This window comes from Ziziphus jujuba, chromosome 5 (genome assembly GCF_031755915.1).
Source record: "Ziziphus jujuba cultivar Dongzao chromosome 5, ASM3175591v1".
Classification (NCBI taxonomy): Eukaryota; Viridiplantae; Streptophyta; class Magnoliopsida; order Rosales; family Rhamnaceae; genus Ziziphus; species Ziziphus jujuba.
The window spans coordinates 31,418,340-31,490,428 of NC_083383.1; the positions used below are offsets into that span (position 1 = coordinate 31,418,340).

Sequence of the window (72,089 nt, forward strand, 5' to 3'; positions counted from 1 at the left end):
TCCAGACATCCTTCTGAAATAATTCTAGGTTCTTCACAAAGAATGGTTTAAAATGGGAGATGATAAACTCTTTACCATAAACTTGATTTTTAGACACTCAATTGGAATCAAATTCATTCCTAAATGTGTTATATAAACAAGGGTTCTAGGAGCACAACTTCTAAACAAAGACATCCTTGTTGGTATGGATATATTCCCAAACAAGAAAGGCATGAATCTTTCTCAGAGGATTTAAGTTCTATAACCATTTCAAGATTTTTGTACACATGCCAAAATTATATTCATTGTCCAAAGAAATACCACCGAACTACAAGGAATTTTAATAAAAACTCCTCTCCACTTATGTTGAGGATCACGCTTCCTTTAAACATCCCCATCCCTAATGGAGAAATGAGATGTTCTTTGTTCATCTACCTTCCAAGCTCAATGAGGATGCCAACCTTACAAGAGCCTCCTATCCATGGATGAACCCTTCAGATTTAGTCCTTGCTAGAAAGGGATGCTTTGTACTTTTTAAATATGGATTAATCAAAACAACAAGATTAGATTGAGCTTGTCAGGCTTACTATGTGGAAAAAAAAGTTGAAAATTTAAGTGGGAAGAAAGATTAGTAATTGGTTACAAACCACTGAATCAAGTTCTTAAAGATAAAAGATTCTTTTACCGAAAATTAATTCTTTATTTTTCCATTTCTATCAGGCCATGCATATTCAAAATTTGACCTAAAAGTATGTTCTACCAAATAAGAATTCATCCCTTAGACAGATATAAAATGGCATTTTGCATTTTCTATGCCCAAGACTAATGGATTGTCCTTCCTTTCTTGCTAAAAGCAGCCCTCTCCTTATTTCAAAAGGCTATAACTAAGATATTTGAGAGTATTCTCCATAGTATCTCTTCTATATAGATGATATCCTGCTCTTCTTGAAAACCATGAAGCCCATAGAATGTTACCAGCCTAATTCATTGAGTTTGCCCAAAAGCATGAGATCATATTATTTAAGGTATACTACACTGCACACCCTCGAAGTCTCTCTTAATTATAATCAGATTCCTTCATGAAGTTATAAAAATATAATTAAGAGGGTATCTGGTTGTAATAAAAGAAAACTTCAAGGGTATGCAGTATAATATACTCTATTATTTATAAGAAAAAGGTAAATTAATCGAGTCCTAGATTAACTTTCGAGGAATTCATTTTAACCAAAGAAGCTATAAGCTAGGACCACATATCACTTAAGAATTGTTGTCCTTCCTTGACTTGGATTTATTAGAAAAATAGATTTTGAAGTTCCTTGGAATGATAGACTATGTCCGAAACTTTCCGAATGTTTCCATCCATGTTAGCCACTTGTCCAAACTTTAAAAAAAAAAAAATCCAACATGGGAAAAGGACCAAACTTTGGCAGTTAGAGATCTCAAATGGGTAGCACAGTAACCCCCTCCTCTCAAGATTACAAGCACAAAGAAAAGAATCTTGTAGATAGATTTCAGTGATCTGCATTAGGGTCCTATTCAAATTGTAGGGATTGAAGAACATTATAATTAATGTGGCCAAGTTAATGGATAATTTAAGCTATCTGAACAACACTACTATACAGTTTACAAAGAAATGTTAGATGTGAAGTATGGAATCCAAAATTTTGGATTCCAATTGATTGGATACAGATCTCTTATACAAATGGACAATTTATAAGGATTCTAAAATTCAAAAATAAGGCTATGCTCAGTCCTCAATCGTTAATTGATGGACTGATTTGCAAAGTATGTGATCTTGAAGTATCGCATATAAAAAAGCATCATAACATCTTGGTGGATATGTGATTGAGAAAACCTAAGTCCATTATATTTTATCCAACTTGGTTAATTCTCATGACTCAATCACCCACTTCTCCTCCAAAGCTTTAACCCAAAAGCTTTTTCCTCAAAATCTCATCAACCCTTCAGCTTTCAAGCATATCAAGCATTTTGCTAGAGGCCATTTGTTTTCTTTTCTTGCTAGAATGCTACAAAGATCCAATACCATAAACTTGATCTTTGATCCATCTTTACATTTTCTCCTACCGTACAATCTTAACCCAAAGATCATTTTCAATGAAGATGATATATGGTTTTTATGATGTGCCATTGTTCTGACCATACCTTTGTTTTTCAATCCTATTGATCTTCTTAAACATCTATAGGATGAATCTAAAGCTGATTCCTAGTTTGGCTTTCTGGAATGGTTTCAACTCATAATTTGTTGGATAAAACTAGTCGAAAATATAATAAGAAAAAATAACCTTGTGAAAATGTTTACAAAAGTTGCTCAAAGGTTATGTCTATTTTCATGATAAATAGGTCATATATCTATAACCACATTACCAATATGTTTTGGTCCTAAAATATCGCTTTTGAATGGATCACAAATTTTAAGACTCCATCTACAGTCAAAGTAGCATTGGTTAAGTTTTGTTTGCCAAATTAACAACTATGATCCTTACCCTTCTTGTTATTTGTCAACCGCCTAAATTTCTAATCTCTAGTTGTTGTTCTGGTGGCTGTCTTCACCTCAAAATATCAACCCTAGTCTATGTTTCTGTGATTGCAGGTATAGATTTTGCAGATACAAAGGGAAGAGCAACTTATCTGGAAGAATTTTTATGGCTGCTATCCTAACTATGTCAGATGCTTACTTTGAGCAACTCCAACTTTGTACATATTTTGTTTGTATAACTCAGCTTCCAGTCAAATTATGCCTGCTTCTCTTAGTTGCTTTTTAGATAGTGCCTGAAGGTTATTTTTCGTTAGTCACATAAGTTTTATAACGACACTTGTTGAAAGAGATGTCATACAAACATGTATATTTCTGTTGATTTGATGCTTTAATTTCTTTTCCTCTCAATTTCAGTGAAAGTAGGTACTGTTTTTTATCAATAGTCACACATATTAACTTCATTTTAGTTGCTTTTCTTGCAGATCATGAAGTTCTTGTGTTGTGAACTTGTGATTTTTATTTGTTATTTATATGAGATTCTTTTCCTTATACTTGGTTATTTAAGTTTCTGTTCATGTGTGATGCTTATCATCAGTTTACCATCATTCCCAAGAGATGGGGCCTGTATATTCAAGGGAGGATGTTCTTTTTTTTCTATTGTCACCATCTTTCAGCTAATGATATGTTAGGATTATTGTGGAGATAATTATTTCTCTGTATGGATTCAGCTAATATGGTCCTACAGTGTGAGGACAAATCATGATACTAACACTATCGGTAGTTTTCCTTACCCCTCTTGTTATTTGTTAACCGCCTAAATTTCTTATCTTGTATTGACTGCCTCTCCCCTTTTTTCCCTATTTTTTCTACCTCTCTTTGTTGAGTCCTCCTCTGACATTACTATCACATACTCTAAATTATAATGGCAGCTGTGCTTCATCACCCCTTTAAATTGTAATGGCAGTTGTGCTCTATCACCTCTTACTTTGGATATTCGTTTTAAAGAGTCTTTCGAAGGCAGTTACTTAGTGATTCGTAATATGGTGGGGACTTCACTGTGCTTTATACTTTTAAAGAGCTTTTTTGATTCCAAATGTTCTACCATCTAATTTGATGCATTTTCCTGCAAAAGGAGTATATTGGTGTTTCTATGTTTTACTAATGTATTTTCCTCTGCTATCTCTAGTTGTTGTTCTGGTGGCTGTCTTCACCTCAAAATATCAACCCTAGTCTATATTTCTGTGATTGTAGGTATGGGTTTCATAGATACAAAAAGGAAGAGCAACTTATCTGGAAGAAGTTTTGTGGTTGTTATCCTAACTATATCAGATGCTTGCTTGGAGCAACTCCGACTCTGTACATTCTTTCTATATAATTCAGTTTCCAGTCAAATTATGCCTACTTCTCTTAGTTTCTTTTTGGCTTAAATTGATATATATTTTTCCATCTCATGGTCAAGATTTATCCCAAACATATATGTTATACCAACCAAAAAGTAAGTGATTTCTGTTGCATTTTCTCATGGTTGATTGCTGGTTTTATTCCATATTTGTATTTACTATTCTAAGTATTCTTAATTTGTTTTTGTTTTTGGTTTTTCTTTGATCCTCTATAGATTGAATTTTTTTGTCTATCATCTGTTTTTAAAGGAATAAAAACGTGGAGTCTCCTAATAATCATGCAGGTACCCAAGGCATTAACATCAGACCCGGACAATTTGGAACTGTGGTTGATAGTTCACAGCTTTGCTACTTGTCTATATGCTTTTTTAAGTAGCCTAGTTTTGTACCTAAGATGGTGTTCCTTTTTTTAGTCAGAGGTAGATTAAGAATTTAGGTAGAAATTAAAGATGTGACAAATTATATAATATTTAACAATCAATTTCTCATTAGTCATGTAAGGCTTATCATGACAACGGTGTTCCTCTTTTTGGTCAGAGATAGATTAAGAATTTAGGTAGAAAGATGTGACAAATTATATGATATTTAACAATCAATTTCTCATTAGTCGCATAAGTTTTTTATCATTACAATTTTTGAAGAAGATGTCATACTAACGGGTATTTTTCTGTTGATTTGACGCTTTAATTTTCTTTTCCTCTCTGTTTCAGTGAAAGAAAGTATTGCTGTTGATCAGTAGGGACACATATTAACTGCATTTTAGTTGCTTTTCTTGCAGATCATGAATTGCTTGCGTTGCCAACTTGGGACCCTTATTTATTATTTATATAAGATTCTTTTCCTTATCATACTTGGTTATTTAAGTTTCTGTTTCACAAGTGATGCTTATCATTAGTTTTTCACAAGAGATGTGGCTGTATATTCCAGGGAGGATGTTCTTTCTTTCATGTTGCCACCATCTTTCAGCTGATGACATGTTTGGCCTGAGGTTTTAGTTTGTATGGTCACTGTAAAATCAAATCTCTTAGTCCAAGGATTAGTATTGTCCTTTGGTCTAGGTAACACATGGCACCTTAATATTTTAAACAAGTTTGCAGAGACAAATTATTGAGAAATGACAACTTATCATGCTCAATAAGACTATTAATATCGCGCACTTATATATATATATATATATATATATATATATATATATATATATATATATATTTTTTTTCATTTTTATATTGCCTTTTTATGGTAAGCATAATGTCCATTGTATAACCAAAACAAACATTCTGGATATTAATTAACACTGAACACCTAAATTCGTATTTTATGCATGTTAAAGCGAAAAATTGCTAATTTGTAAAACTATTCAAAACAATACACAATACCATATCTTAATAATTTTTCTTATAAAAAGAACTTAAAAAGTCTACAAATTGTATATTAATAAAAAATAATAAAAAATATGGCCAAAAAACAATAATAAAAAAGAATCCTAGGTGGACAAAAAACATTCTAACTATGGTATCTATGTTGTCTATATTTGTCCAAAATAATCCTCATCAATCATCAAAAGGCATAAAGCCTATGTGTCAGGTCAACCACCTACTGCACCACCGCATAAACAAGCAAGGTAACCACTAAAATTATCCAAAATAACGATATCAATAATGTACGTATGCTTCCCCACTTTCCATCAACGTCACATGTGTTGAGCGGTTCGAAGTCAAATCTCGTTGTTCGATTCAATGGAAACACTACGTCCAATATTTCACAATCCACATGCATATTACTTTTAGACTTCAACCACTTTCCTTTTTTCATCCTCACAAAAGTCATCCACTCAAAGGAGAGATATGTAGTTCCTTCAGTATTAAACTCATTCAAGCTATCCACTTCAGTTGACACATTGTCCATTCGAACCACCACTGTAATATTTCTATTTCCTTGCTGCTCAAATGGTGGGAGACTGAATGTATCGATCAACTTTTTATCTGAATATACTGGTTTGTAATAATATTTTGTTTTGTAATAATAACTCGTCTCACTTTTTTTAAAATGGTAGGCTAAGACTTTGACATTGTCATAAACCATTGTCACAAAAAACCAATTAATAAGTAAGAAATATAAAAACACACCAAAAAGTACATCTTATTGGAAGGGAAATAAATATTTCACAAACTAAATAGAAATGAATACTATATTTCTTTGTTAAATTGAAGAGTTCCGGACCTTTTTTTACCAATTCTACCTGCTGCATTGCTATTTCGTTAAAGCCTCCATGAAAAAAAAGCCATTTCATGATTTACTCTACAAGTAAATACATCCAGACCCAAGGGCATTTGTGCATAACCACATAGTAGGGTCCCCTTCACCCAAAATTTCATGTCCAAAGTCTACCTGGAAATGTAATAGATTTGCCCATAGCTAACACTAATAATCAGTCTGCAGTTTGCTCAGCTTTCCTAACAAAATGAACAAGGAATTCTATATTACCCTCCGCACCCTTGAGATGAGACTCTATCCATCCTTTGCAGCAGAATCCAAAATTCTCTACGCCCTTCACAATCTTTTCAAGAACCTGCACAATAGAATCCTATCATTATCATAAATTTATTTCATCCAATTTGCAAGCGAAAAAAATTAAAAGTGGAAACATGAAGGTGCAAATTAATAAAGTGTTTGCTTGATGCTCAAATTAGTTTTAATTGAAAAACTAAAACTCATAGGCATCCATGAGTCATTTTATGCAAACATAAGCATGTTTAGATGGAGAAAAAATGGAGTCAATTTGCTTGTTTAGTCCTATTAAATGCCTTATTTGAGGAAATATGAGGCGAGTAAATCATATTTGCAACCAAAGTACCTGAAATTTCCTACTGAGCATTAGTAAAGTAACAAATTACAAAAAAAAAAATTTAATTTAGCTTCGATAATCATGTCGCAATATTGCGAAGCAGTTTAACCCAATCAGGTAAAACAGTTAAAGGCTTCATACACTCTTTCAATGTGGGTAAACAACAGTATTTGTGGATGACAAGCCCTAAAAAAGATGCATAAAATCATTGTTTCCTCACAGGTATTGTGCTGAATGAATGATTATAAAATAACAATTAAAAATAGAAGTAAGTACATACATCTTGGTGAACCAGTGGATCTCTTACAATCCCACCACCACCTACCTACAACAAAAATGGAACGCTAAATTTATGCATAAATGCTCTTGTACGTAATGAAGTATGGTGACCTTTCACTTATTTCTAAAATATGACCATGCATACAGAAGAACCCATTATAGACAAAAGTAATATATCATTTAAATCTTTTGTACCTTAAAAAAGTAATACAAGTTATTGCAAAAAGTTGAGATCGAAGAAACTTCAAGATAGAGACCAATTAAGATCTCACTAACCTTTATGAAAGTATCACATCTAGTAAGGATTCCTTATACCAGAATTGCATAAGCACATGCAAAGAATATTATAAGTCACTTGAAACATAAGAAAGTGACTGCTTATCCCACACATATGTAAAAGTTAAAGGGGATAGTAAGTGTAAAACTCATATTAGTGTTATCTTAATCCAAACAATAATAGAAGGGTAAGCTATACTAAGTTGCTATCTTTCTAACATTCCTCCTTCGTTGGAAAACAGTAGAAGGTTAAGGAACCCTCTATATTTCTCGAGAGAATTTGCTTAAATAAATTGTAAGCTTCTTAACTGTGATCTGCGAGCTTCAAATTGAGGTTTAACCAAAGTAATTAATGTTGCCTCATCCTTCATCACTTTTACTACAGCAGGCATGACCTGATTCAAAAATAAATAAAGAAATAAAGATCATAACAGACGAGAATGGTATGAAAGTTTGATCAGCGTTGCAAAAGCTTCAAATAGATAATAGCGACAATGATAAGTTTTCCAAATCTTTATGTCTCCTAACATTTTCTGTTTTTCTTAATCTTTCTTTGTGGTGCGAGGAGGGAGGGGGATAGTTCTATAACACCAAAAATGCGATCAAAGAAGTAAGAATGCTTCAAATATAAAGAATCTAAAGGAGGATTATATAATTCTAACCATAAAATTTCCTCTGAAGTCCCATGTTCAATCCTGGGCTAAGCAGAAAAACAAAATCCTTGCAATTTTTCAGAGACTTTGCAAAAATGAAGGGAGAAATTAAAATCTATAAAACAGATAGCAACAATAAAGTTACCATTTTTTGAAGGCTTACCAAAAGAATAGAGATGAATGAAAGGTCCAGAGTCACCAAATCAACTTTTTGAGGCAGTGCAGAAAGATATCCTAAATTTGTCCGTTCTATAACGCAGACACGTTCATCTCGTCGAATTTTGTCTGCCACCTAATGAAAGTATCATTCATAAGCAACAGAGAAGCACAAATAACAAGCAATGCAAAGTAGACCATGGAACTTCATCTGGTATGTTTACCTATCTGTGCATGTATAAAAGCAGCATCTACGCGGGAAAAGATGAAGTTTAAATGTGCACACAACCTAATTCAAGTAATAGGCGTTTTACCTGCGCATAACCTACGTCAACTCCATAAACAAATGATGCAACATATTGAAGCAAACAGTCAGTATATCCAACTGTGGAAAACCCTGAATCAAGAGCTGTATTTCCAGAAACATCAATGTCCAACTTTTCAATGGCAGCTTCTAACTTGTGTCCCGCTCTGAATGAATGAATGAACAGCATCAAAATATTAAAAGTACTAGTCTCATCAATATTAATGCAGAAATGAGACTTCACAGAGCAAAAGTTCATGGATTGTTATAGGAAGTAATCACATACATACATATTTTGGGATTTCAGCCAGCATCTCTACAACAGCTTTATCAGAGATAGGTGTTCCAGCATTGTTGACCAGCTTTCCATCCACAAATACTTTGCCTGCATTACTAGATCTGTAAGAGACAGAAAAATTAAATGCAGATGGAGGACTTTTTTAAGCCATGTACTTGGATGTGCTCTTTGTATCTGATGATAAACACCAATAACACGGCAGCTTGTATAACAAGCATCAAATGGTATTCATTTTACACCCTCTCAGAAGTGGGACCACCACCACAGGTAGCCGCATCACTGATACCTCATCACCAGTACTAACAAATAACATTTTTAAATCCATATCAATCAGAACATAGCCTTAGCTTATGAGAATGCTTAGTATTGTAAAAGATAAAATCCAAACACAAAAAACAAAATCAGAAAACAAAACAATCGAAGTCTAATGTTATGTATAGCTGAAAACTGTAGGCAACTCGACAATTATATGGTATTTTCCCTTCCACTGTTTGTTAATCAATCAAATAGCACACCTTGTAATATCAATGACTGCATTAATGTCCGGCTATATTGTTGAAACCTTTCCACGCATATCTCATCAAGCCTCCTTTTCCTGAAACTTTCAATAGTCAGACATAAACACAATTGAATCAAAGATAATACAAGCATAACATAAACACAACCCATTATCGATATTTCCAATTCAGTTTTCTATACTCATTTATACGCCTTACAGAAAATGCTCATCTCAGCTCAGGCTTTCAAAATAAAAGACTATCTGATGCATTTTCAACTAGAAACTAGGAATAGAATAGTTGAAAAAGTCACACCAATATTCAAGAAAATGTAGAACGATAAAAACTTCAACATAGGCCACAAAAACCTTACTTCTTGGATGCTTGTACTTTTGCCGACTTCACAACGGTAAAGCTTCGACAGGGACTACGCTTCTGGGCTCCAACCCATCTCACTGGAAACAGAAACATAACAAGAAATAATCAAACTGTTAGAGCAAAAAGCAAAATTTTTTGTGAAAGACATGAAATTAAGGAATAAGGGGTTCCAATTTTGAACCGCATTTGGCCAATTTCTATCCACAACTCCATCAATACCTGGAAACCCTGGAGCCCAACAGGTGTTTGTGAAAATTCCTAACCAAGTCTTTTTCAGAGTTACGTACGATAAACTATAAAACAGATAAAGAGAAGACAGAGATACACACCGGAAAGCTTATTAAAGTAGGAAAGAGAATAAGAAAAGTAAGTTGAGTTGGTAATGGAACTGCGCGAGATGATGATGTCGTCGGGAAGCTTCAGAAGCCGTAGAGCCATTGTTGGCCAGCAAACGACAACGATTATCTTCTCAGCCTCAGCTTTTCCCCATAGGCTGCGTTTCGGACAGCTGAGTAATTTATTTATTTTTCCTTCTTTTACGACACGATGTCGTTTCAAATGATAATTTTGTTGACAAAATATAATACCAACCTGCCCTCTTTTTGCAGAATGGAATGACAAATCAACTTATGGCTATGACATTCCTTAGTTTCGAAGTCCCCTTTATGGATAGCTATTTAAATTTAAGAGGGTAAAAATAAATCTATGAGAGCATCTTATGCTGGGCAAGTTCTTCATAGTGAGGAGGCCTAAAGCATATTAGTATTCAAAACATATTTGGGATCATTATAAGAATATAGACTTTAGTTTGTATGGTCACTGTAAAATCAAATCTCTTAGTCCAAGGATTAGCATTGTCCTTTGGTCTAGGTAACACATGGCACCTTAATATTTTAAACAAGTTTGCAGAGACAAATTATTGAGAAATGACAACTTATCATGCTCAATAAGACTATTAATATCGCGCACTTATATATATATATATATATATATTTTTTTTTTTTTCATTTTTATATTGCCTTTTTATGGTAAGCATAATGTCCATTGTATAACCAAAACAAACATTCTGGATATTAATTAACACTGAACACCTAAATTCGTATTTTATGCATGTTAAAGCGAAAAAATTGTTAATTTGTGAAACTATTCAAAACAATACACAATATCATATCTTAATAATTATTTTTATAAAAAGAACTTAAAAAGTCTACAAATTCTATATTAATAAATAATAATAAAAAATATGGCCAAAAAACAATAATAAAAAAGAATCCTAGGTGGATAAAAAACATTCTAACTATGGTATCTATGTTGTCTATATTTGTCCAAAATAATCCTCATTAATCATCAAAAGGCATAAAGCCTATGTGTCAGGTCAACCACCTACTGCACCACCGCATAAACACGCAAGGTAACCACTAAAATTATCCAAAATAACGATAACAATAATGTCTGTATGCTTCCCCACTTTCCATCAACGTCACATGTGTTGAGCGGTTCGAAGTCAAATCTCTTTGTTCGATTCAATGGAAACACTACGTCCAATATTTCACAATCCACATGCATATTACTTTTAGACTTCAACCACTTTCCTTTTTTCATCCTCACAAAAGTCATCCACTCAAAGGAGAGATGTGTAGTTCCTTCAGTATTAAACTCATTCAAGCTATCCACTTCAGTTGACACATTGTCCATTCGAACCACCGCTGTAATATTTGTATTTCCTTGCTGCTCAAATAGTGGGAGACTGAATGTATCGATCAACTTTTCATCTGAATATACTGGTTTGTAATAATATTTTGTTTTGTAATAATAACTCGTCTCACTTTTTTTAAAATGGTAGGCTAAGATTTTGACATTGTCATAAACCATGGTTCTCTGATTATTATTTTCCACCCAAAAATTCACCTCCAAATTGGCCATTACCTGAGTCTCGGAGGTGATGTTGACAACGGTGACCGACATTGACTTTATTGATACCGAAGGAAAGGAAGGAGTAAAATTCCCTAATACCACAATCACACCCATAATCCAGAATGGACTAAGAGCCACAATCATAATGCACGTCCAACGAAGAGAGCAACAAAGAGCCATTGGTATTGAGAGATTTTCCTCCACCTAAGAAAGAAGACGGTTTAATTATTAACAGGCTCAAATAGCCCCTCTTATTGGATTTATTCTTTAATAAAATTAAATCTAATTGTTTCATTGCGACAAGACAGAAAAATAAAATAATAAAAGATAAAAAGCGCACACAACCCTTGTAAGAAAAAAAAAAAAAAGGAAAAAAAAAAAAGAAAAGTTCTATCTTCTTCTATTTATTTATTTTTTTTTTTTTGATGCACGCAATGAGGGGGTAAAAAAAGAGAAAGAAAAACTAAAAAGGAAAAAAAAATTATCAGTGATTTCCACCATTGATTTCCGCACAAGAAAGAAATTAAAAAATAATTAAAAAAACATTTTTTTTCTTTTTTTTTCAAAAAAAAGGCAAAGTGGTTCTTACCTGGGGTTTAAATCTGCAGATCTTCAAAAATTATGATTTTTTCTGTCAATTGTTGTTTCTCATATTTTAAGAATTATTTTCTTATGGGTTATTTATAAAACAATATATTAAGACAAATCTAATTAGATTAGAATTCTAATCCTATTCTAATAAGTCTTGATTTTTATCCCTAAAGAATTTTAATTAATAAATTTAAAGTCAAAAATAAATACTTACTAATAAGGATCTAAAAATAAATTTTGGCATGGTTTAAAATAACTGAGCTTATTGAATTATATGAGGAGAGATGCTATTTGCACGATCAAAATATCCTTTCCCACTGCAAATTTATTTAAATTACTGAAGAAAAAAAAAATTACTTGACTGTTTTTTTTTTTTTAATTGTTTATTTTTTAATTTCAAATTGATTTTTTAGAGTCTTATGTTGGGCAGTTATCTTCTTCTAGGAGCAGCCATGTATAACAACGCTTAGTATTCATATAATCTGGAAAAAAACTGTATGTATATATATATATATATAGATAGAGAGAGAGAGAGTTTCATGGAGCATGACTATTTTCCGGTCCTGAGTTTTTATAACTGTAATACAAAAACTGAACTGGACGTAGAAACTTCTTCTAACCGTAATAACTGACAATTCGCATCAACTTATATAACGCAGGACCGAAGAAGTGAAGTTCATTGGGTGGAAGCAGCTAATGTGGGAACTGATGGAGTGAGCTGGCCTGAAACTGTAGTTCCTTAGAACTATCTATTGAAAATTCAATACTAATCTGCTTCAATGAAATTAAGGAAAGAATCAACACATAAATTTAAGAGGTTCAGTCCATAATTGACCTGCATCCTTGGTAAACTCAATCCAAGAAGCTCTTAGCACGATGAAATACTCTTTCCCATGGTAAAGATTTCCCTAAGCCCTTAGACCAAACCTAAACCCTTCTACACCCCTCTTTCTTACAAAGCACTCAGCCGCAATATTCCTAAACGGTACTTAGAGAAAAGAAAACTAAGAAGACCAATGGTGACTGATCGAGAAATAAAAGCTTCTGGTGCAGCATACCTTTAAACGCAGCCAAGCCCTCTAATTGATAAAACAGAATCTTGCTGAGTCAGCTTCAAAAGCATGGCTTCTCTTAAGGTTCTGTTTTTACCCTTTTGGTTGAATGGCATTGTTTGATGACTGAACTTAAGAACACAAGTCTGCCAACATGACGAAAGAATTCACATCACTTTTAATTGTATAAACAGAGAAATACAACGGAACACACAAACAAACAAATAGAGAACATACACACTTTAGTAATGGAAGGAGTGAAGCCAGAATGGCACAAAGCACTACAAATTTATGGTCACATTGAAAGCAGTCAATACTTTAATATTTGAAGCTAACACAGGAAACTTGATGATGATATAATGGAATCCAAGAAAGAGTAGACAGTTAAGAATGGAGATTTTTTTTTTTTTTTTTTTTTGATAAAACAGTTATCAATGGAGATTGAAATAAAAGTAAGAGATGCAAATTGATTTAGTTTCCAAAAGAGATTTATGTATATAAAGTTCCTGTAGAAACATGACATCTTTGCATGAAAGAGAGAAATCTATTATCATTCTTGGAACATGTTCTAGCGAACATGTATATTTCATTCTCCAAGTTGTCGATCTAACTAGAAAAACTCAAAGATTTTAAAATACCAAAGGGCTAAAAAAAAAATAAATAAATAAATAAAAGTTAAAAGTATATGTGTACTTTTGAAAACAATAAATTTTGGAATATTCTAAAGTAAAAGGAAATGATTTTCTTAATATAAAAAGAATGAAGGAAAAATATGCCTGCTGCTTGATGGTTCTCTAGACAAGGATAAAAAGAATAGAAGGAAAGATATGCCTGCTGCTTGATATTTCTCTGGACAAGGCAAGAGTTGAAGAAACATGTTTTAGTACTAAATGCCAAAACTTTTGGAATATTCACCTTCTGTCCTGACATTTTTTGCTAAAGGTAAACCTTACAGTACTGTAATCAGCAGCTGAATCTTCAAGTAGCCCACTTCAAAGTCAGCTAGTCCACCTCCAAACATTAATCCAGTCGAATAAGACAATTCAAGAACAGATGTTAGTCATATATTGAATATATATATATATATATATAATATTAATATTTGCATCATAAAAATAGAAAAACATCTTGTATAACAGTCCAGAGATAGCATGAAAGGAAAGCATGATTAACTATATACTTGTGTAAATGCCTAATCTATCTATTAAAATGTTATAATGGGATTCAAGGACAACAAAACTGTGAACTCAAAATAGCACACCATGGCTAATCATTTCGATTAACTTTGTCAACAGCTTAGTCCAACCTTTATAACCTGCTTCTCAGTCATGCTACGTTGTTCTCTGTGGCGGTCCTTCCAATTTCCTACAAACAGATACTTGCAACCAAGCAGTCAAAGATGCCAATGATTACTGCTACATATTTCTTGCATTAATGTAGTACTCGCATTCTTACTTCTTTTAAAACTATTTCAGGTGGAAAAAATAAGAAAAGAAAGAAAAAGAAAATCCACTCTTTTTATACCTAGCCTAACTTTTAAAAAATTTTTTTTTTCCCCTTTTGACTAAAAAACATGGCCTTAGGAAACCCAAAATAAACATTTGCAGCAGAAAATATGTGTGTATGTGCCCGCCACATACATATACTGTTAAAATGAGTTTTATTTAAGTTTATTCAGAACAAATGGAAATACTTAATTTGCTTAATAGCTTGATAAAAAGGTAATACGTTGTTGTCTATCTAATGAAGTGAAAGCTTCTATTGCCTGTAATCTCAAATAGTGTCTCTCTGAAATCTTTTATGGTGTGAGTAATGACCCATCTTTATCCTAAAAGCAAATTGATTTGAACTTGAGAAGAAAATGCTTACCTACTTTACACCATCTATGCCAGAAAGCTTAAGTGTGAAACTCTTCCAACAAGTTATATGACATCCTGAAGCTTCTCAAGCCAATCTCTAACTTGAACTTTTGTGTTTGCTTATCCTCTGCATCAAGAACAAGTGGAGCTTTCATGGCACATATGGTTTTGTGTCTTCTATCTTCCAGGCAATCCAATCTCTTTTGAGTGTTGCAGAGCTCAACTGCCCAAGAATTGGGACACATACTTTTTTTTAAAGGATAAATTACTTGCACTATTGCTTATTCCATGATTGCTCTCTGGGATGGATTATGTATAAGCATCTACACAATCCGCAAACCTGGCATTAAGGAAAATAAATAAGCTAATAGCTTAGCTTAGTAGGAAATTTAATAGATTAATCTAAACACGAGCTATAGACCATTTTATTTGATGACGCAGAGCATATAGAGGAAACAGGGGAGCATATGACCAAATTGGCATTGCCCTAAGAAAGGGGCAAACAGGGGAGGTTGATATAATCTTGTACTATATATTGTTCGTGACAATTATAATATGTGAGCAGCAGGATTTATTTTCAAACAAAATGGGATTTAAGACTAATTTTAAAGCATGTAAATGATCAAAATTGCCAGTGAGATTTAAAATTGATGTAATTCCACTTCGGTCTATGAAAACTTATGAAAGGAGGGGAAAATCAAATTTAAAGCCCAAACTTTGATTTAGGATTTAGGGTGAAAATGGGCCTATTTGAGACCTTTAAAGATCCAAGTACTTTTTGTTTCATTTAGTTTTCTATGTTAATTAGGTTTCTTTATTGTTTTAGTTTTCTTATATTTTTGGGTGATTTTATCATTAAGTTTTTTTTATTTAAATTATAATTTTTTATTATTTTAATTTGTTTATGTTGTTAGATGGTTTTGTCATAAATACTGATCCTTTTAATCCTATTAGATAGCTGATAATAATAAGATTAATTTTCTAAAAGTTTATTTTTTTGGATATGTATAATATAAATCAAAATTAGGTGTGATTATTGAAATCATACTAAAATCCTATCTTTTTTTTTTTTTTTTTTTTTCTTTTTTTTCCCCTTCTCTATCTGTCCTACGTCAATGCCTGTAGAACTATCAAGTAGTATAGCTTCACAATATCCGAACATGTGACATGTGGACAATGTTAAGCCAGTCCTGACTAGATGTTATCCTATAACTTTATTGAAAGATTGGGCAAGAGAAAATGTTAAAACTCCTTAAAGCACGTAACAAATGGCCTTCTGGCAATGAAGTCAAACTGGGGCAGTTTCAATTATGTCAAAAGATTGGAGTCATTAGAGGTTGCTGATGGCTTCTAGCAATGATAAATCATAGGAGATAGGAGTGATGTGAGGTTGCTGATAGCTTCTAGCAACGAAGACAAATTGGGGTTATTTGAAATCATAAGAGATTGAAGTGATGAGAGACTGCCGATGCTTGCATCTAGAAACAATGTCAAATCAGGACACTTGCCACTTTCAAGTGATTGGAGTGATGAAATTTTGCCAATAATTTCTGGCGACAAAGTCAAAGTGGGGCACTCCCAAATCTGAAGAGATTAGAATGATGAGAGGCAGGCCATAATTTTATGTGACAGATACTGTAGGTCATCAACAACTTTAATGCACATTTTCACCAATTTGAAGAGAGATCTGAATGATGGTGATGATGATGATGATACACTAGAATTACAACTAGCATATACTCGATCATGGTCTGTATTAATGACTTGGAACTAGTCTTTTCCAGGGATAAGAATTCAAGATATGGAAATAGTGGCATGGAAGTTAGTTTTGGACACCTGCCAATTCAAGTTTCTTTAGGGAAGGGAAGAATGGCGTGTCACAACTTGAACTACTAGTACTAGCAGCATTCTGATCATCATCAACATACTTAAGGGAATCCAAAAAATGAAGACGAAGTTTCCGCAGACAAGATGATATATGCACAGGTGGGAGAGCAACATTTTCTACATCCATGAATAAACAGTTCAACAAGATTAAAAAGGGACTTAACCCAACTTGCAAACCCCACTCACACGTACTATTTGACTGCCAATGATTTTAAATTAGGATGTGGTTGCAACAATTCAAACGAATAGTCATATTTTTCCTCAAAAATATGATCTCTTTTCCCAAACCCCAAATAATAATGTATTTTTAGTCTTCGTGGATGTTGCTTCTTTTCTGTAAATTTGGATTCGCTGATTTTTCAATATCAGGTTTCAAATTTACAATCCTTAAAACTCCTCTCAAGCTGTTAAGGTTGCGTAATTCCCTAACCTCACCAACACTGTTTTCTTTGGCCTCAACTCTTTGACGTAATGACCAACCACAAGAACCAATCTAATGTTTGAAGGCAAGTTAGTTCTCCAAGTCTACATGGTATATGACTCAAATGAAAATAAACATCCAATACAAGATGCCTAAGGCTGACCAGTTTATGCATATCTCTTGGCAAACTTGATAACTTCTTGCATCAATAAAGATTCAATGTTTGTAAATTCTGCAGTTTGGTGATAGAATTAGGCAGCTCTTGGACTTCACCAAGCCTTGGGAGATTGAGATATCTTAAATGTTTTAATTCACCCAAACTATTTGGTAGTTTCGTAATAGAAGAAAATTTTCTAAAATCTGATGCTCGTAACAGCTTAAATTCCAAACAAATTATCATACTTTTTTTCAATGCCAAATGATCATGCTTATCATTGCATGCAGAAAAGAAAAAAAAAGTCCTCAACTTATAATGATGTTTAAACAACGATGATAAACTGTTCAAATATATTATATCTTCAAATGATGAATCAAAAGATACATGGATAAGATTTTCACAAAAATTCATAGAATATTTTCTATTAAGACACTACCTGTACCAGACTCGGAAATTGCAAGATCATGCATGAGATTATGCATTTTGCACCTCTTGATATTACCCGTCATCTTCCTTCGTTTCTTGAAAAAACGACCTCCAAAGTAGATCCAAAAAAATCCAAAACCAATATCTTCTAAAAGTTGGTTTTGGTTTGCCTTCATAAAACCTTGTGCCATCCATAAATTTATCAACATTTGCACATCAAGCTCATGATTTTTTGGGATAAAAACTACGGTAAGAAAAGCAATATTTTAAATAAGAAGAAAGATTACTGTAACTTAGCTTGAGTATTTTAGCAAGCTCATTAACTTTGAAAAACAAACCACTAAGCTTTTGAGTTTTTAAAGTATGATATACTTCTTATTGATTTTGTGGCTAGAGGAACTTGTTTGCATTTTTCTACAATTTCCTTTCTTATGGCCACAAATCAGATATCTCAAAATCTTGCCTTTGCCCGGAAGTTTTATTTTATTTTATTTTATTTTATTTTATTTACACAAAGACCAAGACTTATCTTGGTCTAGACCCTTTAAGTGATATACTAGAGATGGGTAAGTTGTCTTATCAACTTTCTTAATATGGGCGGTTACTAAAACTCTGCTACCTTTTGCACCACCCAAGCTATTCAAGCTATCCCATTTTGTGGAATCCTCATTCCACACATCGTTCAGTACAAGAAAGTACTTTTTGCAATTATTTTTTTCCTAAGGTCTTTTTGCAGTTGATCTAGGGGTGCATTGGTTGGGGATTTAACAATATTCCTAACAATCAGTTTCATATCAAAGACATTTAAGACAAGCATTAACAAGTGGAGTTTATGTACATAAATCAACTACATTTTACTTGATATTTTGTGAGTTTTTGCAAGCTTTTTAATGGCTTATGTGGTTGTTTTGTGGGAAATATCAAGGCTCAAGAGATAGGAGTGAAAGTAGACACACATGGAAGGGTTTTGGATCGAAAAGAAAGTGATTCAAGCTTCAGCAGTTGGGGGTTTCAGCTTTGGATTCTTAAGGTCACAGCTCTGCAGCACCTCTAGTACTTTTTCCCCAAGAGATAGGACCGCAGCACTGGCTTTTCTGTTTAATTTCGTTTTTAGTCATTGTCCAGGGATGCGGCGCTAGTGTAGGAATTTTTGGCAACATTTGTAATTGAATTAGTAAATAAAAGCCAAACTTAGGAGGATTATAAATAGGGATCAATAAAATGTTAGAGAGAACTTTCAGACGGCTGGTGAGAGAATGTGCAAGGAGGCAGGCTATGAATGAGTTGGAATCCTAAGACGGAATTCTTAATAATATGTTATTAAGAAATACAAAGGAGAAATACGAAGGATAAAATTTGTTGAAGAAATACAAAGGAGAAGAGAGAAGCTGCTAATCGAACAAGTTCATCAATGCTAATCTGGGTAATACAGGAATCAAGAATGTTGATGATACAGGAATCAGGGATATTGAAGACCCGAGTGTTAATAGAGAACCACAGGTGAATAATGCTTCACAAATGGCGTTGAAGGATTATGCACTACCACCAACTGAAATTCAATTGGCAATAAGGAGACAGGCTGTTCAGGTAAACAATTTTGAATTGAAGCCAGTGACTTCGTAGGTGATTCAACCAATTCAATTTTACAATATGCCGATTGAAGATCCAAATGCTCATCTTGCAAATTTTCTAGAGGTATGTGATACAGTCATGTTTAATTGTGTACTAAAGATGCCATTCGCCTTAACCTATTCTCATTCTCTTTGAAGGATAAAGCAAAGAGTTGGTTTAATTCTTTATCTGCAAAATCAATCACTATCTGGGAGAATCTAGTTTAGAAGTTTCTTTCGAAATTCTTCCCATTGGCCGAAATTGCGAGAATGCGTATGGAGACTAATAACTTTACCCAATGTAAAGGCGAGACATTATTTGAAGCTTGGGAGTGATATAAAGATTTGTTGAGAAGATGCCTTCAACATGAGTTACCTAAATGGATGCAGGTTAAAAGTTTTTACAGTGGATTGACTACTATCACTGGAACTTTAGTAGATGCTTCTGCAGGTGGGACTTTTATGAAGAAAACTAAGGATGAAGCTTATGAGTTATTGGAGGACATAACAACCAACAATTGTCAACAATTGTCATGGCTTAGTGAGAGGAGCAAGTTAATGAACTCAACTGGGGTACATGAGATAGATGCTATAATTCCACTAACAACCAAATTTTTAATTTAGTTTTAATTTTTTTGAAACAAGTTAAAAAAAGAGAAAGAAAAGAAAAAAAAAAAAAAAAACCTTCTCTATTGGTATTTTGATAATTCAATTTTTTATAAAACTGTATATAATTATTTTTGCATTAAACAAAAAACTACTCAACATTTATATGTATATACTAGGTATGGCCACAATGCACATGGCGTAGTTTAAAATTTGAGTGTTCAATAGTTTTTAATTAATTTGGAAAAATTTTAATTAAAAAGTTTTGAAATTACACACACATATATATCCATAACTCTTCGGCCATAATGGGGACCAAGGGTTTCTAAAACCAAGAAAGCTACATATAAATTATCCCAGATCTAGCTACTTTATTCTTAAATTACTTTATTCTTAAATTCTTTTAGAAGGATCTAATCTTAAAGCAGAGTACTATACATTATTAACAAACATAAAAAAATTAATCATTTTATCCCAAACTAGATTAAGCCTAATATGGAAACCTCATAATATAATTAAGAAGCAAGAAGACTTTCAACTCCCAGATTAGCAGCAAATCTAGAAAAGCAACAAGCATTACCATTTCTAATTAGATCCTACTTCATTCTTTTAATTTTTTTTTTTTTTTTCATAGACCCACCAGCATTGAGTTGTCTTTAGCTATTTATTGAGGATAAATTAATTTTAAACCTAATTAAAACATAAACAATTTATTTTGATTCCAATCCATAATCATGAGATTAAATTATTTATGGATTTATATATTAACTATAAAAAACACAAAAAATAAAAAATAATAGGAGGAAATATAAGTACAATCTTAAAAACTTATAATTACTATTATACTTTCATCAACAAAAAACTGTCACAAATGAAACTATTTTAGCATCATTGATATCTTTCTAAGATAAATTGTAAGATTTAATAGAAATGTATTATGTTATACCTAAATCAATTTTCTATTACATCTTGCAATATACAAAGTAATAATATTAGCGTTGCTATCATAATTAGTCAAAAATGTGCTATGAGTTCATAAAACACTGATAGTAATCTATTTATGAACTGATAGTAAACTATCATGTCCACATTAACAAAAAGATGATTCCACAGTGACAAGCTAAGCATTGTCTGGCAACTGTTTCCTTCTTCCTTCATCAAAATCTAAATGAGGACTTTCAACATTCAACACTCTTGGATCTGTCTCACCTGCATTTTTGGAAGCCATCAGCTTCAGTTTCTTTGTTGCATTGTTTCTTGCAGCAGCTTTTGAAACCAAATTAGCTAGGACTTCCATCTTCATTGCTCTGTTATTCTATCTTAGCATTGTCAATATTTTAGACATATCTGATTTTGAAAAATGCAATATACATACATTAGAATATTAAATAAAAATCCATGTAATTTTACTTAAAGACATAATGTATCAAACATGTTTATACCTATCAATTCAGTCATATCCAATGAATTTCCACTTTATTTTTCAACAATTTTTAAAACGTCACTAACTTCAGCATTGTTTGAAGCATGTGTTTGTGTTAATGTGCTGATTTCATTTGAAATAGTATCACAAACAAAAAGAACGGTGTATTTCCCTCATGTAGTATCATGATATTCATATTTAGATGCTTTAAATTAAACCATAAACTTATAATTGCTAGATAGTATGGCAATTTTTTTAATATCTTTAACAATATACTAAAAAAAAGATTCACAATTAGTAATCACATAAGTGTTTACACGATTTATATATGTTTTTTCAAATAACAAGTTAAAATTGACAACTTGTTTTCTCAAACAGACATGAAAAGAATTGTATTACCCCATCAGAGTTTTTCTTAGCTTTCCTGCTCTAACCATTTTGCTATATTATATTTTAGAAAAACATAAGATGAAGTCATTATCTCAATCAAATAAATCAAATTATAAATGATAAAATCATAGATATATAATATGCAATCTTAGTTAAAATCAAACAAAGGAAAATAAAATTGGTAAATATGAAATAAACATAATACTAAATCATTTAATATAATCAGTTAACCATATATCTTTATAGTTGAGGATACTCCTCTGCAGAACATCATCTTCTATTTTAACTTTGTGTTGGCATTTACATTATGATTTTAAAATTGCATACCCAACTAATTAAGCTCTATAAATATGGTATGTGTGTATCCAAAATCCTTTACACATTGAATCCTATTTTTAGGAATAGAAAATTCAAGGCTAAAAAACAAAAAAAGGAAAAACAAAAATGGATAGAAAAGTAAGATAACAACATATAAATAACAAAAAGCAATTTGTTTAGTTATGTAAGTTTAGTATTTAGTTGTGTAAATTTAGTATTTCCTATAGTAATTTTTAATTTTATTTACTTTATAGTGTTTAGTTATGTAAGTTTAATAACTATACATGCAATACAAACGAAAAATTTTAGTAACTATGTAGACATAAAACCTCTATAAAATCTAAATTCATGTTTTGCATGGTAGAATAATATAGTAGAAAAAATAAGCTTCTTGATATCTTAAACTTATCCTCAAATCTTTTCCAATTATATCCAAAAAAAGTGAAAGTGATTTTTTTTCCTAATTTCTTTATTTATATCTATTTGAATCAACCTCCAAGTAGTAATTGATTTGTCGGAAAAAATAAATAAATAAATATAAAAGTACCTTGTCAACCATGACCGATGACTAAAGAGATATCTATGGCTAACTGAAGTTCTAATACTTAAAACTCTACCATGCAAGTCGTTATAGTGATTACAGTTAAAAACTCTAATATTTAAGAACTCTAACTAAAGCTTTAATATCCAACAAAATTTAGAAATAAAAAATAGTTAATAAATATATAACTGTTTTACAGGTATTTTAATGTAAACATAAAAAGGTTTTTTATATATACAATCTGTGGTATTGGATGAAAGACTTAAGTATAAATCATATGTATGTGCACACAAAAGCAACGAAAAATGCAAAAATCCATGCACAATGAAATTTTAAGAACTCACAAAAAATCGAGCCGTGAGAAGAAATTAAGTTAAAAGTTATCACATATGACAAAGAAATGAAAGAATTTGAAATTACTAATTTTGAAGTGAATAACACAATCTTCTGGCTCTTTGTAGTCACTAATAAAGAGAGCATATGGGGAGAAAACTGAAAACAGAAGAAACAAAAAAAATAAAAATAAAGCCAACAGCAATTATACACTAAACACAAGGAAATAAATTTTTTAACTTTAAAATATTATAAAGCAAAATCCTTTTTGAAATACAATAATAAAAATTTTGGGTAAAGTACACCAACTCCATACTCACCATAGTGCAAGTAATTATAACCACAGTGCAAACCATATCATAAATCCTTACATTCGTACGACAAAATAAAAAAATAAACATAAAATGTGGATCTCCCAAATATGACAATTATTAAAAATCAAATATCTATCCAACATTCAAAGGACCTTATAAAAAGCTAATGCAAAGCAATAGTTGGATTACGTTTAGCCTCCCAAATATGACAATTGTTAAAAATCAAATATCTATCCAACGTTCAAAGGACCTTATAAAAAGCTAATGCAAAGCAATAATTGGATTACGTTTAGCCCATTATTTATTAAAAGCAAAGCTCAGCCCATTCAATAGAAATTTATTCCAAAATATATGATTAAATATTCGGTAAAAATATTTAAATTTTTTAAATTTACTTTGAAATTCGATCTATATAGATTTATATATTGTAGGCATGTATTTGTATACACATGAAAACATAAATTATTTCTTAGTTTTACGTTTATTTTTTTATTGGATCAAATCAATATCATATATAATATATTTATATACTGGTATATTTGATAAAATATTTAACAAAAATATTTTATTTTTTTAATTTATTTGAAATTTGATTTACATCTATACATGTTTTCATAACACATTTCTTAATAGGATATTGTATACTTGTAGTTTTTCTTTTTTCTTTTTTCTCAAAAGCTCTTTAGACGTTTATTTATTTTTTTTTTTTATTGGATTAAATCAATAAAAGACAAATGAAATGAAAAGGTAAACCTCCAAGAATTTTAAGAGAAGTGATTAAAACAATTGTATCTTTGTTGTTTACTTTTATTCAATAAAAAAGGAATACTTTTACTGAAGCATCTGGGTCTGCTATTATGAGAAAAAGAGAGTTGAAAATTGCAATCCATTGAAGGAAGCTCATGTAAAAGTGTTTCCTTTAAGTAAAAGATTAAGGAAATTCGTTCTTTAAAAAGAAGTGAGGGGCAAAAAAGAAAAGAAAAGAAAGAAAGAAAGCTTTTGATTCGTAGTTAGAAATAAAACTAAACTTAAAATTTCTGCAATTATTTAATGTGAAACCTGGGGATTTTCAGCAAACATGGTAGGAAGCCACCAAAATCTTCTTTTTATTTTTTTTTGGTGGATCAGATCATTTAAAGCATGCTTTCAGGCACAAATAAGAAAAATCAGTAGCTTTTTTAATATTAGTAAAAGGGGGAAAAAAAAGAAAAAAAAAAAGTGGTACCTGGAGCTGGAGTAATCGAAGGGCTTCCCGGTAGCAGAAAGGATGATGAGCGCAACGTCAACATCGCACAAAACCGAAAGCTCTTCAGCTTTTTTGAACAGCCCTCGTTTTCTCTTTGAGAAGGTCACCACCTCGCCGTCACGTTATCAATCTTCTTGATCCTGATCTTCTCCTTTGCCATTTTTCTCTTCCCCTAAAATTAAAACCAAGCATTTTACACACAGGAAGAATAAATAAAGAAAGAAAGAAAAAATAAAATAAAATAAAATATATACTCACCAGATAACCTAGACGAGTATATAAACGTGATAAAAATGCTTGGTTTAACCTACCAAAAACGTCTGGGTTTATCACGTTAAGACTTCAAAGCCATTTTATCATAACTACCAAAAATATTTAAAAAAAAAAAAAAAAAAAACAAATCCAGAAGCTACAGATTTTGAAAAGATGTCCAAGTCTCTGTATAATTCTGGTTCCCATATTCTCTTACTTTTTAAGGATTTTATGGAATCACTATTTATTCTTCCTCATTGCTCTTTCAGAAACCAGACCTTTTTATATTTGTTATAGATGATAGTGTTTCAGTTAGAGCTATAATCATTACCAAAATGGATGGCCATACGAAGGGAGGTGGTGCTTTTAGTGCTTGAGTTTTATTGCAATATTTGCTACCTAAAATTGAAAAATGTAATTTTAATGGTGGTTGCTACAAACACTAAAGTGTCCTTTTAGTTAAATCGGGTGAAGTGCTTAACACCCTAGCATTAAGGGATTAAAAGTGCCAATAACCCTACTTGTTATATAGAAAGCAACCTTAAGTCCCGGAACATTTTTGAAATTATTTTACAACTAAGCTATTAATTTACAAATCAAAGAATAAATAAATTCCAATCAATGTAGAATTTTATGGAAATATATCGCAATTTTGATCTCCTTAGGCAAACATCAATATGCAATAAAATGAGTATGTTAAGACTCCAAAGTAAATGAATTTAAACTTCGATTGAGAACTAGAAGTTCTAGATTTTTTCTACATGTCAATATCTCTCTATCAGTTTCACAATAACAAAACTAAAGTGGAGCAGGATACTAATAGTATCTTACCCTAAACATGCTTTGAGACACAAAAAGAGAAGAAAAAAAATCTAAGAATTTGACCTCTTGTAATAGTCAGAAGGTGAATAACATGAAAAAAATATATATCTTTTACGCATAACCAACTTTGTGCAACACTTTCATCCTCTTAAGGCAAAAATTAAAATCAATATGCAATACAGCGAGTATGCTAAGACTTTCGAGCAAATGAAGTTAAGCATTAATCGAGAACTGAAAATCTAGATTTTTTTGCAAGTCAATATTTCTCTATCAGTTTCACAACAACACTAAAGTGGATAGGGATGATACAAGAGTATTAACCCTAACCATGCTTTAAGACACAAAAGAGAAGAAGAAATCTAATTAAAGAATTTGACCTCTTGTAACGGTCAGAAGGTCAATGAAACAAAACAATATATATATATATATATAAATTACAAGTAAACTACATTTCGCAACACTTTTGAATACTCTACAGCAATGAGAAACCTCTAATTTTTGCTTTTGGTAACGGTCAGAAGGTCAATGAAACAAAACAATATATATATATATATATAAATTACAAGTAAACTACATTTTGCAACACTTTTGAATACTCTACAGCAATGAGAAACCTCTAATTTTTGCTTTTGGTACATAAGACTTTAAGCAAACAACCATTAAACAAGAAGATAAATAAAGGCTAGCCAAGACAGGTACATAAACTAATGACACCAACTATAAACATTTAACCTACACAACTAAAATTCATAACATTCCATAAGATTATGCAATATTAAGTAAAATCATAAATGAACAACTAATTATGTAATATTACATATCTTACAATGACTATACATTTCTCAAATTTTAAAAAAGTCTTCAACATGCTAAACTACAATTTTTTTTTTTTTTTTAAAAGAAAGAAGTTAAATAGAAAGGAAAAAGATTAATACTAATCCTCAAATATCAAACCCACTGAACTTAGGAACACAGGAGTGGCCACAAGAAGAATGCTACTACCATGCCACACATAACTATCCAATACACACCTGATATGCATCCACCTAAGATTCTCCACCCTCCACCAGCCTGGCATGCATTGTTTTGCTGTCGAAAATCAAATCTTTGTGTTTGATTCCACGGAAACACAACCTCCAATATTTCACACACCACATTCATATCACTTATAGGCTTCAACCATTTTCCCTCTTTCATCCTTACAGAAGTCATCCACTCAAAGAAGAGATGCATAGTCCCCTGTCTCCCATTAATATGACAGTCGCACTTGTCCACTTCCACAGACACATTGTCCAGTCGAACCTGCACGGTCTGATAATATTCTCCTTGTTGCTCAAATGGTGGGAGAATGAGTGTGTCGATTGGCCTCAAATTATTAATCATAGCTATTTGGTAAGCTATGATGTTGACATTGTCATAACTATTGTTGTTATAAATATTATTGTTTTTTACAACAAAATTCACCTCTAAATTGGCGGTTAGCTGAGTGTTAGAGTTGATGTTGATCACGGTGATCGACACAGAATCTACTGATATGGAAGGTAAATTAGCGTTGTAAGCCAATAACGTCAAAATCCCAACTATAAACCAAACTGGGCTGAAAACCACAATGAGAACAACAGAGGTACCACCTAAGTAGCGAATTAATGTCTGCAGCATGAATCGCATTGGTAGTGACTGATTTTTCCCCTTGCCTAAGAAATGAAGACAGGTCGACTCATAAGTTTTTTACCCAACATTTAAACTTATATATTAATTAATACACAAAGACTTAAAAATAAGAAATCATATAAAATAAATAAAATTGTTGAGATCACAGAGGAGGGAGTGTTCTTAATGTGCCTCTTGATTAGAAAATAAAATAAAAATTGTTGAGATCGGAGAGGAGGGAATATGCTATATGTGCATCTACCTAATAATATATTATGAAAGCAAAATGTGGCAATGCTATTCTTTTTCGGTGATTTAAAAAAAAAAAAAGAAAAAAAGAAAAATCTAAACACTACATCTAAAAGCAAACCCTCTACAACAGTTTCGAACCAATCAAGCTACATGCCCTTTAGTAGACCGTGAGAGGGTCTGTCGTCCTCATTATAGTCCTCCAAAAAGCAGTTGGAATACATCGTCTCTTTTCACCTTAGTAGTCCAGAATATAGTACCTTAAAGACTACTCCCATAATTTATTTGATATACCAGCCACGCCAAAGCCAGCTCGACTGAGCCAGAGGATTCGCCTCTGCCTCAGAAAGTCGAACAACGGATTGAACAATGCAGAACAAATGGGAAGGGAAGCCGGATATAGTAGAAATTGACTTGAACAAAAGAACTGAAACCGGTACCAGAAACCAAAGAAGAGAAGGAATTCAAAATGGAACGAAAACCTAATTCCTAATTCCATCCCCTCCCCTAATTTGAAATTATATATAAAAAAAAAAAAAAAAAAGTAGACGTACTCTTTTTCTTGAGGAGCTGTGAGCAGATGACCCGCGCTCTGGACGACGGCGGCGGCAGAGCAAGGAAAAGACACACGAAAGAGAAGAGAGAGACAGCGCTGTCGCCGAAGAAGTCTCTCTGTGACAGGGGAGTGGCCGCGTGTGTGCAAACTGGATGTTTCCCGTGAGTGTGTTTTAGTTCGGTTAGCTTTGTCCTTTTCAGTTCGGAAGTACGGTCCACGTGAAGGGCACATGAGCTTCCAAATAATAGTGAAATTTATTTATTATTATTTAGTTACTTTTAGTTCGGTTAGCTTTGTCCTTTTCAATTCGAAAGTACGGTCCACGTGAATGGCACGTGAGCTTCTAAATAATGGTGAAATTTATTTATTATTATTTAGTTACTTTTATTTTTTTTGGCAAATAATTCTGCATTAAAGCACAATAGTAAGGGTGTCAATAACTTGAAATGAGCCAAATATTATGATTCTTATGCTCGAGTTGCATAGTTTTACAAGTGATCAAATTTGGCTCGAACTTATTAAATTTTAAAATTTGTTATTCAATATTTGCTCTGCTTGTTTGTAGAAGCTTGAGTTTAATTTGATTAAACTCAGATTTAAAATAAAAGTTTTGAAAAATATGAACATCTAATTTATTAATTTTTTATTATTAAAAGTTACATTCCGTTTGTTTTGTTATATTTATTTTATAAAATTAATATTTATATTATTATATATAACAAGTATTTTATATTGTTAAATTAATATTATTTGTACTCTACATGATTAAACTAATAATTTAATATGTAAATATAAATTTGAGCCGTTCAAGAGAACTTATACTTATAACTTAATTATTGAATTAATATTAACGCAATAAAGAAACCAAGCTTGCTCTCCTGCAGTTCTGCAAAAAAGAAAATATGTACCATAACATAGATTGAATGGTAAAATCCACACGCTAAACATAGTCCGATTTCTTGTTAAATTTTTCTAAACTATGCATGGAAATCACTAAAAAATTATTGCAAGATTTGAAAATTTTAAAAATAAAAATAAAAATAAAAAATAAAAATGAAAACACTTAGGCAACAAGAGTTTTATAGCAGTTGAAAACTACCTAAGCAATTAAAAAATTATACATATAATGGTATGATCCAATATTTTAGGTACATTAGAATTATTAAGTACCTATATAAAAGCTAATTATTTAGTCTAATGATAAATATATATAAGATAAAAGAATACGCAACAAAAAAGATTGAAATTTGGTGAAGAAGTTACTGACAAGGTTCAAAATCTTTATTGGCCTTTTTAGTTCTTGAGCAATGACCTCACCATCCTGAATGCAAAACCAGTATGTAAATATATGCATGTCATATAGTTTACAATACATTGTCATGCATACAATATCCTATTAACACATTTGCACTGATCTGTAAATCAAAATTCACTGTTAGAAATATTGATATCAATACACCCTAAACAATATACAATTTGATATTTTGTACCTTAATCATTTTTTTTTGGGGGCATTATGCATGTTGAACTTCATTTTTTTTGCGCTGTTCCATCCCTTCCTTTTTTCAGTTAATTTCTTAACAGAGTTATCACATTTCACATAAGTGACACATAAGGCAACAACTGAGGATGCAAAGTATAATTTTCTATAATGCAAAATGCAAAAATTTTCAAATTAAAATTTAATTAAAATACTAAAAATTATTAAATAATATTATCTTTTTAATAAGTTAGTAAGAACTAAAAAATTTACGAACGTAATTTTTTAAAAATTAAAAATAAAAATCTTTAAATATGATAGATACCCTAATAAATAAATAATAAAGACCAAAAAAAATTTGAACATGCATTAAAAAATAATTTTTTGGAAAAATAAAATTTTTATAAAAAGATACATATCAGAAAATCTTAAAATTATCTTCTTCTTTTTTAAAATAATAAATGTTAATATATGTAGTACATGTAATCAATAAAAAAAACGTATTTTCTTTTTTTTAAGATTTTATATAGACCTTGTTGCTTTTTTTTTTATTTATGGGTCTTTATTTTTTTTTATTGTTATTTAGAATCTTTACAATATATCAAAATCGTTATTTAGATTTATAAAAATAAAATAAAGCATCAAAAATATCATTTTTTTATGGGCAAGTAAAATTTTATAAAATGCATATAAAAAAATCTTATAAATATTTTTTTTAAATAATATATAAATATAAAAAACATGTAATAAATAGAAGAATATACTTTATATATTTCTTTTAGATTTTATAAATGCTTCATTACTTTTTTTAAAAATTAATAGCTCTTTATTTATTTTTTTCCCATGAATCCCCATAATATATACACATTATTATTTCATGTTTTGAAAAATTAATTTGCATTCTTTTAAAACTTCACTAATTCTTTAAAAGAATAACAATTCTTTTTAATACAAAAAAAGTTTATTGATTTTTCATTAACATTTTTATTTAAAAATTTTTGCACTTTACATTCTAAATTATAAAGAGCTGTTGGCAACCTTTTTTTATCCCATGTGTAACTTATGTGACAATTCTGTTAAAATGTTAAGAAAACAAAAGAACAGATGCAACGATCAAATACAGTGAAGTTTAAGATGCATAATACTAAAAAAAATAGTTTAGAATACAAAGTACTAAACTGTGTATATTTTAAGATGCATTGGTGCCAATATTGCTTCACCTGTAGTTATATATAAACACATACACAAAACTTTATGTGAAGATAAAAAAAAAAAAAAAAAAAAAATGTGCAGACTTTAATCTCCAACAAAATTAGTTAATTTCCTTGGCAAGTAATCCCTTGAAGTACAAGCACAACTCTAAATTCTAGAGGCAAAAGCCTCTGAAAAATGAAAATTCATTAGTTCTTTCTTTCCTACAAAAGCTTAATATATATGGCAGCAATAGTTAAAATGCTATCTTGCCAACACAACGCCGACCTCACCCTATGCCAATTAAATAAAATTATTGAGAAGAATAAAGTGGAGAAGAAAAAGAAACAACTAGAAAGAAGAAACAAATATTATATATAGATAGACTTTAATGAAGATGCGAAGTATCTCTCTTATCTCCATGTTAGAGGATTTTTGGGATGCAATCTGACACCATTTGATATATAGTATGGTGCATTATGTAAATACATTATGCATGTTTTAAAAATCTTTTTTTTTAAAAATATGTTTTATATATTTAAATTAGGGTTTTAAATTGTTTAATTTATATTATATAAATTACTAAATTTGTTAAATTTAATATTATTATGTCATGTTATTTGGTTTTACTTTATTTTATTTTCTTACCCCAAATTTTTTTGTAATTAAATTTTAAATAATGTTTTGCTCTATTTCAATCTTACTTAAATTTTTAATTTTATTTTAGCTTAAATTTATATTTATTTTTATAATTATATTTAACTTTATTTTTATTTTCATTTGTATTTTGTACATCACTATTTTAATTTTTAGCCTTTTTGACAAATGATTTTAAAAAAGGAAACCTTGAAAATTAAGTGAATTAGTAAAGATTTCGAGAGAAAATGTTATTTCCAAGTACTTTCTTAAATTTATAAATCTTAAAATCCTACTTTCCTATTTAATCATTTATTTCTTTAGTTATTTAATCAATTATTTATTTATTCACTTAATTGTTTACTTATTTATTTGCATAATCTAATCTATTTTTTTTAATTATTTCTTTTGCTTATATAGTAATCTTATTAGTAATTAGTTGAGTATCACTAATTGAGATAATTAGCATTTCATTATTATTATTATTATTATTTATTTTTAAATTCGATCCTTAGGTCTAAGTGACTAAGTGGATTTTGATCCTCTGGATGCAAGCTCCTTGTTGTTTCCTTCCATTGCTATATCCGAATTAGAATATTCTACCTTCTCATCTTTGTATTATTATTATTATTATTATACTTTATTATTACTTTTGCAATCATGATACCTTTGTTCTTAACTTAGTATGCTTTGGTACTAAATTTTGGGTGTGGAATATTTGTAATTATTACTTTTGTTGTTTTATTAATTATTAATTTTGTACTCGTTCCTTTATTTTTAGAGTACTGGAATTTTATGAAAAATTTATATAGTAAGATGGGAAGAATAAAACGGTTATATTGCTTAAATGCATTTTTTTACAAAAATTTCTAGGTAAGTCTAACCCTTAGGAAGATACTATTGAATTTCCAATAAAAACTACCAATAGGGTTTCTCCTAGACAAGGTTAGCTTAGAGTTCCTATAGGGGTTCTGAGAGGGTTTTGATATTTAAGATGTATAATTGGATGACATCAATAATTCATAATTTTTTGTTTGTGACTACTTGTGCCATTATAATATCTGTGGTGATATTTAGAAGAAAAAAAATTTAGTTATTAATTTTTTAGAAGATTTAAACCAAAATTTATAAACAGATACATTCATATAAACCTCTAGTTTAACAGCAAAATACCCAAAAAAATAAAAAATAATTTTTTTGTAAAAACCTTTAAAATACAATTATTCAAAAAAAAAGAAATCAAATAATACAATTATACGAGTCTTTGGTATAATCTCATGTTGGATGGTATTATGCTTTCAAATGAGGGATTTTAAATCTTTGACTTTAAGTTGTAGAAGTTTTATCAGCAGCTGAACAAATAAAAAATTTTAAAAAAATTAAATGCATTTTAAGCAATTTCCATGCATGACATGATCATCCAAACTAAAATAGTATTGTTAAAATTCTGTTGGGATTCAAAATCAAAATATACAACAAATCTTTTATATATATATATATATATATATATCTGCAATAAATGCTAAATTCCAAGTGTTAATGATTCGATATTATATTAGTAATTTTTTTAGCTGACTATTTTATAAATTTTTAATGATAAATAAAGACACAAAATTAAATTGGAAAATTATTGAAGGGTAAAATAATGTCACAAAAAAAGAAAAAAAAGATTTGTGAAACAATAAAGCAATGCTAGAGGTACCAAATGATATGATATGTATAAGTGTTATATGTCAGTATTTTATTGATCTTACATATTTATATAATAATCTAATTATATATAAGTAAACTTTTGAAGGTATAAATGAAAATAAAAACATAAACTAATTAAATAGTTAGATAAGACACTTGTAGATTTATTTAATATTATTCTTTAAATTTTATATTTTACTTTAAATCAATAGTACTTTATATGAGAAATTTATTTTAAAGTGGGATGAGGAATTCATTCTTGGTCTCCTATACATATATATATATATATATATATATATGTATGTATATATGTATATGTATGAATATAAACAAAAATATATTAATTTAAAAGTTTTCTGTGTTCAGCTTTCTAAGTCGCTATCCTTCTTCCAATTAAATTGAAAAAAAAAAAAAATATATATATATATATATATATGTATATTACTTAAAAACCAATGGAATTTCCAGTTTCTCCTTCCGATCCTCGTCAAATTGTTATAGGTTACCTTGCTTGCAAATGTAGTTAGAGAGAAAGGGAGGGCCTATATTCCTTAGGTATGTGGCAGTAATCTGATTGTAGTGTTTGTTTAAATTTGGGTGTAGGGTTATAAATTCAGGCTACCTCGCCCAATCTAAACCCAAACTTTCAGGCTCAGAGTTTGCACTAGGCTTTCTTTGGGTTGGAGAGAGAATTTGAGTTGGGTCAAACCAGGCCAATATTCCAATTTAAATTTCCCATCTGATCCTATGGATACTGAGCTGGGCTTAGGCTTAGGTACCAGGACTTCGAATTTAAAGTTTAAATTCAAATTAAAAATCTAAAAATTTAATTTTTTTTTCTTATAGTTTTAAATTTGATTCAATTTTTTTTTGTTTAAAATATCTTTATAATAATAAAATAATATAATAGCTTAATAAATGGACAATGTTATAATTATCAAATTTATTAAGTAAATTTTTTATATCAAATGATATACCTATTTTATTAATTGTCTATAAATTGATAAATATCTTAAATTCAAGGAAAGTAAATGCATAGAATCATTCAAAGTCATTGAATACTAAATATTTAGTTGATAAATTTGATGAATTTCGAATTACAGTAAAAAATTATCTTATCTTATAACAAAAATTAAATAAATATATAATAAATATTTATAATATATTACAAATAAAAAAATATAAAATTATTCGGGCTAACTATTCGGGCTAGGTTTTAGGTTGCGGTTTTTATTTACTTGACGAGTAGCCCACCCCAAATAAAAAACTGATCAGTCTCAGGCTCGTGCCATATTAGGCTTTAGCAGAATTTAGGCCATGGATTTTTGGGGGTAAATGTAACATCCCCTCTCAAAGTACATCGAAAATTTCTAAAATTTGATCAAGGTTGACTGGGTTGACCGTCGTTGACAGAGAATGGTCAAATATTGACTTTTTACTCCTTATGGCATTTTACATTGACCGAGGTACTGTTAAAAAGTACACGTTTTCACGAGTCCATAGACTAGTAGCACGTTAAAAACGGAGCTACAGATTGAAAATTATGAGCAAAACAAGTTGAGATCCAAACTGTCCAAGGGGTGCCAAAGTTGACTTTTTGTTCATGCAAAGTTGAGCTTTGACTCATGCATGGTTGTGAAGTACTCGTCGATACGAGTTCATAGACTAGCGGTACGTCCAATTTGAACATGTGGTTTGAAAGTTATGGACATACAAAATTTTTCGAATACCGTAATATTTTAATATATTTTGACTTGAATGAACTGTGTGTGTGCCACGTGTCATATTTTCAGCCAATCCCATGAATGAACAGTGTCACCCACGGGTGGCTTTTATTTTGGCCAAAACACGTGAGCAGGGGGGAAGAGAGAGAAAGAGAGGAGGGGAGAGAGAGAGAGAGAGAGAGAGGGAGAGAAGCCATCACAACCAGAACCCTTGACAAGACCTGATCCCAGGGAAACACTACCGAACCTTCCAACAGAAAATCCGGCAGCATCTTCGCTAAGGGTAGAACTTGCCATAATTTCCCTGCACAAAAAACACTTCTAGAAATATCCCCTTATTCTTTCCACCGTACTACAATATATTTCCACAGATTTACAGCACTCCAAAATAATAACAGGGAATCAATATATGATTCAATAAATATGTGTCCAATCAGTATACAGGGCATTATACAAATAATTATGAAATCAATACAATGACAGATGAAGCAATACAAGATAGAGAGGAAAAAGGGAGGAAATGCTTCCTGGACTTTCGGCAATGAACTGAGACGTCGCATTCGCCCCCGGACAATCAACATCGACTAACTTGGACCAAAGGGAACAGAATTTAAAAATATGAGATGCTAATCATCTCAGTGAGTAACCCAATCTACTATACAATAATACTAATAATAAAAAGGTAAATAACTTAGTTAATTGATTAATAAGAAATAAGTAAATAAATAATAGGTAGTTAAAAATAATATTTTCCCTCAAAATCCTCATGATTCACTTAGTTAGAAAAGTTTCATTTTTAAAACGTTTTACAAAACCCGCTATTTGTATGTCCCGAAAACCAAGGAAAACAATTAATCAATAGTTTTCTAATAAAATACGATAATTCAAGAATTCAAATTTATAATAAAATAAATTGAAATAAAAATAACTTATAACAATTACTAAATAATTAATGCATGTCATAACAATTAATACCGAAATATTAATAAAACTCACATTAAAACAATTCATGAAATAATTAAATAATTAAAATAAATCAATTTATTGAATAATTAAGTAAAGAAAAAATTAAATCTAATTAAAACCTCCATTTGAAATAATTAATAAAAAACAACATTAAATATATTCTTAATTTAAATACAATTTCAAAATATTTATTTTGAAAATCATTTCCGAAAACCACTTGATGGACCCACAATATACCAGTGGCGCCAACAGTATCCAGCGTCCCGAGCACCGCCAGACAGGAGGTTAAAGAGAGAAACCGGCATACGGTAGCATAGCGTCCCACCGCGCCGTTGCAAACAGGCATCCTCGCCATGGAGGGGTGGCCTACCCTCATTTGATGGCAACCACAGGACAACCTCATAATCACTTGTGCGCTACTCACACCTACCTGCGCACTCATCACATTCACATGCGTGCTAATCATATTCATGTATAAAGAACACCAGTACGTGTATGGTGCATCTAAAAATCATAAAATCAATATATTTATTTTCAAATTTTGAAAATCTCATAAATACCACCGGATTTATTCCATCCAATTAAACCCGTAAATTTTCCACAATTCCTTTATAAATCATCGTCATAAATTCATCGCATAAATTCCATCAATTTCAAATCCATCAGCTCTCAATTCCATCAATTTAAATATCCAAATTTTCCAATGGCATAAATATTTTTGAAACATAATAAATTAAATCAATATTTCTTTCTCAAATATTCAAAAACCAATTTGAATAAAATATGTCATTCAAACCTCATAAAATCACAATAATCAAAATTCTCATAAATATACATTTCAAACACATAATAAATCCATCAATGAAATTATCAATAATTTAAAATAAATATTCCTTCAATTCCTCTAAATTCAAAATATAATTAAATCACATAAACATTCAGATTTTCGTAAATTCATATAAATGCACTTTTATTAATCAAAATAAAATCATAATTAAATTTCACAATAAATCAAATAATATTAAATTTACAATTCCTTTAAATATCACATTTTATAAAATCTAGATTTTCATAATTTTTCAAAAATCATATATTCCAATCAATTCAAATGTTGGCATCAAAATTTAATTCACAATTTATCAAATAATCAACATTGAATGAAAACATTCAAATATTAGAATAGCCCAAAATATAATTAATTAAAACCCAAAAATAATTTTGAAGGTGGATCACTCACCTCGAGTACGCAATTAACCCAAGATCCTCCATGGGATCAATTCCACGATGCACACGTGCTCCTAGAATAACAATATTACACAACTCAAATAAATTAATATTTTATTCGGATAAATAATACCCGGTACCCGGGGACCCGGGGGGTTTAACACAAACGTTAACCAAAATTTATGAGTAATATACCAAATTGAAGCTTGTGAAATGAGGATTACGAATCTGGTCCTACTTCCCGGAGATAGGACCCGAGGTGGCCGGAATCTCGCCAGAAAGCTCACGGATTAGGCCTTCGATTCTCACAATCCGTTAAGAATTGAGGAAAATGGACACCGGATTTGGGTTCAGAGGATCGGAATTAGTGGGGAAGGATGGGCAATGCAACTGGAAACTCGCCGGAAAGTTGATTTCCAGATGAGCCACCGTGGTCACCGAAACCCGTCACCACCGACGGCGCGTCCGGTGGCCACTGGCCCTGATTTTTGGCTAGCAGGCCGGTTTTCAGGCGTGCACTGTTCTGGTGGCTGGAAATGGGTGAACAGCAGTTGGCCGGTTGGGTTTCTCTCTCTAGCTCTCTCTCTCTCTCTCTCTCTCCTCCTTCTCCTTCTCTCTCCTCCCTCCCCTTCTCAGCCAGTCAAAACCCCCATGGGTGCCACTGTGCACTCACGGGTGGGTCTATTTTTTTGACACGTGGCACCACTGTTCACACACATACAGATCCATGAATAGTAAATGCTGTCTCGGAAAAACTTCACAGTTCCGTAACTTTCAAACCACATGTCCAAATCGGACGTGCCACTAGTCTATAAACTCATATCGATGAGTAATTCATAGCCATGCATGAGTCAAAACTCAACTTTGCATGAACAAAAAGTCAACTCCGGCACCCCTTGGACAGTTTGAACCTTAACTTGTTTTGCTCATAACTTTCAAACCGTAGCTCCGTTTTCAACGTGCTACTAGTCTATGAACTCGTGACAATGTGTACTTTTTAACGGTATCTCAGTCAATGTGAAATTCCATCAGGAGTAAAAAGTCAACATTTGACCCCTTTTCAATCAACGACGGTCAAACCCGGTCAACCTTGATCAAATTTTAGAAATTTCCGATGTACTTCGGGACGGGGTGTTACACTCACTACCCTAGCTTGAAGCCCACCTGAAAACCATCCGGCCAGCCAAAAATCACGGCCAAATCGCCGGTGATGCGCCCACATTGGGGCATTTTCTGGCGAGTGGTCGATTTCCTTCTCTTGCCGATATCTCCCAAACCAGACCTCCATTTGCCTCACCACTGATCCTGTTGAGTTACCCATTACCAGGTCTACCACTTCACCAAGTTTCACGGCCAGTGGCCACCGGACGCGCCGCTGGCGGTGGCGGATTCCGGTGACCATGGCGGCTCACCGAAAAACCCAATTCCGAGTTTTCGATCACCCCACCTATCCTTCCCTACTGATTCGACCTCCTTAAACCCAAATCCGAGGTCACTTTCCTCCAATTCGGGATGGATTGAGAGAATCGAGGACTTGAATTTCGAGAGATTTTCGATGCGATCCCGGCCACCACTGGTCCGATCTCCGGGAGGTAAGCCTTAATCCACGATCCTCATTCCATAAGCTTCATTTTGGTATATTAATCATAAATTTTGGTTAACGTTTATGTTAAACCCCCGGGTACGGGATATTATTGATCTGAATGAAATATTAATTTATTTGAGTTATGTAATATTGTTGTTCTAGAAGCACGTACGTCGTAGAATTGATCCCACGGAGGATCTTGGGTTAATTGCATGCTCGAGGTGAGTGACTCACCTTCAAATTAATTTCAGGAATAAAACTTGTGAATATTTTGTATTAATTGAATATTTGAAATTGATATTCTATGTGATAAATATTTAGTCAATTTATATTTGGAAATTTGATACTCAATTGAGTGAATCAAAATATTTATATATTAAGAAATATTTTGATCTAAAGAATTTTATGAAATTAAAATTGAAATTATTAATTATTAAATAATTTGTTGGAATATTTCATAATTGAATATTTCAAAAATATGTTTATGTGTTCGATATTATGAGAATTTCTATCTAAAATTGTATTGCCAATTTATAATGTTTTTAATATATGTGTTGTTGCGAAAAATGTATTTGGGATTTTAAAGAAATTATGGTTTAAGGTTTTTAATTAATTATTATTGAGTTTGATGTTGATTTTGTAATGCATAACAAATGCGTTTACATTATTTTAAGAATATATGAATTTCATGTAGTTTTAATAATATTTTTTTTATGATTTGATTTTAAAGATTTTAAGAAAAATATTGGGTTAAGTTATGGTGCCTTCAAAATATATATTTATACACTTAAAATATTATTTGATTGGTTTTCTGATTTGGGAAAAATTATATATATATATATATATGATTGATGGATTTATACTGGTGATATTAAAGAAAAATATGGGATTGTGAATTTGAAAAGTAGTATGATTCACACGGTGAATTTTGAAAAAATTTGTTATTTTAAAAATAATGTAGTTATTTATTTTAGACGCATACATATAGTACTAGTATTCTGTACTGTGTATGTGAATGAGCGCGCAAGTTATAATGTCTCCTATGAGTTGCCATTGGACTGAGGGTAGGTAAGTTTGATATTGGCCATAAGCTGCCCCTCTCCATGGCCGGGTTGACGGTTTAAGCAGCGGCGCTATCGGGATGCCGAAGCGACCATATGCAAGTTTCTCTTTTTAACCTCTCGCTAGATAGTGCTCGGGACGCTGGGTATCATAGGGCATCACTGGTATATAGTGTGGTGCGTCAAGTTATTTTCTCGATACGAATTTCAAATCAAGATACTTTAAAATCTTATTTAAAATTAAACATATTTAATTTTGTTTTATTGCTTATTTCAAACTAATAATTTCTAAAATGTATTTATTCATGTTTTTATCAATTATTTTAAATTGGTGTTTTAGAATTTTATTTTACCATGTTGATATTATTTATTTAAATTTTGAGATTTTAACATTGATTTTATTATATTCTTTTATCTATTTTAAATTGAGGTTTAAAATCTATTAAAATGTTTCCTTAATTATTTCATTGATTTAAACAATAAATTTTATAATTTATATACTGAGTTTGTTTTTGTTTTATGCCAAATTTCTTTAATACAAGTTTATTTATGATTTTATTTATTTTATCTAGTGATGTTTATTCTAAATTTAATTATTGGTTTTTTTAAAATATTTTCAATGTATATATTGAGTTCTAAATTAATATTTGTATTTATGTGCATTCTAAATTATTGTATTCCGTTTAATTTGATATTTCCTTGATTATTTTTTAATGTAAAATTTATTGTGATTTTGCTTATTTTATTTATGACATTTTGTGTACACTTTAATAATTGTTATTAAAATTATTCTTGTTTCTTATTATATATTCTAGATCTTTAATTTAATGTATTTTATTTATAATTTATTTAATTAATTATTCTTTGATTTTTGGGGTACAATTATTGGGTTATGTGAAAATGTTTTAAAATTGAAACTTTTCCAACTGAATAAACTGTAAGGGTTTTTGAGAGAAAATATTATTTCAAATATTTATTATAATTATTTATTTAATTGTTTGGTATTGATTAATTAAGTTCTTTTATTGTTATATTATTAATATTATAATTGTGTAATAGATTATGTCACTTACTGAGATGATTAGCATATTATGTTTTTAAATTCCTTTCCCCTAGGCTTAAGTTGGGAGACGTTGATCGTCCGGGGTGAGCTCGACGTCTCAATTCATTGCCAAAAGTCCAAGAAGCATTTCCTCCCTTTTTCCTACGTCTCAATTCATTGCCGAAAGTCCAAGAAGCATTTCCTCCCTTTTTCCTCTCTATCTTGTATTGCTTCATCTGTCATTGTATTAATTTCATAATTATTTGTGTAATGCTCTATATACTGATTGGACACATATTTATTAAATCATATATTGATTCCTTGTTGTTATTTTGGAATGCTGTAAATCTGTAGAAATATATTGTAGTAAGGTGGAAGGAATAAGGGGATGTATCTAGAAGTGTTTTCCATGCAGGATAATTTTGTGGTAAGTCCAACCCTTAGGGGAGGTTCTATCAAATTTTCTTTGGAGGGTCCGGTAGAGTTTTCCTGGGATCAGGGCTTGTCTAGGGTTCCGGTGAGAAATTTTGGATGAGTCCTGACAGCAAATTTGATCAATTTTTGGGTTTTTTTGGCCTTTTTAATATCCCTATTGGATGTCACCACTAATAATTCATCTTTACATTCCTAACTTGTCTTTACAATCTATTTGAAAAACAATAAACTTAGTAGAAATCTATTTTTTTTTTTAAATAATTTTTTTTTTGGATATTTATTGTAAAGCGAAAAATTATGGCACAAGAAATTAAATTCCTATCTATGAAAAAAATATATATGGAAAAGTTGTTATTTTGAGAATCTCATAGAAAATAGTTTTCGAATTTTTTTAAAATACACATTTGTCCTTAATTTATTATATTATATTAAATTTAATTATTTATAAGTCCAAACTTTTTTATTACTTAGTAAACATAACAAGAGAAAATAATTCTTAGTAAACTAATTCTTAGAAAACTAAATCTTCAGAATCAATTTTCCTCCTAACTTTAACACTTCTTAAATAGCGTGTTAGTGTCTTTAAAATCTGTCATTCAACCATGTCAATATTGCCTCCAAAACTCATCAGGTAGCCTCTAACTTGGAGGCAGTTCTTAGGAGAATTGAATAAAAATGGAAAATATTGTACACATTATAATGTATAGATTATAATTTGTAAAACAAAAATGGGAAAAAAAAATGGTTTGAATGATGAATAATAGATTGGGTCTTGCTTGGGAAAATGTACTAAAAACAATAATTTCTCTGTTTTCTATGCTTAAAGTTTTATAGGATACTGTCTCCCACGATTAAATAATGTAATGTTTGAAGATTGAGAACACAATTTCAAATCTAACTGAAGAGTATATCTTATCTATATATATGATTTTGATGAATTAAATTGTACTTAAAAACCAAGTGTCCAAAAATCTTATTCGATTTTGAAATTATAGAAGAAGAAAATACCTTTCCATGGAGTTGTATCTCTCCATAAGTGGTTTATTTTTCTAGAACAAAGAAATATGCCGTTTTGGTAGGTTTTAAAAATTATTGTTGCCTTCCAACCATTAAAATATAAGTAAATAAATAAATAATATTTATTTAATAAATTTCAAAATTTTGAATATTTAAAAATCAAATACTTATTTATTTTATGTAACACTAACATTAAAATCTTAAAAAAATTAAAAAATAAAAAAGCAAATAAGAAAAATATATTTATTTTTTCTTCAATAGACCAAACCTAACATAGAAGGCGAAAGCTAAAAATGACTATTAAATATATATGATTTATGTGATATATATATATATATATATAGGCTTTCCAAGGGGAGCCCATGGAGTATTTTCTCATCGTAATAGCCCATAGACCCAACATGCATTTCTATCTAAACCACTTAACAATCTTGTATCCATTCCAAGTGGAATCGTTTAAAACTTTCAACAATACCCCACGTTACTTATTAACATGTCAATGCTTTGGCTTTCCATATGAAAATAAATAAAAGATATATATATATATATATATATATATATATGATTAAACTTGTCAATATTGTTAAGCGTTTGAAAGTGAGTAAATTTGTTTTGTCAAAAAGGAGAGAACTCATTGCCATCGTCACTGTTGCTCCATTCGAGCAACATGGAAAAGATTACAAAGGTAGCGTGCTTGAATGGATGGAGTGGGGTTGGATGTGGACGGCTATGATGAGGAGCATATCAATGGAAGATATGGAGTTTTATGTTTCAAATTTCGTAAGTGTTGATGAGGGAAGGAAGCAGTTGGTGAAACGTACAAGTAGTACGAGAGCCATGTGTGATGAGGAATTGAAAATAGTGTTTTCATGGAATGGAACAATAACACTTGAGGTTCAGGCCTTCATGGAATGTCAAGTCGATGGACACTGGACAATCTTATGGACAAAAGTTCTATCTGATATTTTGTTATACCTTCTTATTCATTTTATGTCTTTGCCTTTTCATTTAAAAGATTAGATAATATGGATCTGGAAGTATGCACCCACACACACACTTAAGACAAAATGTGTGGTAAGTACTCTTTAATTTTGGTTTAATTGCATGAATCTTGAGGGACGTTGTGTCAATTTAATACCATATATTTCCAATTATATTGTCCTTATACGTCTCGAATATGACATTATATATTATTTATGTTATTTAAAAAATAATTGATTTTTAAGTTTGAATTATATGTGGATGAATCAAATGAAGAAATATATTACAAAAAAAAAAAAAAAAAAAAAGGGAAACTGAAGGATAGAAGGAAAGAATCAACTGGACAAATTACTTATCATAACTATTAATAATAATAGGAGTTATTACCAATACTCCTCATGGAAAAAACTAACTGGCAAAAGTCCTGGACACAGAGAAAACACTGCAAAAATAATCATACAAAAAATCATGCAAAATATTACCATAAAAAGAAAGGAGCTTCTCCAGCTTCCATCAACAAAACATATGCTGGGTGGTTGAAAGTCAATTTTCCATGTTTCATTTGGTGAAATGACTATCTTAGATATCTTACACACGGCGGTCATATCACCAGTGCTTTTCGTCCACGTGCCCTCTTTCATTCTTACCCGAGTCATCAACTGAAACTCGAGAAAAGAAATCCAGCTTCTTCTATCGTACATGACCAAATGATCAAAAGCAACACCATCCATTTGAGCTTTAATAATAATGGTTCCATTGTCTTGCTCGATTGGTGCAACCGTTGTATTGGAGATTAGTTTTATATCATCGTATATTTCATGTATATTTTTGCCATGGAATATCTTATGTATTTTTTGGCAATGGAAAGCTAGAACATTGATGTGGTCATAAGCAATGCTGTAATTGTGGTTTTGGTTTTCTACCAGAAAAGCCATCTCCAAATTGGCAGTAGTTACCTGCTGATGATTTGTACCTGTGGAAGGTATATCGATGACAGTGATGGAGATAGACTCCACCGAGATGGAAGGCAATTGGGGAATCCATGCAATCGTTATCACACACCCAATCCAAACCAAGACAGTCACACTATTCGCTAAATCACAAAACTCTTTTTCATCGCTATTAAAAAAAAAAAGCTTTAAAAAAAAGAATATCATAATAATTGAGAATAATAAATAATTAATTTCAAATTAATTTTGTCCCCATACATGTATACAAGAAACTCACAAAACAAAATTAACTAATAAGCAATAAACTATTAGCAAAATAGGATTGTAGAACACTTTTTCGTTGATGATATATGAAAGTGTGTGTCTCATATTTAATTTGAATCTGTCTAATAAAACACAGAAAGCTAAACCTACAACCGTCGTTCAACTCTGGATCATAAGGAATATTGCTATAATATTTATATGTATATATATATATATATATATATTAGTCGAAATTAAATGGAAAAAACACGTATAATTTTCTTCGGAGAGGTATATACGGCACTGGAGCGGGGCCGCCTAACTCTAGGCGGCGGTGGAGGTGGTGGCGGCGCTGTGCCATATGTGAGAAGAGACTGTTGCGTTTGGGGGTCGCCAGAAGAGATTGATGCGAAGGTAATTGTAATTAACAAACTTCCTTTTGTATATTTGTTAGATGGATCTCAGTATATTATTATATTATTATATCATTATATTACTATATTACGTAATCTTTGTTTCTTTAGTTTTTTTTAGAGAGAGAGCATGGATCTTGTACTCTTGGATTAGGCAGTTCAGATTTATAATTGGATGAATCATTAATTTATAATTTTTTTATTATTTATTTAAGAATAATGTATCAAGATTTGATTGGTTTTTATTTCTTTAACTCTTATCCATAACAAAAGTATAATAATATATTTTGATCATTTGTACTATACTATAATATCTGTGGCGATTTGTTTTTTAAAAAATCAAGTTATTATATTTCTAGAAGATTTAACTAAAGCTTATAAACAAATAAACTCCTATTTACCTCTAGCTCAACATCAAAATACACATAAAAAATAAAAGAGGAAACTTTTACAAAAATCACTGAAAAACAATTATACATAAATAAAATTAAATAATAAAATTATATGACTTTTTGGCAGGGAAGCAAAAATCGGCGAGACGGTGGAAATGTCGACGACAGTTTCCGTTGTCAACGCCGTCCGACACCGACAGAGGGGGGGGGGAAGAAGTTTCTTGCACGAGTGTCATCGATCTGTCGCCGGAATCGATGGAAGTCGACGGAATCGTCCATTGTCGGTGAAGATTTCGGGTTTTGAGTGGATAAGGTGGAAAGATCGGCCGGTTGTCGACGGGAAATTGTGGAAATTTCTGGGATATATCGGCCGGACTGGTTCATACCTGTACTAATCGAAGATAATTATATTTACATATGAAATGAGATGAGAATAATGATTGGGAATGAAGAATTCATTCGATTCGGGGGGAATAAAGGAAAATTGATGCAGCAAACACAGAATCAATCCAATTAACCAAACAGCAAAAGAAAAATACAGAAAAAATAAAGAAAACTAAAAAGTTAGAAGAGCAGAGCAGAGAGAAAGAGAAATACGTACGGGGTAAATCCTAGGGCTCCCATTTGCAGACGTCGACTTCGGGGATAACCTGGACTTCGGAATGACGGCCGTTGATCTTGAGCCTTAGGTAGTGGTTGATGAGCTCTTCGTCGGTGGGCCTGAATCTAAAACCTAGAGGCATCGATTCCAGCGACGCTACTCCCATATCTCCCCTTCACGCACGCATTCAATCGGCTGATTTTCGCTCGCTCGATTCCTTCTCCTCCGTCTGTAAAACTGTAATTTGTGTATAGTTCTCGAATTGGAGAGGGTAGCCGAGAGAAGGTAAAGGCACATAGACTCGTCAAAGTCAAATTGTTGGGGACTAAAATCCACGTGTATGAATTGAATTGATCTTTATGAAGCCTAGTGCTACTTCTTCAATTCCACCACCCTTTAGCTAATTTTTTCTCTTTTTGTTTATGATCTTTCCTTTTTGAATACCATTAACGATCTGTCAATTTGCTAGCAAGGCAAATAATTTTTTATTTTTTTTTTAACTCCATGTGTTATGAGTCTTGGGTGTGTGTGTTTGTGTTGATTTGTGTGTGTGTTTGGTTGGTGGTAACCGGCCGGGAGAAGAATTGAAGGGGGAAGAGATGGGGGGTTTCACAGAGAGAAGAGACGAGAAGAGAAGAGAAGAGAAGAGAGAGGCCGAAATTGGGAAATTGGTTTTTTTTTTTTTTTTGGTTGTTATTGGCTTAAAAAAAAAAATTGAATGAGAGGGTGAGAGCCGAAATTGAAGAAATAAAACATGAATGAATGTGCCGAAATGATTGATTGTTTGATTTTTTTTTTTCAAAATATTAATCAAGTAGGATACCGAAAGTATAGGAAAAAAATTTAAAATGAAAAAAATAATAAGTTTACAGGCTACAGCTGTGAATTCACATGCTCTGAGCCTCTGACTGAAAAAGTAAAAGTGACGGCAAGAAAAAATCATCAAAAAATTGCAGAAACAAATAATACAATGAGAGAATTGCGGAAAGAAATAATAAAATAAAGTTATTATAGGCAAGTTGGTGCTTTCGTTTTTGTTTTTTTTAAAAATTACATTCACGAGACAACTATAATTTTGAAGAGGTAAGGAAATGAATGTAGTATAAAAATGCGTGTATAGCACCTCAGCCATATTTTGATGTTTTGAATCCGTCTGTTTCAGCATAAATCATAGAGAGAATAAACATAAAGCTTCAGAAAAATGAAATTGAGTGCACGCGAAGTTTTCACTGAAGTAATTAGTTTTTAATCTTCTTTTCTTTCTTCATTCAACATTTATATTCATAAAAGGAAGAACTTTTAGGAGATCCACGTTAGAAAAAAAATCTCAATTCACAATTTCTAGATCCTCAAAAGTAAGCATTTCAATAATAAATATTGTTAAAATTGTGCTTATTATTTAACAATTTCTAATTATTATTGTTATTATTCTTATTAATATTCTTATTATTTATATTATTATTAATATTGTTATTATTGTTATTATTATTATAATTAATAATATTATTATTGTTATTTTTTTTTCGAATTATTATTGTTATTATAATTATTATCGTTATTAGTATTAATGTTGTTATTATTATTATTAATATTGTTATTATGGTTATTATTCTTCTTCTTATTATTGTTATTATTATTATTATCATGTTTTCATTATTTATATTATTATTAATATTGTTATTATTTATATTATTTTTAATATTGTTATTATTGTTATTATTATCATGATTGTTATTAATATTGTTATTATTGTTGATGTTATTATTTTTATTAATGTAGTCATTATTATTTCTATTATTAATATTATTATTAATGTTGTTATTATGGTTGTTTATTATTATTATTAATATTATTATTATTGTTATTTTTCTTCTAATTATTATTGTTATTATATTTATTATCGTTATTAGTATTAATGTTGTTATTATTGTTATTAATATTGTTATTATGGTTATTATTCTTCTTCTTACTATTGTTATTATTATTATTATTATCATGTTGTCATTATTTATATTATTATTAATATTGTTATTATTATCATGATTATTATTAATGTTGTTATTGTTGTTGATGTTATTATTTTTATTAATGTAGTTATTATTATTTCTATTATTAATATTATTATTAATGTTGTTATTATTGTTGATGTTATTATTTTTATTAATGTAGTTATTATTATTTCTATTATTAATATTATTATTAATGTTGTTATTATTGTTGTTTATTATTATTATTAATATTATTATTATTGTTATTTTTCTTCTAATTATTATTATTATTATATTTATTATCGTTATTAGTATTAATGTTGTTATTATTGTTATTAATATTGTTATTATGGTTATTATTGTTCTTCTTATTATTGTTATTATTATTATTTTTATCAAGTTGTTATTATTTATATTATTATTAACATTGTTATTATTATCATGATTCTTATTAATGTTGTTATTATTGTTGATGTTATTATTTTTATTAATGTAGTTATTATTATTTCTATTATTAATATTATTATTAATATTGCTATTATTGTTGTTTATTATTATTATTAATATTATTATTATTGTTATTTTTCTTCTAATTATTATTACTATTATATTTATTATCGTTATTAGTATTAATGTTGTTATTATTGTTATTAATATTGTTATTATGATTCTTCTTCTTCTTCTTCTTATTGTTATTATTATTATTATTATCAAGTTGTTATTATTTATATTATTATTATTATTGTTATTATTATCATGATTATTATTAATGTTGTTATTATTGTTGATGTTATTATTTTTACTAATATAGTTATTATTATTTCTATTATTAATATTATTATTAATGTTGTTATTATTGTTGTTTATTATTATTATTAATATTATTATTATTGTTATTTTTCTTCTAATTATTATTATTATTATATTTATTATCGTTATTAGTATTAATGTTATTATTATTGTTATTATGGTTATTATTCTTCTTCTTACTATTGTTATTATTATTATTATTATCATGTTGTCATTATTTATATTATTATTAATATTGTTATTATTATCATGATTATTATTAATGTTGTTATTGTTGTTGATGTTATTATTTTTATTAATGTAGTTATTATTATTTCTATTATTAATATTATTATTAATGTTGTTATTATTGTTGTTTATTATTATTATTAATATTATTATTGTTATTTTTCTTCTAATTATTATTACTATTATATTTATTATCGTTATTAGTATTAATGTTGTTATTATTGTTATTAATATTGTTATTATGATTATTATTCTTCTTCTTCTTATTGTTATTATTATTATTATTATTATCAAGTTGTTATTATTTATATTATTATTAATATTGTTATTATTATCATGATTATTATTAATGTTGTTATTATTGTTGATTTATTATTTTTATTAATGTAGTTATTATTATTTCTATTATTAATATTATTATTAATGTTGTTATTATTGTTGTTTATTATTATTATTAATATTATTATTATTGTTATTTTTCTTCTAATTATTATTATTATTATATTTATTATCGTTATTAGTATTAATGTTGTTATTATTGTTATTAATATTGTTGTTATGGTTATTATTGTTCTTCTTATTATTGTTATTATTATTATTTTTATCAAGTTGTTATTATTTATATTATTATTAATATTGTTAGTATTATCATGATTGTTATTGATGTTGTTATTATTGTTGATGTTATTATTTTTATTAATGTAGTTATTATTATTTCTGTTATTAATATTATTATTAATGTTGTTATTATTGTTGTTTATTATTATTATTAATACTATTATTATTGTAATTCTTCTTCTAATTATTATTGTTATTATACTTGTTATCGTTATTATTATTAATGTTGTTATTATTATTATTAATATTGTTATTATTATTGTTTATTAATATTGTTATTATTGTTATTCTTATTATTATTGAAATTATTATTACTTTTATTATTTTTTTACTTGTTATTATTATTATTATTTTTCTTATTCTTATTGTTCTTCTTAATATTATTATTAATTTAATAATTATGTATGATTATTAAAAGGAAAAATGGAAAGTAGTAGCGGAAAAGCAGATCCAGCTTGGTCACATTGTATTCCAATTGAAGGTAACAAGTATGGTACAATTTGCAAATATTGTAACCATAAAATGCAAAGTGGTGGAATAACAAGATCAAAGTATCATTTAGCACATTCTGATCCAAAAAGTAATGTCAAAAAGTACCCCAATGTACCTCCAGAAGTGAAGAAAGAGATTTACCATTATTTGAGGAAGAAAGAACATGCAAAATTGAAAAAAAAGACAATGGAGGAAGACATTCGTAATGAATTACGGGGTAACTTAGCTCCATCTCGGAGTAATTATGATGATTGTGACGATGATGATGATGATAATGATGATATATGTATATATCCAGTAGATATGCATCCTGATGAAAGAGACTCATATAAAGCTACAGTCCGTGCATCTAAACAAGATAGATGGGAGGAAGAACAAGGAAGGAACTTTATTAACCCTAGAGGTCAAGGATCAGGATCTTCCCGAGAGGGTGGTAGTCAACCATGTGCTCAATTTCGTCGTGCAACAAGTGTGAGGGAGCCCATTCGTAGACAACAATCTCAACAATTTTCTCCAGTTGCACTTGCACCTTCATTGTATAAGTCATCCGGTGCAAACAAAAAAATATAAAAGATGTGTTGACAAAAGGTGATATGAAAAACACATTGGGAAGACTAGTAGCAAAGTTCTTTATTTATGATAATGTCCCACCTGCAAAGGCAAAATCGCACCATTTCAAAAACATGATCGTTGGTGCTCAACAATCAGGTATGAGAGTTCAAATTCCATCTCCATATGAAATTAAGAAAAAATATCTAGACATGGAATATAAAGAGATGCAACAGCATATTGAAAAGTTTAAAGAAAGCTGGAAGACATATGGTTGTACAATTATATGCGATGGATGGACAGGACCAACTAAGCTGTCCATATTGAATTTTATGGTCTATTGCAAAGGGTCATCAGTATTTCTTAAGTCAGTTGATGCCTCAGATAAAATAAAAAACTATAAGTATATATACAAACTTTTGGAGAATGTTATCAATGAAGTGGGCAAGAACAATGTTGTGCAGGTAGTCGCGGATAACGGTTCTGCATTCGTAAAGGCTGGTAAGAAATTGATGACACAGTACAACTTGTATTGGACACCATGTGCTGCGTATTGTATTGATCTTATATTTGAGGATATTGGAAAGCATGAAAGTATTGCAAGGATCATTCAGCGTACAAGAATGATAACCAATTATATTTATAATCATAATTGGTTACTTTCTTTAATGCGAGATATATGCAAAGGAGACATCGCTCGACCAAGAGCAACAAGGTTTGCAACAAACCATATTGCTTTAAATAGTCTCCATAAAAAGAAAGCTTCTCTAAAACAAGTCTTTACAAGCGATGCATGGGCTGAGCATCAATTGAGTTGAACAAAAGCAGGTAAAGAAGTGGAGAAACTTGTCCTTGATAATCATTTTTGGGATTCTATTATTCACGTTGTTAATTTGTATGGGCCATTATATAATATTTTGCGAATTGTTGATGCTGCGTTCATACCTACGATGCCAATATTATATGATTGTTTTCAAAAAATGAGATATGCAATCAATAACCAAAGAGGAATTCAGTGGGTGATGGGCATCATAAATGCTCGATGGGACAATACACTTTCTCATCCTCTCCATATGGCTGGTAATTTTATGTCAATTACTTATTATTAATTAGTATTTTGTCTTATAATTTATATATTAGATTTAATTTTTATTATTATTTTGTAGCATACTTTCTGAATCCACGGTTCCAGTATAAAAAAAGAATTGGCACTGATTCAGATCTTGTACAAGCTGTTCATGCTGTCTTTGCAGCATTATATCCAAATTCAGATCGTATATCTTAATTTGGAAATGAAGTAAGATTTTGTTTATTATTATTTTTTAACTAACATAGTAATAACATTTTTTATAAATTTTTTCATTTTTACATATAGATAATATGCTTTAGAGAAGGAGCTTTTTACGCTTCAATAGAATGAATTCGGTAAGGGTAGAATACGCCCTATGGTCGATCGAAGGTCCTGTGCCACTTGAACTCAAATCTATCTTACCTTCAATCCATCTTTGTCCAGCCAGCTTATAACTAAATGTTAGACCGGGCTGACACAACCGAATGCACGAAAAGGGTTTGGTGATCGTGTAGCAATTGCCGCCCGGGCAGAAATGATACCTGGTATGTGCATTTCAATTACTTGTTATAAAAAAATGTGCTTAATATAAAAATTTTTATTAATAATTAAATTTTTTTAAAATTTAATATATTTTGATTTATAATGTTGAAATATACAGCTGAATGGTGGACAATGTATGGTAATAGCACCCCAACACTCAAAAAATTGGCAATGCGTATTTTGTCACAAACTGTATCATCATCCGCATACGAGCGTAATTGGAGCACCTTCGCTTTAATACACACAAAACAACGAAATAGACTCGCATATGAAAAACTTCAGAAATTGGTTTTTTGCTACTATAATATGAAATTGCGGATACGTGATATGGAATTAACAAATCAACCGCAATTAGATTATGATTATTTGGATCTTCTTGAAATTGGAGCTGACCCTGATGAAGATGAAGATAATCTTATTATCCAATGGGTTAAGAATTCACACTTAGATGATGATGAAGGCAAACCAGATCCTCGAGTCGCAATGCATGCTTCACAATTAGGGATAAATGTTGAGAATGTTATTGCTGAAGAAGTTATGAGCAGTGATAGTGGAGGAAATTATTCGTTTGAAGTAGTGACAAGGCCTTTAACTAGACGATTTAGTCCTCGTGTAGAAACATTTGGTGGTGGTTATTCTCAACGAAAATGAATATGAGGATGAAGTTAATGATGATGTTGTTGATCTTGATGATGATGATGATGATGATGACGACGACGACGATGACGGTGGCGGTGGTGGTGGTGGTGGCAATAGAGGAGGAGGATATAATATAGGTGGAGGTAGGAGTGGAACATACTATCGAGAACCAAGCCAACAACCATTAAGCCCATTTATTTGTGAAGATCAATATACACATGCAACACAGGATTTTGATCATGGAGCTCGAACAGCAGGCACTGGTTCAAGAAGGCATTATGGCACTTCGATGATGAATCAACATGATGAAGATTATCTTTCTAACTCTTTGGATGCAATGAGTTTAAATACAAAAGTTAATTCTCAATCTGGAAATTCTGAGATTCCAATTGTGTATCCAATTGGTCAAATGAGCTCACATAATCCTCACAGAGATTACGATGTTGATATCTTCAATCATCCCATGTCTCAAAATGAATGTTACACTCCTCATTGGATAAATCCACACTATCCTCCAGTTGGACAATTGGTTGGGATTGATAGAGAAAGATATACTTGGCACATCTACAATTACATGGAAAATTTCTCTAATATGATGAGTTGGAATGCCTATTGCTATACACGTGAAACATCAAGATATGATCATCAATTTGAAGAACCAAGGAATTCTTTTTGGTATTAATAATGTATTAGGGATTATATTTGAGAATTTCTTGTATCTTACTATTATCTGTTAAATTTTCTATATTTTGGTGTGAATTAACTTTATATTTTATTCACTTATAAATAATTTGTTATATTTATAGAATATTTTATGATTATTGTATTCTAATTATTGTATTCTTATATAATTTTATTATATTAATTATCTCATATATAAAAAATTGTATTCTAAATTAAAAATTTACAGTTTCTGTAACTTTACCGATATTTCCATCGATATCGACATTTCTATCGATATTTCCGTAAAATCATACCCTCGACATTTCCATCGACATCGATATTTTCTTCACTGCTTACTATTATCTGTTAAATTTTCTATATTTTGGTGTGAATTAACTTTATATTTTATTCACTTATAAATAATTTGTTATATTTGTAGAATATTTTATGATTATTGTATTCTAATTATTGTATTCTTATATAATTTTATTATATTAATTATCTCATATATAAAAAATTGTATTCTAAATTAAAAATTTACAGTTTTCGTAACTTTACCGATATTTCCATCGATATCGACATTTCTATCGATATCTTCAATCATCCCATGTCGGATGGTTTAGGCTTTAAGTGAGGGATTGTAAAATTTTAAGTTGTAGGCGTTTCATCAGCAGCCGAAAGATAAAAAAGAAAATAAAAAATCGAATGCCTTTTAAGCAATTTTCATGAGTACCTATACAAATTCTATTCCAAAACATCTGTCTCACATTTTTCTCATCGCACGTAACTATTAAAATCAAGTTGTGAATCGAGTTTCCGAAGCTTTCAACAACTCTGACAAGTTTATAATTAATCAACATCCCTATCCCTCTTTATGGGCAACACAAAGAACATCAATCGGGCAAGAATATTGGAGGAAAGCAGATTAGCTAGACGGATTGTTAGTATCAACAAAAAATAGACGGATTATTATCCTGAGAGAAGTTTATAACTGGATAAACAAGCTCATCCGATATTTACCAAAAAAAAAGATGCTTATCTGATGGACTTACTGGACTAGATTTTTTAGACTTTTAATTACTCTTTGGAAATGTATTATTATTTTTTTTAAAAAAATAATAGTATAAAAATGTGGCCCATAGAAATCAAATTCCCTTTTCAAAGTGGAAAATTGTAGGTCCATGAAAATCAAATTCCCCAAAAACATTTATTTGTACATCACTATTTTAATTTTTGGCCTTTTTGACAAGTGATTTTGAAAAGAAAAACCTTGTAAATCAAGTGAATTAATGAGGGTTTCGAGAGAAAATGTTATTTCCAAGTAATTTCTTAAATTTGTAAATCTTAAATTCCTACTTCCTATTTAATCATTTATTTGTTTAGTTATTTGATCAATTATTTATTTATTCACTTAATTGTTTACTTATATATTTGCATAATCTAATTTATTTATTTATTTTTTTAATTATTTCTTTTGCTTATATAGTAATCTTATTAGTAATTAGTCAAGTACCACTTATTGAGATGATTAGCATTTTATTTTTTTATTATTATTTTTTGTTTTTAAATTCGTTCCTTAGGTCCAAGTGACAAGTGGATTTTGATCCTCTAGGGTGCAAGCTCATTGTTGTTTTCTTCCGTTGCTGTATCCGAATTAGAATATTCTACCTTCTCATCTTTGTATTATTATTATTATTATTATTATTATTATTACTTTTGCAATCATGCTACCTTTGTTCTTAAAATAAATTCTTAGTATGCTTTGGTACTAAATTTTGGGTGTGGAATATTTGTAATTATTACTTTTTTTGTTTTATTAATTATTAATTTTGTACCTGGCTCTTTTATTTGTAGAGTACTGGAACTTTATGAAAAATTTATATAGTAAGATGGGAAGAATAAAACGGTTATATTGTTGAAATACGTTTTTTTGTACAAAAATTTCTAGGTAAGTCTAACCCTTAGGAAGATACTATTGAATTTCCAATAAAAACTAGCAATAGGGTTTCTCCAAGATAGGGTTAGCCTAGAGTTCCTGTAGGGGTCTGAGAGGGTTTTAATATTTAAGATGTATAATTGGATGACATCAATAATTCATAATTTTTTGTTTGTGACTACTTGTACCATTATAACATCTGTGGTGATATTTAGAAAAAAAAAAGTAATTAAGTTATTAATATTTTTTAGAAGATTTTAACTAAAATTTATAAACAAATATATTCATATAAACCTCTAGTTTAACAGCAAAATACCCAAAAAAAAATAAAAAAGGAATTTTTTGCAAAAGCCATTAAAATAAATTTATTCAAAAAAAAAAAAATCAAATAATCAATTATATGACTCTTTGGTATAATCTCATGTTGGATGGTATTATGCTTTCAAATGTTCTTTGACTTTAAGTTGTGGACGTTTTATCAGCAGTTGAACAGATAAATAATTAAAAAAAAATTAAATGCATTTTAAGCAATTTTCATGCATGACATGATCATCCAAGCTAAAATAGTATTGTTAAAATTCTGTTGGGATTCAAAATAAAAATATACAACAAATCTTATATATATATATATATATATATATATATATATATATGTATATATCTGCAATAAATGTTAAGTTCCAAGTTTTAATGACTCGATATTATATTAGTAATTTTTTTAGCCGACTATTTTATAAATTTTTAGTGATAAGTAAAGAAAAAAAATTAAATTGGAAAATTATTGAAAGGTAAAATAATGTCAAAAAAAACCAAAAAAAAAAAAAAGAATTGTGAAATAATAAAGCAATGCTAGAGGTACCAAATAAATTTGCATACTAAAAGATATGTATAAGTGTTATATGTCAGTACTTTATTGGTCTTACATATTTATATAATAATCTAATTATATATAAGTAAACTTTTGAAGGTATAAATGAAACAAAACATAAATCTATTAAATAGTTAGATAAGACACTTGTAGATTTATTTAATATTATTCTTTAAATTTTATATTTTACTTTAAATCAATAGTACTTTATATGAGAAATTTATTTTAAAGTGGGATCAGGAATTCATTCTTGGTCTTCTATATATATATATATATATATATGAATATAAACAAAAATATATTAATTTGAAAGTTTTCTGTGTTCAGCCTTCTAAGTAGCTATCATTCTCCTAATTAAATTGAAAAAAAAAAAAAATATATATATATATATATTACTTAAAAACCAATGGAATTTCCAGTTTCTTCTTCCGATCCTGTCAAATTGTTATAGGTTACCTTGTTGCAAGTGTAGTTGAGGCATAGCCTGGAGAGAAAGGGAGGGCCTATATTCCTTAGGTATGTGGTAGTAATCTGGTTGTAATGTTTGTTTTAATTTGGATGTAGGGTTACAAATTCAGGCTACCTCTCCCAATCTAAGCCCAAACGTTCAGGCTCAGAGTTTGCACTAGGCTTTTTTTGGGTTGGAGAGAGAATTTGAGTTGGGTCAAACCAGGCCAACAATCCAATTTAAATTTCCCATCTATCCTATGGGTACTGAGCTGGGCTTAGGCTCAGGTATCAGGACTTCGAATTTAAAGTTTACATTCAAATTAAAAATTTAAAAATTTAATTTTTATTTTTCTTATAGTTTTAAATTTGATTCAAATTTTTTTTTGTTTAAAATATCTTTATAATAATAAAATAAAATAATAGCTTAATAAATGGACAATGTTATAAGTATCAAATTTATTAAGTAAATTTTTTGTATCAAATGATATACCTATTTTATTAATGGTCGATAAATTGATAAATATTTTAAATTTAAGGAAAGTAAATGCATAGAATCATCCAATTATATTGTTTTTATACTTCTCGAGTATGACATTATATATTATTTATTTTATTTAAAAAGTAATTGATTTTTAAGTTTGAATTATATGTGGATGAATCAAATGAAGAAATATATTACCAAAAAAAAAAAAAAAAAAAGGAAAATGAAGGATAGAAGGAAAGAATCAACTGGACAAATTAATTATCATAATTATTAATAATAATAGAAGTTATTACCAATACTCCTCATGGAAAGAACTAACTGGCAAAAGTCGTGGACTCGGAGAAAATACTGCAAAAATAATCATACAAAAAATCATGCAAAATGTTACCATAAAAAGAAAAGAGCTTCTCCAGCTTCCATCAACAAAACATATGCTGGAACAAAACATATGCTGGGTGGTTGAAAGTCAATTTTCCGTGTTTCATTTGGTGAAATGACTATCTTAGATATCTTACACACGGCGGTCATATCACCAGTGCTTTTCGTCCACGTGCCCTCTATCATTCTTACCCGAGTCATCAACTGAAACTCGAGAAAAGAAATCCAGCTTCTTCTGTCGTACATGACCAAATGATCAAAAGCAACACCATCCATTTGAGCTTTAATAATAATGGTTCCATTGTCTTGCTCGATTGGTGCGACCGTTGTATCGGAGATTAGTTTTATATCATCGTATATTTCATGTATATTTTCGCCATGGAATATCTTATGTATTTTTTGGCGATGGAAAGCTAGAACATTGATGTGGTCATAAGCAATGCTGTAATTGTGGTTTTGGTTTTCTACCAGAAAAGCCATCTCCAAATTGGCAGTAGTTACCTGCTGATGATTTGTACCTGTGGAAGGTATATCGATGACAGTGATGGAGATAGACTCCACCGAGATGGAAGGCAATTGGGGAATCCATGCAATTGTTATCGCACACCCAATCCAAACCAAGACAGTCACACTATTCGCTAAATCACAAAACTCTTTTTCATCGCTATTAAAAAAAAAAAAAAAAAAACAAAAGCTTTAAAAAAAAGAATATCATAATAATTGAAAATAATAAATAATTAATTTCAAATTAATTTTGTCCCCATACATGTATACAAGAAACTCACAAAGCAAAATTAACTAATAAGCAATAAACTATTAGCAAAATAGGATTGTAGAACACTTTTTCGTTGATGATATATGAAAGTGTGTGTCTCATATCTAATTTGAATCTGTCTAATAAAACACAGAAAGCTAAACCTACAACCGTCGTTCAACTCTGGATCGTAAGGAATATTGCTATAATATTTATATGTATATATATATATATATTAGTCGAAATTAAATGAAAAAAACACGTACAATTTTCTTCGGAGAGGTATATACGGCACTGGAGCGGGGCCGCCTAACTCTAGGTGTCGGTGGAGGTGGTGGCGGCTCTGTGTCATATGTGAGAAGAGACTGTTGCGTTTGGGGGCCACCAGAAGAGATTGATGCAAAGGCAATTGTAATTAACAAACTTTCTTTTGTATATCCGTTAGATGGATCTCAGTATATTATTATATTATTATATCATTATATTACTATACTACGTAATCTTTTTTTCTTTAGTTTTTTTAGAGAGAGAGCATGGATCTTGAACTCTTGGATTAGGCAGTTCAGATTTATAATTGGATGAATCATTAATTTATAATTTTTTTATTATTTATTTGAGAATAATGTATCAAGATTTGATTGGTTTTTATTTCTTTAACTCTTATCTATAACAAAAGTATAATAATATATTTTGATCATTTGTACTATACTATGTGGCGATTTTTTTTTAAAAAAAATCAAGTTATTATATTTCTAGAAGATTTTAACTAAAGCTTATAAACAAATAAACTCCTATTTACCTCTAGCTCAACATCAAAATACACATAAAAAATAAAAGAGGAAACTTTTACAAAAATCACTGAAAAACAATTATACATAAATAAAATTAAATAATAAAATTATATGAGATGTCGGATGGTTTAGGCTTTAAGTGAGGGATTGTAATATTTTAAGTTGTAGGCGTTCCATCAGCAGCCGAAAGATTAAAAAGAAAATAAAAAATCGAATGCCATTTAAGCAATTTTCATAAGTACCTATACAAATTCTATTCCAAAACATCTGTCTCACATTTTTCTCATCGCATGTAACTATTAAAATCAAGTGTGAATCGAGTTTCCGAAGCTTTCAACAACTCTGACAAGTTTATAATTAATCAACATCCCTATCCCTCTTTATGGGCAACACGAAGAACATCAATCGGGCCAGAATATTGGAGGAAAGCAGATTAGCTAGACGGATTGTTAATATCAACAAAAAATAGACGGATTATTATCCTGAGAGAAGTTTATAACTGGATAAACACGCTCATCCGATATTTATCCAAAAAAAATATGCTTATCTGATGGATTCATTGGACTAGATTTTTTAAACTTTTAATTACTTTTTGGGAAATGTATTATTATTTTTTTTAAAAAAAAAAAAAATAATATAAAAATGTGGCCCATAGAAATCAAATTCCCTTTTCAAAGTGGAAAATTGTAGGTCCATGAAAATCAAATTCCCCAAAAACATTAGTTTATATAAATCATGATTAATTATTTTCTTGAAGAAATAATCTAACTGGAGCTTGCACATAAACGTGTATATATGTGTTCGGTCTTGGTCTCTTTTGGACTTCTGCTAGGGCTTGAGATTGGGCTTATTAAACAGAAGGCTCATTTACAATCAGCTCCAGCGTTAAAAGTTTTTCACAAATAAATTATATATTTATTTTCATTCGGTGTTTTGGAACGGAGCCTCTTTTTTTTTTTTTTTTTCAATTTATTTTTTTTATTATTTATTTTTTGTGGTGAAGATGTTGTAAGGAAGCTTGATGTGATGATTTTTTTTTTCCATAAAAAAATATTTAAAAAAATGTTCAATATTTTGTGACTCTGTATTTTTTTTATCGTAATAAACTCAGAAAATATATCAATTAATGGTAAATAAAAATTACCAAAAAAAAAAATAAAAAATAAAAAATGAAGAATAAAAATAACTACGTTATATTTGGAGTTATTCATATTTAGAAGCAATTAACCTCATGACAAAAATGAGTGAAATTGAGACCAATTCAGGGCAAGTTTTAAACTAACAAACTATTATGCAATTGAAAGTTTCCTAGTGAAACTCAGTAAAAAAAGAAAATATTCTTTATCTAACTGTTTTTTTTTTTTGGATAAATTTTTTTTTTTTTAATTTAAAGAAGGGCAAAGTTAATTTCTCCAGGATTAACTCTTTGTACAATATAATTTCTTCGGCAATCAAGAAAGCATAATTTCTCAAAATATTATGCAAGTTAATGCCCTCTTGTCTCATAAAATCTAACTTATATGCAAAATGTAGCTCAATATTATTTATCATAATAAACTTAGAAAATATATTAAATAATATTAAATGAGGTTTCTTATGCTCATTATATCTATAGAAATGATATTATTGTAAATAAAAAAAATATTGTTGTAAATGATAATATATATTCTACCAATTAATGAAGAATAAAAATAATTTTTGATATTGGATATCCCTTACTTGTCTTTCCGTGGAGCCAGGCCCAAAATAAAAAGTGTCAAAAATTAAATAAATATTCTCAAACTTTTTAGTTTTTACAAACATTGCAAGCTTAATCCTAAGCTTTTTATTTTTATTTTTTAATTTTTTGAAAACAAATATTAAGAAGCTTAATTAATCCTTTTGTTTAGGATTGTATAGAGAAACCCAAGTTTGAAATGGGATAAATCCAAAAATAGTAAACAAATACATTAAAATATCTCTAATGGATCTATTAATAGAGTCTGTATGGTATATGAATTGGAAAATATTGATATTTATGTGGCATGATGTCTATTTAATAAATAATATTTATTTAAAATTAATATCCAATAGATCCTGTTCAGAATAAAATAAAATGATGATATGCAATTTTTTTTAAAAAAATTATACATAATTAAAATACAACAATAGAAAAATCAAAAGACAACAAAAAACAATGAATGAATGGAAAACTTAACCAGGGAGAGAAGACAAAACATACCAATTAAGGCAAAAGAAATTACCCCATTAAGTAAAAAGTCTAGAGCCTGAGCCCACTCCAAATAGAAAATTGGACGGGCTTGGGCTTGGACGATATCGTGTTTTGGCTGACTTTGGATTGTATTTTTTTGGGCATATCTGATCAGTTTTTGGGCTTTTTGACTTTTTTAATGTTCCTGTTGGATGCCATCATTGATAATTCATTTTTATTTTCCTAAATTGCTTTTAGTGTTTCTAAATTTGTCATTCACCACTGTCCCTCCAAAACTCATCAGCTAACATTTAATTTGGAGGTAGTTTAAGGAGAATTGAATGAAATATAGAAAATATTCTATACATTATAATGTACAGATTATAATTTATCAAAAAATAATGAAAAAATAAATAAATTGATTTGAATAATGCAGAATAGATTGGGTTTTGGTTTGAAACAATGTCCTAAAAACAATAATTTTTCCCATTTTCTATGCTCAAACCTTTATAGGATACTGCATCTCAGGATTAAACATTGTGATGCTTGAGAATTGAGGACACAATTTCAAGCCTAATTAAACCGTATCTCTTCTCTGTGTATATAATTTTGATGAATGAATTGTATTTAAAAATCAAGTGTGAAAAAATCTTATTCAATTTTTGAAATTATAGAAGAACAAAATACCTTTCCATGGAGTTGTATCTCTCCATAAGTGGTTTATATTTTCTAAAACAAAGAAAAATGTCGTTTAGGCAGGTTTTAAAAATTTATTGTTGCCTTCCAGCCATTAAAAAAAAAGTAAATAAATAAAATTTATTTAATAAATTTCAAATTTTTGAATATTTAAAAATAAAATATTTATTTATTTTATATAACACTAACGTTAAAATCTTCAAAAAAAAGAAAGAAAAAAAGAAAAATATTTTTTCGACCAAACCTAATACACGAGGCCAAAGCTATCTGTGACTATTAAATATATATGATTTATATATATATTTTTAGGCTTCCTAGGGTAGCCGATGGAGTATTTACTCATTGATATGGCCCATAGACATAAACCAAGGCACACAAAATAGCCCTGATCTTGGTCCAACACACTTTACAGCTTTGAACTCTATTACATCTATAGACATGGACTACAAACCATATGCAGAACAAAATAAAAGCCAAAGTTCCATCCAAAACTGCACACGCTCAAAGGAAATAGTTTGTAAACATTTCTAAGATACAAACTTATATCTAATCACTGAACTTTAACAAGAAGACAAAGGGTATCCCTGTTTCATTTACCACTCACTGCTCTGGATTCAAGGAGGGGGGAGAGAGAGAGAGAGACAAGAGAAGTAATTATTAGAAAGTAGCTTCACTAATCTTTCAAACATTTTAATTCAAAATAATCTTTCAAAGATAAAATACTATATCTTTCGGTGGAAGCTTGAAACATACTTGCTGAGTTGTTCAATGAACAAAGAACCTAGCAAAACTAATAAACTATTTAAACAGGTTTAACATGAAAAATACACAAACAATTATCATATAAGTTGAAAACAATCCAACTTCATATCCAATATGCTCCCACAATCCAGTTTTAATTGAATAGATAAAGAGTCAACATAATTGCAATTGATCACATAGAGACAACCAATGTTTCATGCAGAACAAAGCACAACGCCAATTGAAGTATTTGGGTTATGCCTTCCAGTTCTTGCAACGATTCCAAGACTTCACCTCAGAAAGCATATAAAGGTGTTCTCCTACTTCAGTATGGGACTTAAATGGAGGATTAAGCAGTCGGACCATTACACTTCTTTAAAGCAAATATTAAGGAGTCCTTATATGCTAGCATTAACTCAAGAAGAAAGCAGAAGCTAACTTGGTCATCCAAAATTTGCAGCTTTAACAATCAACTGTTCTACAAAATTTCCTTAAACCTAGCACACAAGGAACCAATCTTTCTTGTTTTTCTTTAGCTTGAAATAGAATTGATAGAAAATTAGAAACCAGCTCAACCAACAGCACTATCAAACTAAAATCTAACCTTTTACCATTGATCAATCCTTCTAAAAGAAATATTCCAACTATTTCCTATAATCACTAGTTCAACAACAAACCCAACATAGTGAACAAACACTAAAGCATCACTCGTTCATAGAAAATGAAAAAACCATTAAATTTGTTACCGCAGTCTTAAATACCATATTCATCATCAATTACTCACTCAAGCTAAACCCCTCACACGATGCAAAAAACGTCATAAATAAATTCATTTAGAAAACGAGACAGCGCATCCATGACAATGATGTCTGCCTTGTTCAGCTGTGTAATGGATTGCAGCTTCCCCGGTTTATTTGGTTTTTAATGCTATAGAGAAAATATTTTTAATCAAAGAAGAAAAAGGAACAAACAAACTTAGAGAATTACTCAATTCCACGTAACAACTGCTTAATTGAGTAGATAAAAAATCTTCAAAAATAATGTCAGCATATTTAAAATAAAAAAAGGAACTAAGTAAGACATACCGAAATTGACACAAAAGCTGTCATTTAGATACAAAACAGAATTTTCGTTACTGGAATTTGTAGCTGTTTCTCAATTTTTTTGTAGGGAAACATGAAATATTCATAAACAGATATGGAGGAGACCTTAATGTCAGATATCGAAGAATCACAATTTTCATTGGACTTGTCATTTACTAGAGAAAAACTATAAATTAGTATGCAAGTAAAACACTTCAAATAGATGTATAACCACACAATGCAACTAAACAGAGAGATTGAAAACTAGGAAGCTAAGACAAAGAAAATGAAAACTAGTAATATAAGGAGATTTTAACCACTAAAACCAGTCACATAAGATTCTATGTTTCTAAAAAGGCACTCATAAAGAATATATGTACAGTGTACTTAAAGTTCCACGAGTGCATTAAGACAGTTATATCCTTTTCAGAGAAAAAAAAAAAAAATTGTATGAATGTTAAATGCCTAATAGAATACATATGCATATGTATGAGTTTCCATTACAGAGATTAATTTTTTGATGGTACATGATGGAGATTAGTGTTTGTGTCTACAAAGGGATTGCATGTATTTTCCACAAATCAATTATCAAGAAGCTATATTATTCTTGCTACAAATAAGAAAGTCAATAGAGACCTCTGGAATTTATATAGCGTATTTGATAATAACTCCAAATAGGGGTCATATATTTATGTATACGCCTTACACGTCCATTTGAAGGAATATGAATGTATAAAGTTCCAAAAAAAAAAAAAAAAAAGTATCTTGTTAACTGATCTCGTTTTAAAGTATGAAAACCTTTACTATGTATATTTTAATTAGAATTAGATTGTTAAACCTACAAACATAAAGAAAACAGAATACCCGAAGGTTGGTAATTGATCTCTTAAGAATTTGTTGGTTATAACCATTTCAATTAGCAATAACCCTTCTATTATTGTTAATTAAGAATTAGCATTCAAAAAATGTTCTAACAAGTAGACTTAAAACATTGAAGAGAGTATTGACAAATTTTAAGGGCCGATGATCGGTCAATTGAGTACATTAGAGAAGCATATGCGACTTTTATTAAAATCCTTTTTGATTTTAAATTATTTGAAGAATGAATTGAACCTATCTTAAAAATTATTCAGCTAAATGCAATTCCAAAAATCAAGCCAAACATCCTGTGAAGGAGAAGAAATACGAGTAAGGGAAGGGAAGCTCGAACATCTTCTTTGTCTAATTTATGTTTCCTTATCTACCTCTTCTAGCTTTCCAGAACCCAATCAAGGAAAAATTAATGATATGAAGAAGATTAATTAAAGTGATCCTAAAACTGTATATATAAAATTGATCTAAAAATAATGTGTATTCTAAAAAAGCTGGAATACGGGGAGACGAATACATACATATACATACATACATACATATATATATAAATAAATAAACCCTCAGTTTATATAACTTCATTACACCACCCATTTTCTCAGAATGAAAACAGAGTACCTCCACCATTTTGGATATGCAGCTTCCCAACTATGTGCGAAAGAAACTGGGTACACAGTGATGCCGACTACAGATTTCAATGGTGGGTTTTCGAAGATTAGAGACTGAAAGATGATAGTTTGAAGAATTTTGGGGTAGCAATAGAAACATTAGGGTTCCATTTGGGCGGCCGCGAGAGCAGTACAAATTCACATAGAATTTATTTTATTTTAGTTTCGTCTAATTCCAAATTTTCTGAGAATTGTTTAGAGAATTCAAGTTCTCATTTATAATAAGTTTATTATAAGTTAATAAGCGATCTGACGTAGGAAAATATAAGTTATAGGTAACAAAGCATTTTCTATCACCAAAATAAAACATAAAAAAGCCACGACGCCAGCAAAGCATTTCTCCCTACTTGAAAATTTGAGCAATTAGCATGAGGAAAGCAAAAAATAAGCAACATATCTGATTTCTCTAAGAGATTAAAATTCTTTAGAGACACATATAATTTGAGGTAGGATCAAGATTTTCGTTAGAGATGCATATAATAAGCGTTCTTTTCTTTTCTTTTTTTTTTTTAATCAAAATTCTTGTATTTTAAAATCATTTAAAGAATGAAATTAACGTGCCTGGAAAAATATTTGGCATGGTGCAATTCAAAAAGTCAAAGTCAAACATCCAATGAAAGATAAGAAATACAAGTTAGGGAAGCTTATCTTTCTCGTAAAATGTTGCAGCACAGACAAAGATTCCATCTAGCCCAAAGATTCAATCTCTAACTATAATGAGAGAGAAATTAATGATATGAAGAAGAATATTAATTAAGAAATCCTAAACTTGTACATATATAAAATTGATCTTAAATATATCCAATCTCTTCTCTTTCATGCAAAAGCTTCAAAACCAATTTCATTGACCATGTTTTTACGAGCTAAATGTTTCCACACTAGTGTTCAATGTACACTTCAGATTCAAATCTCAGTAGCCTTATTTAACAAAATAAAACATAAAAAATAATAAAAATAAAAGAAGGCATGTGTAGCCTAATGTTCAGTACTATAGTCTAGTATCAATTATTAGCACCTCAAAAAAAAAAAAAAACTAAAATAGAGTATAAATAACAATCTATTTCTTACAAGATTTCGATTTACTATAATATCTTCCACATTTTTTTATGTAGCATTCCACATTCTTTATGTAAGGACAGCATTAGAAGCATGAAAAGAAGCTTACATATATACTCAAGAAAAGAGGACTAATTACAAACTATATGACTTCAAAATGTATTTAAACAAGTTTTAAGAGCTAAGAACACAAGACATATAAAAGCTAGCTGCACTAGGATTGGGCACATGAGAGTTTTAGATATAATAATTAAATTTGAAAGTGAAATTGCATACATGTAAATTGAAATATGCCCAAGTAATCTGTAAAGCACAAATCATAAAACAAAAGAAAGAAGGAAGAAAACAATAACAAATTGATAATTCTTCAAGTATAAGTAGATAAACTAGTTTTTGAACATAATTTTTTTTTCTTTTATTTTTTTTTTCTGGAAGAATTTCTAATTCAGGGGTCCATTAGTACCTATATAGTTGATGAAGGAGATTCCCAATGATTCATTGCAGCATTCATATTCAAGTGACAATAATAATATTATTCACCAAAAAAAAAAAAATGTGACAATAATAATATTAAAAACTTGAAGAATTCAGCCAAGGTGAACTATAAGATTTTTTTAATATTACATGTATACACCAATTTAATATATATATTTATAGTTAATAATGCATGAAATGAGATTTATATAACTATAGGATCCAGTGTACATACAGTTTGAAAACATGTAGAGAGAAGAAAATACGGAGGAAAATAGTATTGGAATTGGGTAGACCCGAACCATGTGGCATGCGTCCAATTCTATGGGAATTTTAATGTTGATTTTATCATAATTTTATTTATTAAAAAAAAAATCCAAAAATACACATGACACCCTGTACTGTACTGCTGCCTGCATATTTCATTTTGCAAATATATTCTCTCAGGCATTCAGCAACAAATTTTTATCAAATTTCTCTCTCTGTCTGGTCTGAGACAGAGCGGCTCACTGTTATCTTTTTTCTTTTTTTCATTTCAATGTGTGTAAATGGATGAAAACTCTCTCTGTTCTTTTTTTTTTTTTTTTTTGAACATCAGTTCTTGTGTGCGTTTTTTTTTTTTTTGTTTTTTTTGTTAGTTTGATGATTTTCTTTTTTCGTTTCCATGTTAATGTGATTTTCTTCTTCTTCTTAAAGCATTTTTGACAGAGAGTATCCGATTGCAATACTAATCCAACGTGGTTTTTCTTTGTTCTTTCCGATCGACGATTGTTCATACTTACAACAACTTTGTCTTCAGAGTGAATGGAAGGAACAACTCTGGTTCTCCCCCAAACGACCCCCCACCTCCCACCGCCAGCCTCCATTAGAATCTTTAGACCATGGTTTGTTTCTCTATCCCATTTACATTTTTTTTTTTTTTGGAGCTTTGCTTCAGGTTGGCTCCAGAGAAGATTACATGATTAGAAATAAAATAAGCGAGCTTTTAGCAGATTAGAAATAAACATGTGTATAACTTTGTCAATTTTTTTTTTTTGGTAATTATTATTTTATTAATGTATATGTATATATATACCGCTACACAATTTTGTTTATAATTTTCTTAATAAAAATTTGATGCAGGGTATACAAGTTATGCAGAGTATTCATGATGATTGTTGGATATTACTCCTTAATATTCAACCCAATAGAATTCGCATTCTATTGGGGACTGCCCATGTGTCGTCACCTTAAGTGTGCCATGTGTCACGTTGTGAATGAGCTACTTGTTAGCCTCCTAAGACGCCATGTGTTGGTTTGTGGGTATGCCACGTGTCGGCCTCTGGTGACGCCACGTGTTAGCCTATGGGTGCACCACGTGTCAGTGAACAGTGAATTTTGTGGGTGTATATAGAAACCCTAGAAAAACATATTGTTTGTGTTTTCCTATTGGAAATTGGTTGGAATTAGTTTGTTAAGATAGAATAACAACTAATTGATTTCTGATTTTTGTAATTTTACAGAAATGGCAAGTGGAGATGTGCCCGTTGCACAAGTGGCAAAACAGACTCCTGTGGTTCAAGCTCCTCTTATTGCGAGTCATGCAGAAAGACCTGAGAAGTTCGATGGAGCGAATTTCAAAAGGTGGCAACAGAAGATGTTGTTTTACCTGACTACATTGGGCTTTGCAAGGTTCCCAATTGAGGACGCACCACCTAGTAGTGAAGAGAGTGACAGAGAAACTCTGATGACGGTGGATGTGTGGAAGAATTCCGATTATTTATGTCGGAATTATGTCCTTAATGGCCTATCTTATTCCCTATACGGAGTGTGCTGTAGCGCGAAGTCAGCGAAAGAGCTGTGGGAAACTTTGGACAGGAAGTACAAGACCAAGAATGCTGGATCCGGAAAGTTTGTGGTAGGCAGATTTTTGGACTATATGATGGTGGATACCAAGCCACTAATGAGTCAGGTACATGAGTTGCAAGTGCTCATCCAAGAACTTCTTGCTGAAGGGATGATCATTAATGAAGCCTTTCAAGTGGCTTGTATGATTGAGAAACTACCTCCAAGCTGGAGTGACTTTAGGAATTATCTGAAGCACAAAAGAAAGGAGATGGATATGGAGGCTCTTGTTAGCAAGCTTCGCATAGAAGATGATAATAGGAGATCTGACAGGAGATCCATGAAAGCCGCTGTGAAGGTCAATGTTGTGGAGCATAGGAGTAGCTCCAAGAGTCAAAAGAAGAAACCTGGAATGAGTTCCAAGTTGGGGCCTAAAGGAGGCATCTCCAAAAAGGCCAAGTTTCAAGGAAATGCTTCAATTGTGACAAGATGGGTCACAGAGCGGCAGATTGTAGATTACCGAAAAGAAAAAGGACCAAAGAGGCACAGATGATGGAGCACATCACAAGAGAGATTGATGATATTGACCTAAGCGCTGTTGTCTCTGAGGTGAACTTAGTGGGTTCTAACCCAAGAGAGTGGTGGATAGACACAGGTGCAACTCGCTATGTGTGTGCAGATAGGAGCATGTTCACCTCCTTCGAACCAAAGGCAAATGGGGAGAAGTTGTTCATGGGTAACTCTGCCACATCGAAAATCCAAGGGGAGGTCAAGATTGTCCTGAAGATGACCTCTGGGAAGGATCTGACTCTAAATAGTGTATTGTATGTACCAGACATTCGAAAGAATTTGGTGTCTGGATCGCTGCTAATCAAACATGGTTTTAGATTAGTGTTTGAGTCAGACAAGGTTATCTTGTCCAAGTATGGGATGTTTGTGGGAAAGGGCTATGAAGTCAATGGTATGTTCAAATTGAATGTAATGACTATAAAGCCAAAGTTTATTAATAATAAAGCTAGTACTTCTTCCGTTTACTTGCTTGAGTCTTCCATTTTGTGGCATGGTAGACTAGGTCATTTTAATTTTAATTCTCTACGGAGGTTAATTAACTTGAATCATATTCCCACATTTGATATTGATACCAAACATAAGTGTGAAACTTGTGTAGAAGCAAAATTAACGAGGTTATCATATCAAACAATTGAAAGAAATAATGAACCTCTGGATTTAATACATAGTGATGTATGTGATTTAAAGTTTGCACCGACTAGAGGTGGTAATAAATATTTTATCACCTTTATTGATGATAGCACGAAATATTGCTATGTGTACTGGCTTAAGAGCAAGGATGAGGCTATAGAGAAATTTATTCTCTATAAAACGGAAGTTGAGAATCAAAATTAAAGTGATCAGAAGTGATCGTGGTGGAGAGTATGTAACTCCATTTGGAGAGTATTGTGCTCAACATGGCATAATACATGAAGTTACTCCACCATATTCGCCGCAATCGAATGGTGTGGCTGAACGGAAAAATAGAACTTTGAAAGAAATGATGAATGCAATGCTGTTAAGTTCTGGAGTACCTCAGAACTTGTGGGGGGAAGCCGTTTTGTCGGCAAACAACCTTTTAAATAAGGTGCCCCGTAAAGATCAGGTGAAAACACCGTATGAACTTTAGAAAGGAAGACAACCTACCTATAAATATTTACGAGTGTGGGGGTGTCTTGCCAAAGTTGTGGTACCTACTCCTAAATAGGTAAAGATAGGTCCCAAGACAGTAGATTGCATCTTCATAGGATATGCACAAAATAGTAGTGCATATCGGTTTCTCGTGTATAAATCAGAGATTCCTGATATACATAAGAATACAATAATGGAATCGAGAAATGCATCATTTTTTGAACATATTTTTCGGTATAAAATTGAAGCAGGACCGAGTACGTCTAAATGAACTTATGATGCTATGATCATGATACTAATCAAGATCAGGAGACCGAAGTTGAGATTGAGGTTGAATTAAGATGAAGCAAAAGAGTAAGAACGGAAAAATCCTACGGTCCGAATTTTCTTACTTATATGCTAGAAAGTAAAACTCAAAGCTTCCAAGAAGCTGTTAGTTCTCCTGAAGGAAATTTATGGAAAGAAGCCATAAAAAGTGAGATTGATTCCATCTTGCAAAATCATACCTGGGAACTAGTAGATCTTCCTCCAGGTTGTAAACTGTTAGGTTACAAATGGATATTTAAAAGGAAGATGAAAGCAGATGGAACAATAGATAAGTACAAGGAAAGACTTGTAATTAAATGATACAAGCAACAAGAAGGCCTTGATTATTTTGATACTTATTCTCCGGTGACGAGAATAAATTTCATAAGGATGGTACTAGCGATTGCTGCATTGCGGAATCTTGAAGTACATCAAATGGATGTGAAAACAGCATTTCTTAATGGAGATCTCAATGAAGAGATCTACATGGAGCAACCTGAGGGTTTCTCCACACCAGAACAAGAAAAGAAAGTCTATAGATTGGTAAAGTCCTTGTATGGACTTAAACAAGCCCCAAAGCAATGGCATCAAAAATTTGATAGTGCCATGCTTAGTGATGGATTTAAGATAAATGAATGTGACAAGTGAATCTATGTAAAAGATACAGAGAATGGATATGTCATTCTTTGTCTGTATGTAGATGATATACTCATAGTAGGTAGTGACGACAATATGGTCCAAACTACAAAAGCAATGTTGAAATCCAAATTTGATATGAAAGATATGAGGCTTGCAAATGTGATTTTAAGGATGAAAATTACGAGGACTTCAAATGGTATCATTCTTAGTCAAACGCATCATGTAGATAAAATACTGGCTAATTTTAGTAAAGATGACATTAATATAGCCAGAACACCCATTGATGTGAGTTTACACTTATCTAAGAATAAAGGAGAGAGTGTAGCTCAAGTGGAATATGCAAGGGTGATTGGAAGTCTGATGTACTTAATGAATTGTATAAGACCATACTTAGCCTATGCTATAAGTAGACTAAGTAGATACACGAGTAATCCAAATGATGAACATTGGAAAGGAATCGTTAGAGTATTAAGATACTTACGATATACTCGTGAATACGGACTGCGCTATACGAGATATCCTGCTGTATTAGAAGGATGCAGTAATGCTAACTGGATATCCGATATAAATGATTTAAAATCCACTAGTGGCTATGTATTTACATTAATAGGTGCAGCTGTAATGTGGAAGTCCTTAAAACAAACAGTGATAGCTCGATCCACGATGGAATTAGAGTTCATCGCATTAGATAAATGTGGAGAAGAGGCAGAATGGCTACGCCAATTCTTAGAGGACATTCCAAGGTGGTCCAAACCTGTGCCAGCTATAAGTATACATTGTGATAGTCAAT

The 72,089-nt window shown here is 30.4% G+C and overlaps 3 protein-coding genes and 1 long non-coding RNA gene across 15 annotated transcripts; all 4 read right to left on the reverse strand.

The window, feature by feature from the left end:
- Positions 1-5,995: 5,995 nt before the first annotated feature.
- LOC132799271 (uncharacterized) lies at positions 5,996-10,456 on the reverse strand. Of its 12 annotated transcripts, XM_060817504.1 has the most exons (9): positions 9,892-10,363; positions 9,558-9,639; positions 9,203-9,282; positions 8,672-8,774; positions 8,400-8,556; positions 8,093-8,221; positions 7,586-7,671; positions 7,002-7,042; positions 5,996-6,445 (listed from the first exon to the last, which is right to left on the reverse strand). In XM_060817504.1, the coding sequence occupies exons 1-9, from the start codon at positions 9,998-10,000 to the stop codon at positions 6,438-6,440; spliced, it is 795 nt and encodes a 264-aa protein (XP_060673487.1). In that variant the 5' UTR covers positions 10,001-10,363; the 3' UTR covers positions 5,996-6,437. The 12 variants fall into 12 exon arrangements, 1 of the variants encoding a protein (XP_060673487.1); XR_009639069.1 differs by having other exon boundaries at positions 7,002-7,046; positions 8,310-8,556; positions 8,676-8,788; positions 9,558-10,456; XR_009639064.1 differs by having other exon boundaries at positions 7,002-7,046; positions 7,939-8,221; positions 8,310-8,556; positions 8,676-8,788; positions 9,558-10,447.
- Positions 10,457-12,522: 2,066 nt separating this feature from the next.
- Positions 12,523-15,441, reverse strand: LOC132803700 (uncharacterized). Its single transcript, XR_009638921.1, has 2 exons — positions 14,989-15,441; positions 12,523-14,484 (listed from the first exon to the last, which is right to left on the reverse strand). It is a non-coding gene; the product is annotated as an uncharacterized LOC132803700 (long non-coding RNA).
- A 5,539-nt stretch (positions 15,442-20,980) lies between these two features.
- LOC107431457 (uncharacterized) lies at positions 20,981-28,387 on the reverse strand. The gene is made up of 4 exons (XM_048476404.2): positions 28,178-28,387; positions 26,756-27,418; positions 24,630-24,822; positions 20,981-21,432 (listed from the first exon to the last, which is right to left on the reverse strand). Exons 2-3 carry the CDS (start codon positions 27,390-27,392, stop codon positions 24,776-24,778), a joined length of 684 nt encoding a protein of 227 aa, XP_048332361.2. The 5' UTR covers positions 27,393-27,418; positions 28,178-28,387; the 3' UTR covers positions 20,981-21,432; positions 24,630-24,775.
- Positions 28,388-57,463: 29,076 nt separating this feature from the next.
- LOC125423119 (uncharacterized) lies at positions 57,464-58,695 on the reverse strand. Its single transcript, XM_048476584.2, has 2 exons — positions 58,548-58,695; positions 57,464-58,191 (listed from the first exon to the last, which is right to left on the reverse strand). Exons 1-2 carry the CDS (start codon positions 58,631-58,633, stop codon positions 57,534-57,536), a joined length of 744 nt encoding a protein of 247 aa, XP_048332541.2. The 5' UTR covers positions 58,634-58,695; the 3' UTR covers positions 57,464-57,533.
- Between the last annotated feature and the right edge of the window lie 13,394 nt (positions 58,696-72,089).

Excerpts from the sequence above, each read along its gene's own strand:
- LOC107431457 (XM_048476404.2), bottom strand. The coding sequence starts at position 27,392 with ATGCGATTCATGCTGCAGACATTAATTCGCTACTTAGGTGGTACCTCT. Across the intron at positions 24,823-26,755 it reads CTTAGGTGGATGCATATCAG|GGGAAGAGAAAAATGGCAAA; the intron begins GTGTGTATTGGA and ends TTTTAATTTTAG.
- LOC132799271 (XM_060817504.1), bottom strand. The coding sequence starts at position 10,000 with ATGGCTCTACGGCTTCTGAAGCTTCCCGACGACATCATCATCTCGCGC. Across the intron at positions 9,283-9,557 it reads AAAGTACAAGCATCCAAGAA|GAAAAGGAGGCTTGATGAGA; the intron begins GTAAGGTTTTTG and ends TGAAAGTTTCAG. Across the intron at positions 7,672-8,092 it reads CATTCATCTCTATTCTTTTG|GTCATGCCTGCTGTAGTAAA; the intron begins GTAAGCCTTCAA and ends TTTTTGAATCAG.
- LOC125423119 (XM_048476584.2), bottom strand. The coding sequence starts at position 58,633 with ATGACACAGAGCCGCCACCACCTCCACCGACACCTAGAGTTAGGCGGC. Across the intron at positions 58,192-58,547 it reads ATACCTCTCCGAAGAAAATT|CGATGAAAAAGAGTTTTGTG; the intron begins GTACGTGTTTTT and ends TTTTTTTAATAG.